Here is a 72089-nt window from a genome sequence, read left to right on the forward strand (position 1 = left end):
GCTAACGGAGCTCACGAGATTTTCTGCTGAGTTTTGTGTTGTGAAGTTTTCAAGTTTTGGGTGAAAGATTTGATGGATTATGGAACAAGGAGAGGCAAGAGCCTAAGCTTGGGGATGCCCATGGCACCCCCAAGATAATCTAAGGACACCTAAAATCCAAAGCTTGGGGATGCCCCGGAAGGCATCCCCTCTTTCGTCTACTTCCATCGGTAACTTTACTTGGAGCTATATTTTTATTCACCACATGATATGTGTTTTGCTTGGAGTGTCTTGTATGATTTGAGTCTTTGCTTTTTAGTTTACCACATTCATCTTTGCTGTACACACCTTTTGAGAGAGACGCACATGACTCGGAAATTATTAGAATACTCTATGTGCTTCACTTATATCTTTTGAGTTATATAGTTTTTGCTCTAGTACTTCACTTATATCTTTTAGAGCACGGTGGTAACTTTTGTTTTATAGAAACTATTATTCTCTCATGATTCACTTAGATTATTTTGAGAGTCTTAAAACAGCATGTTAATTTGCTTAAATAATCCTAATATGCTAGGTATCCAAGACTAGTAAAAACTTTCTTATGAGTGTGTTGAATACTAAGAGAAGTTTGATGCTTGATGATTGTTTTGAGACATGGAGGTAGTGATATCAAAGTTGTGCTAGTTGAGTAGTTGTAAATTTTAGAAATACTTGTGTTGAAGTTTGCAAGTCCCGTAGCATGCATGTATGGTAAACGTTATGTAACAAATTTGAAACATGAGGTGTTCTTTGATTGTCCTCCTTATGAGTGGCGGTCGGGGACGAGCGATGGTCTTTTCCTACCAATCTATCCCCCTAGGAGCATGCGCGCAGTGCTTGGTTTTTGATGACTTGTAGATTTTTGCAAGAAGTATGTGAGTTATTTATGACTAATGTTGAGTCCATGGATTATACACACTCTCACCTTTCCACCATTGCTAGCCTCTTCGGTACCGTGCATTGCCCTTTCTCACATTGAGAGTTGGTGCAAACTTCGCCGGTGCATCCAAACCCCGTGATATGATATGATCTTTCACACATAAACCTCCTTATATCTTCCTCAAAACAGCCACCATACCTACCTATTATGGCATTTCCATAGCCATTCCGAGATATATTGCCATGCAACTTTCCACCGTTCCGTTTATCATGACACATTCATCATTGTCATATTGCTTTGCATGATCATGTAGTTGACATAGTATTTGTGGCAAAGCCACCATTCATAATTCTTTCATACATGTCACTCTTGGTTCATTGCATATCCCGGTACACCGCCGGAGGCATTCATATAGAGTCATACTTGGTTCTAGTATCGAGTTGTAATCATTGAGTTGTAAATAAATAGAAGTGTGATGATCATCATTTTCTAGAGCATTGTCCCAAGTGAGGAAAAAAAGAGAAAGGCCATAAAAAAGGAAGGCCAAAAAACTGAGATAAAAAGAGAGAAGGGACAATGTTACTATCCTTTTACCACACTTGTGCTTCAAAGTAGCACCATAATCTTCATGATAGAGAGTCTCTTGTTTTGTCACTTTCATATACTAGTGGGAATTTTTCATTATAGAACTTGGCTTGTATATTCTAACAATGGGCTTCCTCAAATGCCCTAGGTCTTCGTGAGCAAGCAAGTTGGATGCACACCCACTTAGTTTCTTTTGTTGAGCTTTCATATATTTATAGCTCTAGTGCATCCGTTGCATGGCAATCCCTACTCCTTGCATTAACATCAATCGATGGGCATATCCATAGCTCATTGATTAGCCTCGTTGATGTGAGACTTTCTCCCTTTTTTGTCTTCTCCACATAACGCCCATCATTGTATTCTATTCCACCCATAGTGCTGTATCCATGGATCACGCTCATGTATTGCGTGAAGGTTGAAAAAGTTTGAGATTACTAAAGTATGAAACAATTGCTTGGCTTGTCATCGGGGTTGTGCATGATGAGAGCATTCTTGTGTGACGAAAATGGAGCATGACTAAACTATATGATTTTGTAGGGATGAACTTTCTTTGGCCATGTTATTTTGAGAGGACATAATTGCTTATTTAGTATGCTTGAAGTATTATTACTTTTATTTCAATATTGAACTTTTATCTTGAATCTTTCGGATCTGAATATTCATACCACAATTAAGAAGAATTACATTGAAATTATGCCAAGTAGCATAACACATCAAAAATTCTGATTTTATCATTTACCTACTCGAGGACGAGCAGGAATTAAGCTTGGGGATGCTTGATACGTCTCCAACGTATCTATATTTTTTTATTGTTCCATGCTATATTATATTCTGTTTTGGACATTATTGGGCTTTATTATACACTTTTATATTATTTTTGGGACTAACCTATTAACCGGAGGCCCAGCCCAGAATTGTTGTTTTTTGCCTATTTCAGAGTTTCGCAGAAAAAGAATATCAAACGGAGTCCAAACGGGATGAAACCTTCGGGAACGTGATTTTCGGAACGAACGTGATCCAAAGGACTTGGACCCTACGTCAAGACATCAACCAGGAAGGCACGAGGTAGGGGGGCGCGCCCTCCACCCTTGTGGGCCCCACGTTGCTCCACCGACGTACTTCTTCCTCCTATATATACCTACGTACCCCCAAACTACCAGATACGGAGCCAAAAACCTAATTCCACCGCCGCAACCTTCTGTACCCGTGAGATCCCATCTTGGGGCCTGTTCCGGAGCTCCGCCGGAGGGGGCATCGATCACGGAGGGCTTCTACATCAACACCATAGCCTCTCCGATGAAGTGTGAGTAGTTTACTTCAGACCTTCGGGTCCATAGTTATCAGCTAGATGGCTTCTTCTATCTTTTTGGATCTCAATACAATGTTCTCCCCCTCTCTTGTGGAGATCTATTCGATGTAATCTTCTTTTGCGGTGTGTTTGTTGAGACCGATGAATTGTGGGTTTATGATCAAGTTTATCTATGAACAATATTTGAATCTTCTCTGAATTCTTTTATGTATGATCGGTTATCTTTGCAAGTCTCTTCGAATTATCAGTTTGGTTTGGCCTACTAGATTGATCTTTCTTGCAATGGGAGAAGTGCTTAGCTTTGGGTTCAATCTTGCGGTGTCCTTTTCCAGTGACAGTAGGGGCAGCAAGGCACGTATTGTATTGTTGCCATCGAGGATAACAAGATGGGGTTTATATCATATTGCATGAGTTTATCCCTCTACATCATGTCATCTTGCTTAAAGCGTTACTCTGTTCTTATGAACTTAATACTCTAGATGCATGCTGGATAGCGGTCGATGTGTGGAATAATAGTAGTAGATGCAGGCAGGAGTCGGTCTACTTGTCTCGGACGTGATGCCTATATACATGATCATACCTAGATATTCTCATAACTATGCTCAATTCTATCAATTGCTCAACAGTAATTTGTTCACCCACCGTAATATTTATGGTCATGAGAGAAGCCACTAGTGAAACCTATGGCCCCCGGGTCTATTTTCCATCATATTAATCTCCCGACAACAAGCTATTTCTGGCGCTGTTTTTATTTTGTTTTCTTTATTTGCATCTTTATCATAAAAATACCAAAAATATTATCTTATCATATCTATCAGATCTCACTCTCGTAAGTGACCGTGTAACATCCCAAAATTCTAAATTTTGGAATGTTATATTAAATAAATATTTATGCTTGTTTGTTTGATTGTTGTGTGACTGATTGTGTGAAATTGAGTGAAATTTGAAAATTTTGAAAGTTGAATGAGAGGGAATGAAATGACTTTCCCAAACTTTCACCATTGCATTTATGATCTCCATGAATTCAAATTATTTCATCAGAAAACCCTAGAGTGAAGATGATATGACTTCTTCCATTTAAATAAATGAAAAAAAAAGTTTTGAAAAGATTTGAATTCCATTTGGAAATATTTCAAATTCGAAAACTTTATGCAACTCAATGATTTTCAGGAGAGAAGATAAAATGACTTCTTAAATTATATGAAATATGAGTTGGAAGTTAAAAAAAAGAATCAAATTGAAATCATTTGAAAGTATTTTGAAACTCCTTTTCAAATTTGGAATTATTTGGATTTTATTCAAATTAATTTTCTCCTAAAAATAAATAAATGGAAATAAGGGTAAAATGATTCCCTTCAATGGAAAATTAGGAGAAAATAATTTTGAAATAATTTTGGTATTTTAAAAATGATTTTTGTTGGATTTTAATGCAACAGTAGCACTGTTTGCTTTATTTGATTTTTTGTGGATTTTATTTGAACTATATAAATAGTTCATGTTTTAGGAAATGTTTTTCTGAACATTTATATATATATTATGCCTATATATAGTTTTTATTATTTTGGTTCTTTTTACTTTTGTTTGTCTGTTAAAAAAAAAAAACCTAGCGCTAGCCAGGCCAGGCGGCCCAGGAGCCAGCCGGCCCAGCCAGCCAGCCACTCGAGCCGCGGCCCAGCCAGCGCCGTCGCCCGAAGCCCCTCTCCTTCGGTCGCCCGCTCCTCTCTCTCTCGCCCTTGTGCCACTGACCGCTGGGCCCCACTGCCCGATCGCCCTCGCCCGCTGCTTCTTCTTCCTCTCCACGCCAAACCGCGCCGCCGCCACCGCCGAATCCCGCGATCCTCGGGATCCTCTCCCCGATCTTCCCCCTCCTCCAAGTCGACCCCGCCCCTATAAATACCCCTCCCCTCACCCGGTTCTGCCCCTTCCCGACCCCCGAACCCCTCTCCGCTCGCCGCCATTTCTCGCCGGAGCCCGAGCTTCGCCGCCCGCCATTGCTGCTGCTAGCTCTCCACTACGACCACCTCATCGTCGTCCGAACCCACCACCGAACCCCCCTCGCTCGCCCGCACCTCCCCGTGCCCTCGTCCTCGCCCGAAACCCACCGGAGCGCCGCCACCGCCGACGCCCGAACGCCACCGCCACCTCGACCTCGCCGCCGACCTCCTCCGTCAACCTACGACGCCGCCTCGACCACCGCTGGACTCGCCGTCGAACGCCTCGTCCGCCCGTGTCCTCGCCGGAGCTCTCCGACGACCGGAGCGCCGCCACCGACGACGTCCGAGCCGCATCGCCGGCGACCACCACCGCTGTAAGCTCCGACGACTCTCCCCGCCGTTAGATCTTCATTATACGGCCTAGATTAGATGCAAACGAACGGTTAGGTTATTTTTACTAGATCGGTTTAGCTTCGGTTTATTTACGGTTTAGATCTAATCGGTTTAGCCGGTTTTTCTTTTCTGTGCACGCGCGTTAGTCTGTTAAAGAACGACCGAGCGTTGTTTAGTTCAGAGCGCCCACTGCTTAGGCCCAATTGCAGCCGACGCATAGCTCCTGCCCGTTAGTTTTTTTTTTCAGTTTATTTTCGTTTCTGTTTTAGAAACAGAAATAGTTTCAATTTTAGATTGCTTATAACTTTTATGTTTTATATCCAAATTGAGTGATTCTTTTTGCGCTGTGTCACAAATTTGTTTAAGTTTCTGTTTTTGTACTTAGGTTTCAAATTTGAGTAGTTTAAACTTGAGTTTGATGAAATTTGTTCAAATCACTAATTTGGTCGTATCTTGAGTTTTATAAAATATTTTTGATTGATTCTTTTTGCTACGGTTTTGTTATTGTTTTGTCTATCCAGAGTCATATAGTGATTTATTTTTAGTTTATTTTAAATTAGGTTTTTAGCAAAACAGTACTTTTTTAGTTATAGTGTTGTTTTAGTCTTTTCTTTATTGTTTTTATTAGTTTTAAATTATTTCTTTTTGTCACTTTTGACAAATTTAGTTTTGTTTCTGTTTGTCAACCAAAGAAAATTTTATTTTTATTTCAAAAAATTATTTTATTTAGTTTTGTATGAAAACTTGTTTAGGTCATAGTTACTGTTTCATAAAAGCTTTTTATTTGTTTCTTTTTGCAAATAAAATTTTATGAAAAATACCTTCTGTTAACTTAGTTGTTTTACTTTGTATTTTCTGTTAATTTATAAGTTTAGTGTTTTAATTGTTGTTAAGTTTTTACTTAGGACAAAACTATTTTGTGTTATGTCTTAGAGTTTTCTTTATTAGTTGTGTTGTGTAGTTGTCCTTTGTTCTTATTCGGTGTCCCTTGTTGTTTTGCAATTTATTTGTTGGTTTCATTATGAGTGTTAGAATTGTTTGCTAGTATGTTTGCTTATATGAATGCTATGTTTGACTATATAGATTTTCAACGGAGTGACGAATAGTTCTACCAAGTCATTATTCTGAGAGCTTTGTTATCTTCATCAAGTAATACCAGGCAAGTTCACTTTGACCATGTTTTTCATACCTATGTTTTTATTGCATTTAGTGTCATCTTTGCAACAGTCCCTCCAGTAGTGATATTGAATTCTTGTAGTTGAGTAGTATGCATGAGGTAGGAACCTATCACCATGTTACCAAGCCTGGGACGTTATTTATTTTAATGCTACGCTATAGTAGACGGGGTTTGGTATGAGTGCACGAGAGTGGTGTGAAGAAGGACTCTACGTCAATGACGACAACTCCATGATGGCATATGCGAGGACTGCATCTTCAAGGCCTCAAGACTTCAAGACTCGAGACAAGAATTCAATACACACTACTGGGTGAAGGACGGTTGACGGGCACCCTGGAGAAACCAGTGGATGGCCGGGATGCATGGAGAAGCGCCATGACATCTTGCGGAAAGCTTCACCCAGACTCAAAGAGACGGAAGAATACTTCATGCCCGGAAGCTTACCTGTGCAACCGCAAGTCACTATGGGCTCTGGCTTGGTTGACCTTAGTTGTGACTCTGGCTGGGACGGTGCTAGCAGATGTAGAACTACGGTAGGATTGGATGAGCACCGGACAGTGGTCAGAGGAACTCTTTGGAAGACCATGTTTCGGTCATCTTGTTCTCAAACACCCTGAAGTGCGAGAACGTAAAAAGAGGGATCGAATCTTGCGGGTAAAGTGTACAAACCTCTGCAGAGGGTTAAAACCTAATCGATTAGCCGTGTCCCCGGTTACGGACAACTTGAGCCTCTGGACTTGGATCTATCTCGGAACTCTCAACACCGGACTGATAATATAATTGTGGGCAACTTATGATGATTTGGGCCATGAGACATCGGTTGGCGGAACTATGTCATGATAGGAAACTCCGTAGTATAGACTCCAGTATTTCTTTGATGTAGGGAAAATAAAACCAGCTTTTATGCAAAACAAAACTCAGATACAGAGCCACAAAGCCATATTGCATATAGTATATTTTATCATCTGTTTTCTTACAGTGATCTTGCCGGTACATTCAATGTACTGACCTACACGGCTGCAACGTATCATGTTGCAGGATTTTCTTCGACGAGTAAGAGTTACGATACAGGGTTACGGTCTACACTCAACTTGCCGATGGCGTTGATGGGACTCCACCCCCGTTTAATTGTTTCCGCTGAGTATTATGAGGTATATATCAGTTTTACATTATTTATACATGTGATTGCACTTTGATATATACATTGATGTACTGTGTGTGCCAGCATACTGATCCAGGGATGGCACAAATACACAGAGACTTGACCGTCTGAGGTCGGGTCGCTACAGACCGTGAAGGGATTGACAACCCCTTTATTGCGTTGGTTGCGAGGATTTATTTGTTTGTGTAGGTGTGAGGGACTCGTGCATGGCCTCCTACTGGATTGATACCTTGGTTCTCAAAAACTGAGGGAAATACTTACGCTACTTTGCTGCATCACCCTTTCCTCTTCAAGGGAAAACCAACACAGTGCTCAAGAGGTAGCAGCCGCCGGCCTAGGGGGCGCACCATGGGGGGAAACCGAATAGGACTCCAAGTCCTATTCGGCCCCCCTTTCCTTTCTTACGGAGGGGGAAAGGGGAAGGGAGAGGGAAGAGGAGAAGGGAAGGGGGCGCGCCCCCTCCCCTAGTCCAATTCGGACTCCCCATGGGAGGGGGCGCGGCCACCCCTTGTGGGCTGCCTCCCCTCTCCCCTATGGCCCATGTAGGCCCATTACTTCCCCCCCCCCCCCCGGGGGGGGGGGGGGGTTCCGTAACCTCCCGGTACTCCGAAAAATACCCGAACCATTCCGGTGATATATCAATCTTTACCTCTCGACCATTTCGAGACTCCTCGTCATGTCCGTGATCTCATCCGGGACTCCGAACAATCTTCGGTCACCAAAACACATAACTCATAATACAAATCGTCATCGAACGTTAAGCGTGCGGACCCTACGGGTTCGAGAACTATGTAGACATGACCGAGACACATCTCCGATCAATAACCAACAGCGGAACTGGATGCTCATATTGGTTCCTACATATTCTACGAAGATCTTTATCGGTGAAACCGCAATGACAACATATGTTATTCCCTTTGTCATCGGTATGTTACTTGCCCGAGATTCGATCATCGGTATCTTCATACCTAGTTCAATCTCGTTACCGGCAAGTCTCTTTACCCGTTCCGTAATGCATCATCCTGTAACTAACTCATTAGTCACATTCCTTGCAAGGCTTATAGTGATGTGCATTACCGAGAGGGCGCAGAGATACCTCTCCGATACTTGGAGTAACAAATCCTAATCTCGATCTATGCCAACCCAACAAACACCTTCGGAGACACCTGTAGAGCATCTTTATAACCACCCAGTTACGTTGTGACGTTTGATAGCACACAAGGTGTTCCTCCGGTATTCGGGAGTTGCATAATCTCATAGTCAGAGGAATATGTATAAGTCATGAAGAAAGCAATAGAAATAAAACTTAATGATCATTATGCTAAGCTAAGGAATGGGTCTTGTCCATCACATCATTCTCCTAATGATGTGATCCCGTTCATCAAATGACAACACATGTCTATGGTCAGAAAACTTAACCATCTTTGATTAACGAGCTAGTCAAGTAGAGGCATACTAGGGACACTTTGTTTTGTCTATGTATTCACACATGTATCAAGTTTCCGATTAATAAAATTCTATCATGAATAATAAACATTTATCATGATATAATGAAATATAAATAACAACTTTATTATTGCCTCTAGGGCATATTTCCTTCACCTACTCCGCCAAGAAATCCTTCTAGTACCACCTCATTTGTCCAGTTTTCATCAAGGGGAAGACAATTGTACTGACCACTTGACTAACTCTTCTAACCGTGAAAATGAGATTTGTGATGACGCAGGCTCGAATGGTGAAGAAAATGACCAAAGCGGCCCATATTTCATGCGTCCCCTGCAACATGACAGGGCTACTCCCGAATATGCCCCAGGATCGGCAGTGTCAGCTCAAGCGCGATCCGCCCCGGTATCGGAGCACCGCAGCACCGAATCCACGCCAAGAGCGGCTACTCGCCAACCCCCACCTGCCACGTCCACGCCTGGGGGCCCGTCATCCATGTGTCCGTCGCCACAAGGGGACCGGCTGACCATGCGGTTTGGCCTGGACCCACAGGTCTACGTCAGGAGGACGGTGCACCAGCCCACTGCAGGCGTGAGATCCCAGCCTGATCCCTCTAGCCCGACTGGATTTTCTGCGCCATCCACTGAGGCTTCATCCACATATATGGCTACAGAAGATGTGACAGCAGCAATCTCGGGATTGCCTGGATCCTCTGTCCAGGAGCAGCCCATGGGATTTTCTGCGCCTGCTCCTCGATCATCTACAACCGTGCAGCAACATACTACACGACCACGTACAAGACTTCGAACAGGGGTATTCAACCTGTAAATTATAAAGTTAAATTTGGCTTGGCGTGTTCAACAGGAGAACCTAGTACTTTTCAAGAAGCAAGTGTGGATCCCAAGTGGAGAAAAGCTATGGAGGAAGAGTTCCAGGCACTTAAGAAAAATAAGACGTGGCACCTAGTTCCTTCACATCGACATAAAAATTTAATTTACTGCAAATGGGTGTTCAGGATAAATAGAAAGTCAGATGGTACAATAGATCGTTATAAGGCTAGACTTGTTGTTAAAGGATTCAAACAGAGGTATGGCATAGATTATGAGGATACATTCAGTCATATTGTTAAAGCTGCCAGTATTCGTCTTGTTTTGTCTATTGCCGTATCCAGAGGCTGGAGCCTCAGATAGCTAGATGTGCAGAATGCGTTTCTTCATGGTATTCTGGAAGAGGAAGTGTACATGAAAACCTCCTGGGTTTGAAGATAAGAATAAACCTTTTCATGTGTGCAAGCTTGATAAATCTCTTTATGGGTTGAAGCAACCCCCTAGAGCATGGTACTCATGTCTGAGTTCAAAGTTGCAAACACTTGGTTTTGTTCCTTCTAAATTTGAGACATCACTGTTTATTTACAAAAAGTTAAAAACATCCATATTTTTACTTATATATTTGATGATATAATTGTCACAAGCTCATCAAATGAGGCAGTAACTGCATTATTAAGCGATTTGAATTCGGAATTTGCCCTCAAGGATCTAGGTGACCTGCATTACTTCCTTGGTATTGAAGTCAAGAAAAACATGGAAGGTGGTCTTCATCTTTCCCAAGAAAAATATGCAACTAATCTTTTGAATAGAGTTGGATTGTTGGGTTGTAAACCATCACCAACACCATTGTCCAGTTCAAAGAAACCCTCTCTTGCTGAAGGAGAACTCTTGAGTCAAGAGGATGGTACTAAGTATAGAAGTTTTGTGGGTGCATTTCAGTATTTGACTCTCACCAGGACTGATATTTCCTTTGCTGTAAATAAGGTTTGTCAGTTTTTGCATGCACCAACTATAGCTCATTAGACTGCTGCCAAACGTATACTGAGATATGTGAAAAATACTTTGAGTATTGGCCTAATATTTAGCAAGTCATCATCCACACTTGTTAGTGCATTTTCTGACTCTGACTGGGCAGGTTGCATAGATGATAGAAGATCAATAGGTGGCTTTGTAGTCTTCTTTGGACCTAATTTGATCTCATGGTATGCAAAGAAACATGCCACAGTTTCCAGGTCAAGTACTGAGGCAGAATACAAAGCATTGGCAAATGCAACAGCAGAGATTATATGGGTGAAGTCCATTCTTAAGGAACTTGGCATATGTCACACACCAACCCCATGTCTTTGGTGTGACAATCTTGGCGCTACATACCTATCTGCTAATCCTATCTTTCATGCAAGAACCAAACACATAGAGATTGACTATCATTTTGTGAGGGAAAGAGTTGCTAATAAGGAGTTGCAGATTCGGTTTGTTCATTCAAAGGATCAAGTTGCAGATGGTTTTACAAAAGCCTTGGCTACACGAGCATTTGAGGAATTCAAGCGTAATCTTAACTTGGGAAGTTCAGATTAAGGGAGGGTGTTAGAGATATATTATGGCGGCTGTTATGGTGCATGGCTTGGGTTACACGCCCTGGTAGATATAGGATCCTTTATTGTTATGCTGTTACTATGTCTTTATCTCCCTCATGTAACATCTCTCTCTCTCTCTCTCTCTCTCTCGGTTAGGAGTCCTACTAAATGCATCTTGTAACTCTCACGATCAGATCAATATAAACTCATGCGGGCTCCCTTGTTGGGAGTTGAGACGCTTTATCCATCTTGACAAACTCGACTGCACTGCAGGAGATTTCCAAACTCTTCAACTCGAAGCAATATGTTTTGTATAGGTTTTGAGCATCACTTTGAAAATACGATTATGTATCACCTAGACCCCCTTGAACAGTATGGTGTTTCCTATGACTCAAAATAAGAAGAAAGAAACTACGAAAACATAAGTCTTCAAGCTTGCAATTCTTCACTTCAATTTCTTCAAAGGACGCACCAAATTCTTCACTTGAAAAAAATACATTTTTAGGGGTTGTCTTTCGTCGGTTCAACCAAATCTTTAGGTACTATAACTCCTGTGTACACCCACAAACACATTGCGCCCTTAATCCATTTGTCTTCAATACTCCAACACCACTAAGGGAGCACTAGATGCACTTACATATAGATGTTGGTCCGCTAGAGTATCTAGTCTGTTAGAAATGACAAAATTTTCCTCAAAGCTCCTGCTCACATGAATGGATGGACTTTCCATCTAAAAGAAGGGCTTACAATTGCTGAGATTAGAACCAAGCCCGCAAAAGCACTAAGATAGAGTCCTGGACTGAACAATACCTTTAATTTTTCTATGATGTTTCCTAGAACTAGCATACGTTGATCTTTGGGTGTACTTTTCACATTGTTTGCACAATTTTATATTAATGAAAAATTACCATAGAACGACTGTTCTACGGTTTTCGGGTCAGAAAAATAGCTAGGGTCCATACACCCTAGTAAACCACCAAGTAGGTCTGCCAGCGAAGCTAACCCGAGATGTGACCGCATAGCATGTGATATGGGAATTGGATAACATCACCCTAGAGGACTTCCAAGCAAGGATGATGCCACCACAAGTGTCACCGCGGAAAGATGATAGAACTCATCAAACATGAGGCCAACACATTGCTTGACGATATGGAGCGAAGGGTTTTGCTAAAATAGCTAAATCTATGTGCACGTCCAACCACGCGGAGCTCCATTCCCACGACACGGATACACTACACTAGTCTATGGCCGGCCACAATGGATCCCTTTGTCTTCCCCATGTCCTACAGTCTGCTCGTCAGACTGCCGTGAGCCCCGAAGGTATATCCTTCAGCATAAAGGGCGGCTCCGCTTCCCCATGTTTGGCAACACCGGTCATCGAAGTGGAACCGCTGCGATGTGCTTCAGCAGGAGGGGAAGAAGACGATGGCCTGCGACCGGGCAAAACACCGGCTATGTATGCCGGCGTCGCCTCGGCGGTGGCCTTCATGGGATCCAAGCGGTGGCGGCCTCCCGTGTTCTACTTCTCCTTGATGACCTCGGCGGACGCGCGCGTGCTGGACGCCGCGTCACCGACCTCTACCAGCAGGGAGCGGTCGCGCGCGATTACCGCAGATGGCGCGGTCGCAGGCACGGGAGGAGCGGTGCGACACAACGTCATCCATGGCAGTCACGATGTCTGTGCCGCCGTGGTCCACTGCGTGCCGGCCTGGAGCAACATGCCACTCCTTGACGAGCTGGCTTGGAGCGGCGAGTTGCTGAACGACGTGTTGACTTGGAGCTTCTGCCTCCGTGAGCTGGCCTGTAGCCGCCTAGACCGTTGACAGAGGTGGAGCAGAGAGTTTTCTGGCTCGCATCTGGCGGGCTCGATGGGCCACCCAAGCAGCTTGTATGTCGGAGAACTCGGCTTCCTGCTCGCCGGATGCCATGGAGCTTGTGGAGAAAAAAGGTGCGCATGCAAGGAGGAGATGGGAGCGGAGTGTGGTGTGCTTTTGGCCCGGCATGTGGAATCGTTTAAATAGCGGGGGGGGGGGGGGGGGGAGGTGGGGTGCGAAGCCTACCGGCGTTGTGCTTAATAACGGGCGGCTCGCGAACGGACATGTGGCCGGTGTAGGTTTCTCGACATACGTGTGGGTTTTAATGGAGGAAGGCGGGCAGTCTGTGCCTGTTTGAATACGGTGAGGAGGCGTGTTTAGCCGGACGAGCAGTGGGCGGGCGCCACTTCAATGTCGGCAGTGGGAGGTCGTGTCCGTCAGCGCCACCACCTGTCCGGTCAAATCGCGGGCATCAATGCTGGCTTCCACGGTTCGGACTTATGCGGACGGTTTGAGAGTCATCATTGGAGATGCCCTTAATGAGACAAGAGGGTGTTTAAACCTGAAATTTAATCTTTTATAAGCCGAGCGGGTATAATCACCATCATAACCATCCGACCATAAGTTGGATCTCATTTTCCCGCTATGTAGAATTCACGTATACTTGGTATAATAGTATTTCTCATTTTACCAAGGCATACAGTATGTCTTTTGTATAATGGTATTTATGTGTTCAAGTACATAATTCAACTGTATCATTTCCAAAAATTTAAGGCATATGCAGAGCAATCAGTTCTCGTCATTTTTACCAAGAAAATAAATAGTTTTCATTCAGACCAAGTTCCTCGGTCCTACAAACAGAAATTGCAATAGGCACATCTGTAAATTCCAATCGGATCGGAACATGCTCTCATCAAAAAATGGTGGAGCAGAGGTTCTCGGCTGCACGCGCTCCAACAAGACGTTGCGGCAGGAAGCCCACAGATCTTCTTCACTTTTAGCTATGCTATTGCCATCACAGCTGGGACGAGATGACCTGCTGCATGTACTTGCAGCACCTCTGGTAGCTGACGAAGCCCATGAACCAGAACTCGAACCCGTCCACGGTGGCCATGTGTATGTACTTCTGCTCCGGGTTGTCGGCGTTCTCGCTCGGCTGCACCCTCTTGATCCTCCCCAGCGGCACCACCACCTTGTACGGCACCCGAGCGACGTCGCCGGCGAGCGAGGTGACGGTGAGGGAGCGGTCGCTGCGGAAGGCGATCTTCCTGGTGGAGACGAAGAGCATCCCGGCGATGGGCCCGCTGGTGGTGTAGAGGTAGCACTGCAGCGCCTTCACCAGCCGCTCGCCCTTCTCGGCCGAGAAGGCCTGCCGGAACACCCGCTCCACGCCGCCGGCCTGCAGGATCCTCGCGCCCAGGCTGAGCTTCCCCTTCACCGTCTCCGACAGCTTCGGCCCCAAGGTCACTGCACGCACGAACAGGAACGCCACATACTCGTCAGCACACTGCCCGATTTCCATTTGGAATGTACGTAATCGAGTTTCGGATTTCCGAACGCCGACTCACCGTGGTCCCTGAAGCCCTGAGCCCGTCTGCCCAGCTTGTTCACCCAATGGATCACCTGACCCTTGCTACTGTGTTTGTAGCCGAAGGACGCGTAGGGGCTCGGGTGGGTCAACGAGACGGCGAGGCGATCGCCCTCCTTCTTAGCCGCCCCGGCGCCCCTGGTGGTCGCCTCCTCTAAGGCGTACGCCTTGGAGGTCACAGGCACTCCGATCACATGGCCGCAGCTCGACTTCCTCATGGTCAATTCTCTCTGTGCGTGCGTGTGAGAGAGGGAGGAGAGGGAGAGAGGGGGAGGGGTAGACTGAGCGGCAGAGGCCCGTTTTATAGGGTGCGGGGGGTGATGAAATCTGGAGCGAAAGTCTCGCAGGGGATTCGCGTCGAGTCAGCACCGGCTCATCGGCGCCGGAAAAGCAGAGGTTCACGTTCGCCAAAAGGGGCGGGCGGGCTTTAACGTGGGGCTGTGTCATCCGCCCCGATCGTGCGCGCGCCAGGGTAGGGGAGGGGAGGGGAGGAGTCACGTACGCGGTCGATCGGGCGGCCAACCGCCGGGGATGGAGGCCTTGCTTTGCTTCGATGTCGATCGATGGTGATTTATTTGTCTACGTCGGCCGCGGGGAGGCCACTTTGGAAGACGAAGGGCAGCCCATGTGCGCACAATCTTGGCGCCGGGTTACAGGAAAAGATATATGTGGGGCGGAAAGGAGCTAGGCCCAGGGATCTTAGTATATGCAGATATGGATAATCTATGCTCAGGACTGGTACCTACCGGACCGGTAGCCAACTTTCCTTGGGAACGAACATTTTGGTTGGTTTCGGAACCTAGAAGAAGCTACTAGTGGTACTCAGGAACAGAGCAACAGGCTTTCAGCTACGGATGCATGCATGTCATGATCCAATAGAAATGTGTGCAGTGCAGGCTGAGTGTAGAAATCGTCCGGGTATCTGCCTTGGGAGAATGCCATAGGGAAACCAACATTCGGAGAAATCGATGAAAACCACGCGAAAACAAAGTTTTGAAGTTCTGAAAAATCTCAAAACAAACACACGAGATGTTAAGAGCGTGGTATTCTATTGCCATGAAATTTAAAGTTCAAACACATTAGGGGATGTGAGCTATGTAAAAAAACAAATTCAAGCTAATTTGTTTTTTCATAGCTCGCAACAGCTATGGCGGTCTAGCCGGCCATGGAATGGACGCACAACTCCTCCTTGGGCTACAATGCAGGATGGCGTGAGAGGAATCTGTCCGGACATGGAGGTAAGCTCCCTCGTTGGTTTTCACATAGAGGCGCGGGATCCCCTCCCAGCCGCTGACGGTGCCTTGGGTGGGAAGGCCCGCCCATGCAAGGGCTTGTTTTCGTTCTCCTTCAACGATGAGCGTGGCCATGGCCGGTGACCATTGTGTGGCTTCTACAACGTCGTTCCTTGCTGACAGGGCCAGTCTGCGGTCCGCCGATCCGCCATCAGGTGGGTGCAATGCAACGGGAATCCGAGGCGTTGGTGGCGGTGGACAGCGGGGGTGGCTTGCTACGCATCAGCGCCCTGTTTTCTGACATGTTAGGTGGCTTCTTCGGTTCTGGGGTGCCGGGTATGGTGGATGCCCTTGCGGCGGGTGCTACCGTGTAGGTGCTCTTGGCCTGTCTTGGCTATGTAGGTGGCGAGACAACCCATTTGGTTGGCACCCGCGTGTGTGAGGTGGCGTCAAGGCTACTCCTTGCACATTTTTGGGCGTTTGTCTTCTTCCCTAACCGTCCAACTCGGTGATGCTATTGGGCCCTGAGGCTCCGGATGAAAACATGTGGTTCAACTTGTTGGACCAGTCGATGGCGGCTCTACAGTGTCATTCCCTCTTTGGAGGCTTCGTCTTGTGAGCAAGGTCCCTACTTGCTGGTGATCGGGGTGTGGTTGTGGACTATAGCTTCTTCTCTTCACGTTGATGGGTCCGTGGTCGCGACGATGATGCTCTCATAGTGTGCTAGTTCTACAAGGAGTTGTGTTTGGAGGCCTCACCTCAGGATCTCGTCATCCGTTTTTGACCAGGCTCTGGGGTGAGTGTCTTCATCGTCCGACAGTGCAGTGCCCTTCGATCCGGTGCGAAGGTCGAAGGGGCTCCTTTTGGTGATGGAGCTGGTTGGTGCGGTGGTGTTTGACTTCCGGCTGTTGGTTATGGCATGGCCTCCTCAGACGGCTAGTCTCCCTCTCATTTTGGCTCTGTTCTCTACTCCGGTTACCTGATTGCGGATGATGGCTTCGAGGATTCCAAGAGTTGCTCTAAACTTTGATTTGTTGTTTTGCTTAGGGTTTTGTGGGTTTTGTCATTTCCTTTGTGTGTGTGCAATGTGGTGTCATGTTGTGTGTTGGTTGTAATGTTCCGTTGTTACTTTATCTATAAAGCGGAGCGGAAGCTTTTTTCGATTATAAATAAATTTTGAGTTAAATTAAGTAATTAACCAAGTCTTCCACTTCCGAACCAAATTAAGTAATTAATCAAGTGGAATTGGGGTCTTTTAAGATGGTTACCTGAACAAATGCCACTAGCTATTCCCAAATATGTCATTGCAACTTTCAAACTTTAAAAATAACTGATTTGAAAATCCGACATGGCTCGGATCCTGCGACAAAACGAATCCAACGGGAGATAGGGCGTTCGCTGGAACAACCCCTGGCTGACGTTCGCCGACTAAGATTTCCGCTTAAAAATATCAGAGGTCGGAGATGGAGAGCGACCCCACGGGCGATGCGGAAGAAGGACGATCCAGCGTGTAAAACATGGACCTTTCCAGCGAAAAAATCTCGGGCATTACGGGGGCGCAAGTGCACGCGCAGCATATCATGCCGGACTGGTCTCAACTTTTCACCAGGATCCCACATCCAGTTTCCCTCCCAGCCCAAGTTTCCGGTCGCCGTCGCAGCCATATCCATCTTCGCTTCTGCCACGGCCAGACGAGAAGTCGCCGCGTCCGCGTCGCGTCCTGCGCGGCACCGAGTCAGCACGGCTACGTGCTCGTCTCCGTGTCCCATACAGACGCATCACGCGAAATCCAGGCCCGGTCGATTTACCACCGCCGTCTCCGTCCGCAGTTACACCGGCAGGCCATGTTGTGGCATCGATCGATCTGAGGCGCAGTGTGGCTAAGGTTGGGATCGCTATGCTTTTGTCGGAATATCCGGAATGGTACCAATTTCTATCCAACAATGCTGTCCTTTCAGCCAAAAGGGATGAATAATTAGTTAGGAACCAAGTGGCGTCTCCCTTCCAGACTGTCCAGGGGTAGCACTTATGACACTACGGAATCACACGGCGCAACTTGCTCTAAACATTTCCCTCCAGATTGAAGCAAAGGGGCCTTTTCTGACAGCACAACTAATGTTTTCTACAAACTGAAGCGAACCTACTTTTTTTCAAGTACACGCTTAAATATTCAGCACTAGAAATACTCTACAAGCTGCCAGCTACGTCGTTCATTCCCCCTCCTCTTCCTCCACTTCCGCCACTATTAGTGTTTGCATCACTAACACAAGTTGTTCTAAAACATCTCTCTGATTTGATGCAAATAAACGTTTTCCAACAATACAACTGAACACCCCTTTCCCCCCTCAAAAAAAAAACCTGAACACCCCAACCCCCCCCCCCCCCCCCCCCACACACAAAGCATAATATAAGAGCGTTTTGACGGTGTAGCGTCAAAAACACTTTTATATTATAGGACGGGGGACTATGGTTTAAGATCAAATATTCAACACTAAGAACTCCCCCCCCCCTCTCTCATGCACACGCGCGCGCCGCTTTGGTAAGGTGACTCGGGTGGCGACAAACCCTAGCCTACATGCCCACTCCAATGCTCTCCTCTTCTTCCTTCCTTTCACATTTGTTCGAGGATGTTACCGGACGAAGCCCCCACTCGAACGATGGTTGCAAGGTTGCTCGTAGTGATAGTGAGCGGTGCACCTGTGCTTTGGTCAGTAGGTGTGCATGGGTCAATTTGCGGTGTCTGTTGGGTGGGGCTACAATGGAGGCTTGACACATGATGGTGTGGGTTTCTTCGTGCTCGCTTTCACAAGGATGTAGGACTGAGGTGTGTTTGGGGATTTAGGAGTGTTGACTTCAACTATCGGGTCTTTGAGCAAGCGACGTGTGTTGTTGAGCACCCGAAGACAGATGGATTTGGGATGGATCTAGTTTTGGGTTCGTCAATGACCAAGATGGTGATGAACAGGCGAACACGGGTGGCTCGTTAGGGGTGTGGGTGGTGTCCTCGGTCCAAGGTCCTTGAGTGGATTATTGTAATCGATGATAAGAAATTAAGGGACAGATATGTTTGCCATATGCAAAAACATATTTTTGTATCACGCCTTCCGATCCGGTTAACGAGCATAGGTGCCCCCTCCCCTTAAAGAAAGAAAAGGAAGAAAATAGGTGGCTACTCGCGTCTATTTGTTTTTGTTGTACTATGAAATCAATTCGAGTCTTAGACAAGTTGCATCGTTAAGAGGGGACATCGAAAGCGGAAGAGAGATGATCAATGTGCATTCATATTCTCATGTCACCCCAAAGCCAAAGTCTAAACCCATATTGCCATTTTTTTGTTATATTCTGAGGTTGCTCTCTAAGGGGAGGTTGGAGTCTCCGGATTTGCTTATGGCACCGAAGTTTCCGGTATATGCTCTCGACTTTGCTCCAAAGAACTTTCTCTGGCCACATGATTATACAAGGAGATTCCCGAAGTCTCCAAGTCTAGAGTATCCGGAGTTATCTTTCGTCGTGGCCACAGTGGATTCTCTATCTTTCGATCGGGGTTTCCTTTTGCAAAGAGAGGTCCAGCCGTCCAGGTACACCATTGTAGAAGCTTAAGCTCTAGGATTATACTCAATATGAACTATATCAATGTTATATTTCTAATCTTTTACAACATGGTTGATAAGCCTTTGAACATATGGTGCACATGGACAACTCCTGACTTGATTATAAGAGCTCCCTTTGATAATTACAAACAAGAATTCCATCAAGCTGAATGGTTTGACTTTGTGGAGATACACCATGATCTTCTTCGAGTGTCATCTCATGTTGGTTGTATGTCCATCTTTTGGGTCAAGTCTGTACCTCAAAATATATTTTAAGTATATAACGACCTAGAAGCATCTTCTCATTCTTACCATACTCATCTTCTACAATTGTGAGCATGTACAAGCACTGAGTATCTGTCTTCTCATAATCTAAATGATAAATGTTGTCAAACTTCTTTTTGTTTTCTGTGATATTCAATACTTGAGCAAATTCAACATTTCTGGGTGAATATATGTTGTCATTCGTCATCCCGATAAGGTAAAGACTGCATCATTGGCAAACTATACAATATCATAGAACTAAAGAAATTCTTCTTCATTCCTATCTTATTTTATAGAAAGGAGTCCGTCAAATTTGTTTGCTTCACATATCTCCTTGACGTTTCAATACTTCTTCTAAATTCTTTTGTAAATCATGTATCTCAACCCGTTCCTGATAAGGAACCGAATCACTGTGCTTAATGTGCAACTCCCTGGATCAATTGCTAGCACACACAATACGTCAATACATGATAAAATACCAAGAAAATCATATGTCATGAGTATTTGAAAATATAGTCTTTAATACATCACATACACTACTATAGAGGCAAATAGCACTGGCCGGCAAAATCATATCATCATTGACGTGCTTCAGGCCCGTCAATGCTTCTGATTCAGTGATGACTTTGACTTCACAAACGGACCAGGGGGTTGATCAGTGATACAACTCCATTCATTTTCATGGTTGTCCTTTCTTTTTGTTTTGTTACCAGCGATGGAAGTGACAAATGAGAAAACATACACACGCAATATGTAAATTAGGGGTTTAAAGCCAACATGTAAATTGAACACACTTCATAGCCAATATATTGAACATACGTCTAAACCTACAAATATAAGTCTATAGTGATGTGTGCAAACTATCTCGTCATCCTAAGCAGTTCACCTGCCTCGCCTTTAGTAAATTTCCGTACTACTTTGTGAAAGCATATTTGCTCCCATGGTGGTTTTGGTAATTTATGTCAACATACATGTTGTCGAACTAACACTTCCATCGAGTATATTTCAGGAAGAGTTCAACACAGGCTTGTACATGGATGGAGATGTGGACCCCTTCAGTTGTTAAGTGCAAGCATTGGCCATGAGTCAGCATAGCCTTCAAGACTCTGCATTTTTTGTTAAGTGCTCAAAGATCACATTGAGTTCATAGAAAAACCAATACTATTAAAAGGGGATGATGTTTTGATCATGAGTCATTTGCTCAAGTGCTTGAAAATATTGCTTCAAAACCCTCAACCACTTTCTCAATATCCAATCTTTCCAAAACCCTAAGTTCCATCTCAGTCACACCGAAATCTATCCATCCTGACCCAACGAGATACACCAGACAGAGCCATAAGCCAAACACTAGAAACTCGGTTCTACCGAGATGACATTCGGTCCCAGCGAAGTGCATTAACCAAGTTTCTGTAACCCATCGTTTTTTCTTGCCGAGGTTAAATGTTTGCTCATATGGTTGACGAGTTTAACTGTAAAAGAGGGCATGGTATTTATTAAGGAATGGAGGACTTTGGATCCGAACATGATATGACAAGAAGGGAACTCACCTGCCAAGCCGAAGACATCAATAGAAGAAGCCATTTCGGGGAGGGAACTACAGTCCTTGGCTTTGGAGACCAGTTCAGGGGCTACTGAGGTGTCATGGATTAAGTGGTGTCAGTCTGTACGGCCCGATGCCTATGGGCCAAGCTAAGGGCCCGCTAATCACTAAAGGAAGGACTATTGAAGTTGTGGCCCTCGACGTGAGCTGGATGGAAACCTCCAAGGACTTGACATGTACTTCATGGGAAGGTGCTAGTAGCCCGCGGGTTTATTCCTAATTGATAATCGAGCATATGTGTAAGCTAGGTACCCCCGGTGTGCAGGGGCGAATCTACCTGCAAGGCTGTGAGGGTGAATGCCCCCACTCATTTTTTCAGTCCACCTATACTAGGGCCAGGATATGCAGCATTGCCCCCACTTGGCCGAAGGCATTTGCTCCCACTCCCGTTTTTTTTTCTGTTGTATGCTTAAAGCCCGTGTGTTAGAAACAGATAGGTTATTAGCCCATCTGGTGGTTCTCGCTAGAAACGTGATTTTAGGTCGAGTTTGAGATGCGTTCGTTGCCTTTTTCGATAAAGGGTGCTTTTTTATTGACTCATAGTGTAGCATCGAGGGATACAATCATAATGAGTACACACCCGGCCTCTGCACAACTAGGATGCACACAGCCAACACAACACACGCACCCACACGATCACTTCGGCAAAGAGCAAAGTCATAAAAGACCAAAGCTATGCCTAGCTGGAGAAAAGAAAACCCAAAGAATTGAAAGCAACGATAAACGATATACAACAGTGACCATCGGCGTCAACCATCTCTTCACAACACAAAGACCACGAGAAATGCTCTTCAAAAACGACGCCTCCAGAAAGGGAACGACGTTCAAGCGCCGCCATCGCCGAATCCAACCACCAAGGTTAGATCATGGGTTTTCACCCTGAAGATGTTGTCCGAGCCAATTCCGAGCAATGCCCTCATCAGGGTAACGACGCAAAAGAACGCCACCATTGCCAGATATGACCAACTAGGTCAAACCTATGGTTTTCACCACGGAGCTCGAGATTAGGTACTACAGAAGTACCATGCAATCGCAGTAGTCTTGTGTCCTCTCCTCCACTTTCCTCGATCCCAGTAGTTGCATATGCGCACGGTCCTTGTGACGGGGGATGTCCACGCCCGTACGAGCAAGCTGACAAGATGAGACAAGATCTTCTCACCACCATCCGACGAAGACTTTGACAGGGAAGAAGGACTGTTGGCACCACCAAATCCCGAGATGGGGACACTCTGAAGGCCCACACCATCCTCACAAGTAGCAGCTGTTGACTGATCTGTATCAGACGGCAGCTCCATGAGCTGCCACTACCTCCGCTGTCCTCGCCAGTGGACGCAGATCATCCAGGTTTGAAGCTCTTCAGGTAACCAGTCTAGCCCATAACCAGACAGCAGCCTGTGGACCAGATGCGTTTGTTGCCTGATCTGCTACTCGCGTGACTGCCGTCACGAGCTGAAGCCGTCGCGCTGCCGCCTGCTGCTCTACGCTGCACATACAAGACGCCCCTCCAGCGATCTGCCCGGCCGGCCGGCCGACTTGCCATCCCCATGGAAGAAACTGTACTGATCTATCATTCAATCAAGGTATAAGCCCTAGGTTTAGACGTTTAGTTCTCTCCTTTTATAATTTCCACATAATTATGCTGTTCTGATATCTGTTTTATAAAGGTAGCATATTGTATCAAATATCCATGTGCATGAATTTCACTTTTAAATTGGTAATTAGATTGATTGAATCTAGCTGTCCTAATTTCGTATGAATAAGTTTGAGCACATGAGAGTAGTATTTCCATTTATCCATACTCATATTTGTCAAGTTATTGTGCCTTAAGTGGTTTGTTTATTTTTTATTTTGGCAATGAACTTGTAATAATTAAGTGTGTGATTACATTATCTTATAAGGAAATACATAATTTTGCTTCTTACACACTGTATGTATGCTTGTGTGGTTGGCTTTTTAAACGATCGAGCCATTACTTCGTATCCAAATTTCTGGAAGAAAAAACCATATACATTTTCTCCCCCTCTCGTTTTTCATCTTGGCTCCACCCCTGCCGGTGTGTGTATAAGCTGAGGGGTTTAGTCCTTTGAGGGATACAAACACAAGTTTAGGGTTTAGAGCACAATCATATGATCTCGAGGTAGATCATCTTGCACTCTGTACTCCATCGAATCAATATAATCAAAGCAGGGCGTAGGGTTTTACTTCGTCGAGCGCGCCCGAACCTGGGTAAATATCGTCTCATTTGTCTCCTGTTACCATTGTTTTAAGATCCACAGCTCCAGACCCCTACCCGAGATCTGCCGGTTTTCGTACCAACATATACCCCTCATTTTGAACAAAAAATAATCGTATGTCGAAATGGTGCTCCCATCGTTGTCGCACACTGGCATGACAGCTAAACAAGCAAGCTAGTTAACAATTAAAAGAAACACTAGCATAACACTCAGTGCATTTCTACAGAACCACAATAACGATTCAATTGTATTGGATCAATAGTATATAACAACCAATGTACGTGCAACACTAGGGGGAAGAAACTCAGTAAAAAAAGACAGCAGTGTGTGCCATCTAGTTGCACATTTGAGAACTTATAATTCCGTAATCCCTAAATTTTATAACTAAGAAAGTTAAAACTTGAAGTCGCCTATTCATGGTTGGGTCAGCTCAAGCGTCAACATGTGGGGTTTTTCCATCTTTGGAGGTATTACTCTTGAGCCCTTGACTTGCATTTGCTCTCTTGGTTCTATCTTGCTCATGTTTCTCTAATTTCCATGGTGAATACCTCAAGTATAATCTTCGTTGGTTGTACCTAGTAAAGGCAACATTCGCATCGCTCCCTTGTTGAGGGCAATGCCTAGAGATTGCTCAGACTTCCTCTTTAAGGTCCATGATTTGCCCTTAGAGTATCTATAGCCGGCCGCCTCAAACCCTCCTCAAACATCCGGGCGGGCTGCCCGGTCAGTGTCCGGTCAAATTTTTTCGATCCAGACGGACACCTCAAACGGGCCTCATACGTCCGGATTGATTGCCATACCTCATATCCAACCAAATATGGGGCGGATACGGGGTGGGCCGGGCACATCCGCCTGACAAGCCCGGCCCACCACCGACCCCACGGATGTCCCACAAAAAATCCCATCCGGCTCATCGCTCCGAAACCCTAGCTCACTCACTCTCCTCTCTCGCTCCGTCCTCTCCCCTCACCGATTTCGATCGAATCCGGTGCAATGTCGAGCTCCGGCAGCTGCTCCGACGACGAGGTGGATCCAAAGTATGAGCTTGCCCTCCGCATCGCCTTGGAGCGGTCCAAGGTGGAGACCGGGGGCATCTCTAGATCTGCAGCCTCACCGCAGCCGCAGTTTCCCCATCGTCGCATCTCAGACGCCAGCACTGGCCCCTCCCGGCCCATGGGTAGCTCCGACAGGCGGCCAGCGCAATCCGTGCCTCCCCTACGCCGTCCCCTTGCCCTGCCAGCTCCTGCTCCCCCTCATGGGCAGCGGTGGGCGCTTGTCCCGCCCCGCCGGCCCGAACGCGCACGTCGGAGTCGGAGGCGTGTGCCACCCGCCGCGACAGGCACCGTTTTGTGACCGGGGCAACTTATACCTGGAGGAGGCCCATTGGGCGTGTTTAGTTAGAGGCTTAGCCCAAAAGTTATCTTCTTTTTATTAGCATCGTGATTATATAAACAGCTGTTAAGACTCTTTTGGAAATCAAGCAGTAAGACAATTCTATTGTCCGGCTCCCTGAGGAGCCGGAAACACTAAACCCTAGCTGCCTCCTGCCGTCGCCGCCGCCTCCTCTCACGCGCAGGACGGCGCCTAGCCGTCGGCCGCCGCGTGTTCGCCCACGCCCAACTCCCTTCATCCCGTACAACCTTTGGCCTAGACCCGGTAGAACCCTAGTTCCTACCACTTTGGTATCAGCTAACTCGGTTGCGATCATGTCTTCGCCGCCGCCCACCCCAACCCTCCCGCTGCCCACCACCACCACGGCACCACCGCCCCGTTGTCCACGACGGCCAGCGCGCCTCCATCACCGGTGCGCCAGTCCCCGCTGTCTTCACTTCAGAGGAGGTCACCAGAGCACTCCGCGATCTCGCCACCGCGGTCCAGGGCATCCGCCTATACCTGGTCGGTCCCTACGGGCCACCGCCGGCTGCGCCAACCGCCGCCGCCACCGGGCCCCTTCTCCTGCCATGGCAGCCGCCGCACCCAGGGGCCTCCGCGGCGCTGGTCGGGCTGCTGCAGTGCCAGCTGCAGCTGCAGCCACCCCCCGCCACCACCCCTCTATGGCCGCAGTGGCCGTCACCGGCCATCGCGGCTCCCGCCGCGTCCACCGCCCCCGTGCAGCAGCAGCTGCTGCTGCAGGCGCCCCCACCACCCAGCATCGGGCTGGCTACGACCGTGCTGGCGGGTGTTTCGATCCAGCAGGTCCGGTTCCCGCCCTCCTCGTCACAGCTTCCGGCCTGGTTGGCCGGGTCGTCACAGCAGCCGGTCTACACCATGGCCGCGAAACAGCCGGCACCCACCCTGCCGTACGGCAGGCCCTCCGGTTCCAGGGGTCCCCACACTAGCCTCGACGGGCCACCGTTTCACGGGAGACCCCCTGTGCACACCGGGCTGGCGCCATCTTCTTCGCTGCTCCATACCGCCGAGTCGTACGCTCACGGCGGTCATGCTCCGACACCGCGTGTTTTGTCAAGCTCGACTTCGCCACCTACGACGGCACCGAGGACCCCCTCAACTGGCTCAACCAGTGTGAGCAATTCTTCCGGGGGCAACGTACGCTCGCGTCGGACCGAACCTGGCTCGCCTCTTATCACCTCTGAGGCACCGCACAGACGTGGTACTACGCCCTCGAGTAGGACGAGGGCGAAATGCCCCATGGGAGCGCTTTCACGAGCTATGCCTCATTCGCTTCGGGCCGCCGATACGCGGGAGCCGGCTGGCGGAACTCGGCCGCCTCCCCTTCACCTCCATGGTCCAGGACTTCGCCGACCGCTTCCAGGCCCTAGCGTGCAACACACTGGGCGCGACGGCTCACCAGCGATCCGAGCTCTTCGTCGGTGGTCTGCCGGATCACATCCGCGTGGATGTGCTGCTTTGAGGACCCCAGGACCTCCAGACGACCATGTACTACGCCCGCGCCTTCGATCGTCGCGCGCAGGCCTGGCAGCAGGCGGCACCGGCTCGGGGTGGACGCCAGCCAGCCAGGCCTCCCCCGACACCACCTGTGCCGGGCCGACTACCCCCGGCCGCTCCAGCGACTACCACTCCGGCCACGACGTGGCCCTTCCGCAGGCTCTCTCCGGCCGAGCAGCTCGAGTGACGTCGCCAGGGGCTTGGCTATAACTGCGATGAGCCCTACGTGCCGGGCCACGTCTGCCCGCGCCTCTTCTACTTGGAGGCAGCCGACAACGTCGAGGAGGACACACCCGCCGATGGGCTCGGCGAGTTGCCGCCAGCAGTTGCTGCGGAGGCTGCCCCAGCGCCCGCTCCAGCGACGGCGCTCGTGGTCTCGCTCCATGCGCTTGCCGGCATCCGCGATGAGCGGACTATGCTCCTGCCGGTGATGATTCACGGTGAGCGCCTGGTGGCCCTTCTGGATATGGGCTCCACGCATAACTTCCTGCCCGAGGCTACCATGCGTCGCTTAGCGCTTCAGCCGATGGATGGGGAGCAACTTCGGGTCACGGTGGCTAACGGCGACCGCCTCCGATGTCATGGGCTGGCGCGGAACATGCCCATCACCATCGGCGACGAGCACTTCACTATCACGTGCGCCGGCATCGACTTGGGCTGCTTCGACTTCATCCTCGGTGTCGACTTCTTGCGGACCCTCGGTCCCATCCTCTGGGACTTCGACACCCTGACGATGACCTTCTGGCGCCTGGGTCATGATGACCCACCAGTATAGGGGATCAATTGTAGCTCTTTATGATAAGTAAGAGTGTCGAACACAATGAGGAGCAGAAGAAATGACAAGTGGTTTTCAGCAAGGTAATGTCTGCAAGTGCTGAAATTATAAGTAGCAGAGTAGTTTGATAGCAAGGTAATTTGTGACGAGCAAGTAACGATAGTAGTAACAAAAGTGCAGCAAGGTAGCCCAATCCTTTTGAGTCAAAGGACAGGCCAAAACGGTCTCTTATGATAAGCAAATCGTTCTTGAGGGTACACGGGATTTTCATGTAGTCACTTTCACAACGTTGCTTTGATTTGTGTTCGGTACTTTGATAATTTGATATGTGGGTGGACCGGTGCTTAGGTTCTGTTCTTACTTGAACAAACCTCCTACTTATGATTAACCCTCCCACAAGCATCCGCAACTACGAGAAAAGTATTAAGAATGAATTATAACCATAGCATTAAACTTTTGGATCCAATCGGTCCCTTACGGAATAGCGCATAAACTGGGTTTAAGCTTCTATCACTCTCGCAACCCATCATCTAATTGCTACTCCACAATGCATTCCCTTAGGCATAAATATGGTGAAGTGTCATGTAGCCGACGTTCACATGACACCACTAAGGGAATCACAACATACATACTATCAAAATATCGAACACACATCAAGTTCACATGATTACTAGCAACATGATTTCACTCGTGACCTCAAGAACAAAAGTAACTACTCACAAATGATAATCATACTCAAGATTAGAGGGGTATTAAATAGCATATTGGATCTGAACATATAATCTTCCACCAAATAAACCATATAGTAATCAACTACAAGATGTAATCAACACCACTAGTCACCCACAAGCACCAATCTATTGTTCTGGTAACAAGATTAAACACAAGAGATGAACTAAGGTTTGAGATGAGATGGTGTTTTTGAACATGTTGATGAAGATTGCCCTCCCCAAGATGCGAGAGTTGTTGGTGATGATGATGACGATGATTCCCCCTCCGGGAGGGAAGTTCCCCCGACGGAATCGCTCCGCTGGAGGGCAAAAGGGCTCCTGCCCCTCGGCGCTCCATCTCGAAAGTCCTCTCCTTATTTTTTCTAGGTCAAAATGACCTATATACCAAAAGATGGGCACCGGAGGTGGGCCTGGGTGAGCACAACCCACCAGGGCGCGTCTGGGCTCCCTGGCGCGCCCAGGTGGGTTATGCCCACCTGGTGGGCCCCCTCTGGTAGTTTTTGCTCCAATATTCCTCAAATATTCCATAAAAAATCCTCGTGAAGTTTCAACTTGTTTGGAGTTGTGCAGAATAGGTGGCTTGACGTAGCTTTTCCAGGTCCAGATTTCCAGCTGCCAGAATTCTCCCTCTTGGTGTATACCTTGCATATTATGAGAGAAAAGGCATCAGAATTACTTCAAAAAGCATTATTATGGATAAAAACATCATAAATAACAGTAAGAAAACATGATACAAAATGGACGTATGAACTCCCCCAAGCTTAGACCTTACTTTTCCTCAAGCGAAAACCGAAATCGAAAAACATGTCCACATGCTTAGGGAGAGAGGTGTCGATAAAAACAAAATACAGACATAGAAGCATCATGTAGATTATTATAACAGCAACAAAATTAGACATAAGACTTTTATCATGGAACTTATATCATATACTTCTCATGAATAAGTAACAATTCATCACCCAATTGAAGTATAAAGCCAAAACTCTATTAACAACCAACAAACTATGTTCTCAGTCAACTTTGCAACTACAATTCATCATCTTTTCAGGAAGGGTCACGTATCGGAGCCTTTAGGCAAGTCCACATACTAAACCATCATATAGTCTTCTATGATTGCTAACACTCACCGCGTGCACATGAGCAAAACGTTTCAACCAGACACATAGAAAGATAGGGGCTTATAGTTTCGCCTCCCAACGAATTCACCTCAAGGGTGATTTCAACAATAATAACTCATGCTATCTATATTCAACTATACATATGTGCCTAGATCTTTCCTCACCACATGATGCTTGCCAAAGGAGAAATATAAAAAAGAATAGATAGAAAACTTTTGACTCTTTGCATAAAAGTAAATACATAAAAGTAAAAGATAGGCCCTTCGCAGAGGGAAGCAGAGGTTGCCATGCGCTTATTTGTTTGTATGCTCAACCCCTTAGTGCAAAAGAACGTCACGTTGCATTGCCCCTTGTGATAGCGACCTTTATTATGCAGTCTGTCGCTTTTATTCTTCACCATCACAAGTTCGTGCAACGCTCAATTTTCTCTTATACTAAATGATCTCAGACATTTAGAAGCAATTTTATTGCCTTTTTGCATCGATGACAACTTACTTGAGGGATCTTGCTCAATCCCTAGGTAGGTATGGTGGACACTTGAAAATAAGATTTGGGTTTAAGGGTTTTTGGATGCACAAGTAGTATCTCTACTTAGTGCGGAATTTTTTGCTAGCAAAGATAGGGGCAAGCACCACATGTTAAAGGATCCATGACAATATGACTTCTATGTGAATATAAACAAACATAAACCATTAAGTTGTCTTCCTTGTCCAATGTCAACAATTTTGGCATATAATATTTTGATGAGGGCTCACAATCACAAAAGATTTCTAGGATAGTATACTTATATGTGAATCTTCTCTTCCCTTATTAATTCTTTCATGAGTTGCATCATTGGCTAATGCTATGTTTGTCAATCTCTAATAAAATTTTCTACTTATACTTTTCCTTATGTGGTGTCATCACCTACCATAAGATTAGTAGATGATCTTCTTGATTTATTTCCTTTCCTTTTATTTATATCTTTTATTTTTTTTCTTCCTTATTTCTTTTCTTTTATTTGCAACATGAAAGTAAAGAAAGCAAAAACTCAAACCAAACTTTATTATATATCTTGCACACGATTACAAGGATAGATCACTAAGCAAACTCTCAAAGAAGAAAGGATCGAACTAAACTTTTATTCATCTAAAGCAAAAGATCGAACTGAAATAAGTAAAGGCAAAAAGATAGTGGGATGATACGATACCGGGGCACCTCCCCCAAGCTTGGCGGAAGCCAAGGGGAGTGCCCATACCCGATACTCAATTCTCTTTTGGTGGTGAAGAAGATGGTGGTAGTGATGAAGAAGAGATCTTGTCCTCGGATTTCCATGGCAGTGGTCCACCATCATAAGAGGAGGAGTGAGTCTCACGGGTCCTGCAACTAGCAGCCAAACCCATACCTTTAAACCTCGCCTCATATTGAAAGACTTGGTTTCGGAGACCATATATCTGGCTTTGAAGGAAGTTGATTTGCTCGTTGAGGGTGAAGACGATGTCCTTCAAGGGCTTGCCATCCACCTTGAGATCACGGGAGAGGTCCGTGATCATGAGGTGATTGGCATTGAGTCCACGCTCCACCATCCCCTTGCAGCGGAAGACATCTTGTTCCATGGCTTCAAGCCTGGCCTCCACGGTGCCCGTCCCCTAGGGACATGGCACATCGCGAAGGTGAAGCACCCCCTCATGCATCTGGATGACCTGAGGGTGTTGCACCACCTCTCACAAATATGGGTTGATAATGTTCTTGAAGAACTTGTCCTTGGAGGAGCTTCAAGAGGCCATGGTCGATGGGATCTGACAGAACAGCAAGGAAAAGAAAACAGAGGATTTCTCCGCCATACGGTGATTAACAGGTTCAGGGGGTATATACAGATTTTTTATCTTGGGGGGCAAGCAAACTGTAGAAAAACATAGTCCCGAAGCTGTCCCAGGTGGGCACAACCCACCTGGGCGCGCCTGGCAAGCCTGGAGCGCCCTGGTGTCTTGTTCCCACTAGGGTACGCTTCCTGGAAGTTTCTTATTTTCCTATTTTTCTAAATATTCCAAAACTGACAAAAAATATTTTTGCGGATTTTTTGGAGTCCGTTTACTTACCGTATCACGTACCTCCTTATTTTCATGATTCTAGAGTGTTCCGGAAGGACTCTTTTATGTGTTCTTCCGGTGTCACAGTTTGGATAATATTACTTTCAACATTAATGGGCGTACCTGAGATGTAATGTTTTATACGTTACCCATTGACAACCTTCGGGTTAGTACCTTCGGCATTATTTATTTTGATGGCTCCAGACCGATAAACCTCCTCGATAACGTAGGGGCCTTCTCATTTTGAGAGGAGTTTTCCTACAAAGAATCTGAAACGAGAGTTGTACAAAAGAACATATTCTCCGACTTTAAACTCACGCTTTTGAATTCTTTTTTCATGCCATCTTTTAACTTTTTCTTTGAATAATTTTGCACTTTCATAAGCTTGGGTTCTCCATTCATCTAAAGAACTAATATCAAATAACCTCTTTTCACCAGCAAGTTTGAAATCATAGTTGAGCTATTTGATGGACCAATATGCTTTATGTTCTAACTCAAGAGGCAAGTGACAAGCTTTTCCATAAACCATTTTATAAGGTGACATACCCATAGGATTTTTATATGTTGTTCTATAAGCCCAAAGTGCATCATCGAATTTCTTAGACCAATTCTTCCAGGACCTATTGATAGTCTTTTGCAAAATTAATTTTATTTCTCTATTGCTAAGTTCAACTTGACCACTAGACTGAGGATGATAAGGTGATGCAATTCTATGGTTAACATCATACTTGACAAGCATTTTACAGAAAGCGCCATGAATAAAGTGTGAACCACCATCAGTCATTAAATATCTAGGGACTCCAAACCTTGGGAAAATAACTTCCTTAAGAATTTTAATAGAGGTGTTGTGATCAGCACTACTGGTTGGAATAGCTTCTACCCATTTAGTAACATAATCAACAGCAACCAAAATATGTGTATACCCATTAGAGGAAGGAAAAGGTCCCATGTAATCAAATCCCTAAACATCAAATGGTTCAACAGCAAGTGAATAGTTCATAGGCATTTCTTGACGCTTACCGATATTTCCTATTCTTTGACATTCATAACAAGTAAGACAAACTTACAGGCATCCTTGAAGAGAGTAGGCCAATAAAATCCAGATTGCAATACCTTGTGAGCAGTTCTATCTCCAGCTTGATGCCCTCCATAAGCTTCGGAGTGACATTTCCGTAGAATTTGTCCCTGTTCATGCTCAGGTACACAACGTCTAATAAAACCATCTACTCCTTCTTTATAAAGATGTGGGTCATCCCAAAAGTAATGTCTTAAATCATAGAAGAATTTTTTTCTTTTGTTGGTATGTAAAGCTAGGTGGTAAATATTTAGCAAGAATGTAATTAGCATAGTCAGCATACCAAGGAGTATTATGAGCAACATTTATTGCCGCTAACTGCTCACCAGGAAAACTATCATCAATAGGTAGAGGGTCATCAGGCAAATTTTCAAGCCTAGATAAATTATCAGCTATGGGGTTCTCAGCTCCTTTTCTATCAATGATATGTAAATCAAATTCTTGTAAGAAGAGAAACCATCGAATAAGTCTAGGTTTGCATCTTTCCTTTCCATAAGATATTTAATAGCAGCATGATCGGGGTGAACAATTACTTTGGAATCAACAAGATAAGGTCTAAATTTATCACAAGCAAACACCACTGCTAAGAATTCTTTTTCAGTAGTAGCATAATTTTTTTGAGCACTGTCTAGAGTTTTACTAGCATAATGAATAACATTCAATTTCTTATCAACTCTTTGTCCCAGAACAGCACCAACAACATAATCACTAGCATCACACATAATTTCAAAAGGCAAGTTCCAATCAGGTGGTTGAACAATAGGTGCAGAAATTAAGGCTTTCTTGAGTGTTTCAAAGGCTTATAAACAATCATCATCAAAAACAAAAGGAATATCCTTTTGCAAAATATTCGTAAGAGGCCTAGAAATTTTAGAAAAGTCTTTGATAAATCTCCTATAGAAACCAACATGACCTAAGAAACTACGAATACCTTTTATATCTTTAGGGCATGGCATTTTCTCAATTGCATCAACCTTAGCTTTGTCCACTTCAATACCTCTTTCAGAAATTTTATGACCCAAGACAATGCCTTCATTAACCATAAAGTGGCACTTCTCCCAATTCAAGACAAGATTTCTTTGTTCTCATTGTCAGTGTCCTGGGGACGGGGGTCCCCAGACTTGCCTGCCTGCGGCCCACGGTGTGGCCCCACCAGCGGCCCTGTACGGCCCATCTTCACCAGCAAACACTCAAGACCCTCGCGAGGGGCCAGGCCTCGCGAGGTGGACGACATACGACCTCCTCAGGGGCGGCCTCACCAGGCCGGCTCGCGAGGGGCGGATAGATCAAGGCAAGGGACACCTCGCGAGGTTTCAGTGACGCAAGCCATGACGAGTGGAACAAGGCGGGCGCCAGCGCGCGCAGTGTCCTCGTTTCCTGTTTGGTGCTAAAGGGGCAAGTGCAGGCAAGGAGTCCTGAGGCATCAGGCAAAGGTTCCCATATCGGTGCAACGAGACCAAGACCAGTAGGACGACAGGACGAATGTCGCCATGGAGCCCAAGGCGGCGTCACCACCAGAGCCTTTGGCAGGCGAAGACCACCTTTAGTCAGGATAACTTGTACTAGTTGTCTCCCGTCAAATTTGGCCGTTGTTGGATCCCTTCCCGCTCAATATTTGGGAGAGGACCAAGGCCTCTATAAATAGGCCTAGCCACCACAGTAGGAGGCAACTCAAACTGAACCGAGACCATCTCATCTTGGATCGGAGCCATTCCATCCATAGCCACACACAAGTTCACCTAGCACAAGAGCACCTCTCCTCAGGAGGCTGTTCTTCCCTTATAACTGTTCATCCTCAGCCCAAGAGGCAATCCACCACACCACACTGGAGTAGGGTATTACACCACATCGGTGGCCCGAACCAGTATAAACTCTTGTGTCTCCTGTTCTTTGGGTTCGTCGAGCTAGGCCTTGCGATTGTTGCGATAGTGATCTAGGGAGAGAGAGATCTTCGTGCGCACCCCAGTGTTCGAACCTCAAGGGTTTTGCCGGAACCCGCAATCCGACACTCATCTCTGCAAAACTTGATCAAGATAGCTTAAACAATAATTAAAATACTTCCCATAAACAAAGAAGTCATCCATGAAAACCTCAACAATCTTTTCACAAAAGTCAGACAATATAGCAGTCATACATCTTTGAAAGGTAGCAGGTGCATTGTATAAACCAAAAGGCATACGTCTGTAAGCATAAGTTTCAAAGGGACAAGTAAAACTGGTCTTTTCTTAATCAGGTTGAGAAACAGGTATTTGTGAAAAACCAGAATATCCATCAAGGAAGCAAAAAGTGTGTGCTTAGATAATCTTTCAAGCATTTGATCAATAAAAGGCAGAGGGTAATGATCTTTTCTAGTTGCTTTGTTTAATTTTCTAAAATCAATTACCATTCTATAGCCTGTAACAATTCTTTGTGGAATAAGTTCATTCTTATCATTAGGAACAACAGTTATACCTCCTTTGTTAGGGACACAATGGACATGACTTACCCATCTACTATCAGCTATAGGATAGATTATACCTGCTTCCAGAAATTTAATATTTCTCTTCTTACCACTTCTTTCATCTTCGGATTTAACCAACGTTGGTAATCGACAACGGGTTTAGCATCAGGTTCCATATTAATTTTGTGCTGACATAGAGTGGGACTAATGCCCTTTAAATCATCAAGAGTATATCCAATAGCAGCTCGGTGCTTCCTTAGAACTTTCAATAATCTTTCTTCTTCATGTTCTGAAAGGTTAGCACTAATAATAACAAGATATATCTTATTTTCATCAAGATAAGCATATTTCAAAGTGTCTGGCAATTGTTTTAATTCAAACACAGGATCACCTTTAGGTGGAGGAGGACCTCCTAGAGTTTCAATACGCAAATTGTGTTTAAGTAGAGGACGTTGTTCAAAGAAAATCTTATCTATTTCATTTCTTTCATGCATATGTAAATCATTTTCATGGTCTAGCAAATATTGTTCCAAAGGATCAGTAGGTGGTACAGCAATAGAAGCAAGACCAATTATTTCATCCTTAATAGGCAAATCTTTTTCATGAAGCTTTCTACTAAACTTGGAAAAATTAAATTCATGAGACTCATCACGAAAACTAACACCGACAGTTAGCTTCTCACAATCTATTCTAGCATTAACGGTGTTCAAGAAAGTTCTACCAAATATAATGGGACAAAAGTCATCTTGTGGGGAACCAAGAACAAGAAAATCAGTAGGGTATTTTATTTTCCCACACAAGACTTCAACATCTCTAACAATCCCAATTGGTGATACAGTGTCTCTATTAGCAAGTTTAATAGTAACATCTATGTCTTCTATCTCTGCGGGTGCTATGTCATTCATAATCTCTTGATATAAGGTGTAAGGAATAGCACTCACACTAGCACCTATGTCACATAAACCATGATAACAGTGATCCCCTATTTTAACTGAGATGACGGGCATGCCAACAACAAGTCTATGTTTATCCTTTTTATCAGGTTTGGCAATTCTAGCAGCTTCTTCACAAAAGTAAATAACATCCCCATCTACATTTTCTTCCAAGAGATCTTTAACCATAACAATACTAGGTTCTACTTTAATTCTTTCATCAGGTTTAGGTGTTCTAATATAGCTTTTGTTGACCACAGTTGAAACTTTAGCATGTTCCTTTATCCTAACAGGGAAAGGTGGTTTCTAAACATAAACAGAAGGAACAACTGGATCAACATTATAAATTATAGTTTCTTCTTTAATTGGTACCGGTTCTTTAATTTCTTCTTTAATAGGTGGGTGATATTTAAACCACTTCTCTTTAGGGAGATCAACATGAGTAGCAAATGATTCACAGAAGGAAGCTACTATCTCAGAGTCAAGTCCATATTTAGTGCTAAACTTTTGAAAAGCATCGGTATCCATAAAAGATTTAACACAATCATACTTAAGCTTAATACATGACTCTTTACCTTCGTCGAGTTCCCAATCTTCAGAGTTGCGTTTAATTCTTTCCAAAATATCCCATCGGAATTCAATAGTCTTCTTCATAAAAGAACCAGCACAAGAAGTATCAAGCATGGTTTGATCATTACGAGAAAGCCGAGCATAAAAGTTCTGGATAATAATTTCTCTTGAGAGCTCATGATTGGGGCATGAATATAACATTGACTTAAGCCTCCCCCAAGCTAGAGCGATACTTTCTCCTTCACGAGGACAAAAATTATATATATAATTCCGATCACGATGAACTAGATGCATAGGATACATTTTTTGATGGAACTCCAATTTCAATCGATTCCAATTCCATGATCCAATATCATCGCATAGCCTATACCATGCCAATGCCTTTCCCTTAAAAGATAAAGGGAAAACCTTCTTCATTAATTCATCTCCGGGTAAACCTGCAAGCTTAAACAATCCACAAATTTGTTCTACATATATCAAGTGCATATCAGGATGTTCCGTTCCATCTCCTGCATAAGGATTAGCTAGCAGTTTTTCTATCATACCTGAAGGAATTTCATATCCAATATTTTCAGTAGGTGCAGTAGGTTGAGGGGTAGCTAATTGTGGTTCCGGTCGAGGTGAAGATACCCCGAACAAACCCCTCAAAGGATTGTTTTCCATAGTAACAAGTGACAATAAATTTCAGCACACTATATAAATGTTTCCTTACCAAATTCCACTTACCAAAGGCGCTTCACTCCCCGGAAACGGCGCCAGAAAATAGCCTTGATGACCCACCAGTATAGGGGATCAATTGTAGCTCTTTTTGATAAGTAAGAGTGTCGAACCCAATGAGGAGCAGAAGAAATGACAAGTGGTTTTCAGCAAGGTAATGTCTGCAAGTGCTGAAATTATAAGTAGCAGAGTAGTTTGATAGCAAGGTACTTTGTAACAAGCAAGTAACGATAGTAGTAACAAAAGTGCAGCAAGGTAGCCCAATCCTTTTGAGGCAAAGGATAGGCCAAAACGGTCTCTTATGATAAGCAAAGCATTCTTGAGGGTACACGGGATTTTCATGTAGTCACTTTCACAATGTTGCTTTGATTTGTGTTCGGTACTTTGATAATTTGATATGTGGGTGGACCAGTGCTTAGGTTCTGTTCTTACTTGAACAAACCTCCTACTTATGATTAACCCTCCCACAAGCATCCGCAACTACGAGAAAAGTATTAAGAATGAATTATAACCATAGCATTAAACTTTTGGATCCAATCGGTCCCTTACGGAATAGCGCATAAACTGGGTTTAAGCTTCTATCACTCTCGCAACCCATCATCTAATTGCTACTCCACAATGCATTCCCTTAGGCACAAATATGGTGAAGTGTCATGTAGTCGATGTTTATCCTTTCCCAAAATCGTCTTGCTGGCACAATCGATGTTTCCTCCATACAACGATAGCCAATCCATTCCCAAAATCACATCCAAACCTTGCGATTCCAAAACAATGAGGTCTGAGGGGAAAACATGCCTTCCAATGGCCAACGGTATCTGAAAACATCCTTGGGTTGCCATATACTCTGCTCCTGGCGAGGTTACTAACATAGGGGTTTTGAGAACTTGGGTGGACATCTTAAACTTATTCATGAATCCCCTTGATATGTATGAATGCGATGCACCAGTATCGAAAAGAACGGTTGCAGTAAATGACTTAACCAAAAACTTACCTATTACTGCATCAGGCTGAGCTTCAACTTCCTCCACGCTCACGTGGTTCACATGTCCTTTGTTGAACGGGTTCGGCTTCTTCCCAGAGCTTCCATTGCCATTTCCATTTTGGGCTTCAGGACAATCAGTTGCATAATGTCCAGTCTTCTGGCACTTGAAACAAGTAATGTGACTTAGATCCCTCTTGGTTGGGGTAGATGGGTTGGTGCGGTTTTGTCCGTTTCCTCCTCCATTCCCATTACCATTCTTGGAGCCATTATGGTTGTACGAACTACCTCCTCCATGGGTATGCTGAAACTGTCCTCCCGGCTTCGGGGTAAATCGTGGCTTCTGCTGGGCTCCAGAATTGTACTTCCCTTGTCCATACTTCCTCTTACGATTTTCAATCTGCTGCTGCTTCCCTTCAATCATGAGAGCTCTATCTACCAGCTCCTGGTAGTTGTTGAAGGTTGCTACCATCAACTGCATACTCAGTTCATCGTTCAGTCCTTCCAAAAACTTCTCCTGCTTGGCAGCATCTGTAGCAACATCATCTGGTGCATAACGTGCTAACTTACTGAAATCCTCCACATACTAGCCTACGGTGCGTCCTCCTTGGCGTAGGTTACGAAACTCACGCTTCTTCATAGCCATAGATCCTGCTGAAACATGAGCTGTACGGAAAGCTTGCTGAAACTGGTCCCATGTGACAGTGTCAATAGGGTGCATGGCTGTATAATTCTCCCACCATGATGCTGCGGGTCCATCAAGCTGATGTGCGGCAAAACGCACTCTTGCCGCATCTGTGCATCCTGCAGTGGTCAACTCCCTTCCAACTTTGCGGAGCCAATCATCTGCTACAATCGGCTCGGTGCTACTGGAAAACACCGGCGGGTTTAGCCTTAAGAAACAGGCTAAGTGATCAACAGGTGGTGGTGGCGGTGGGTTGTTGTTGTTGTTGCCTTGGTTCTGCACTAACACTTGCATCAGGGCATTCTGTTGCTAAATCAACTGGGTGATCTCTGGCGGGAAAACAAATCCGGTGTCGTGTCTCAGAGGCATCTGATAGGTTTAGAAAAGATGAGAGTTAAGAATAGATTGAGGTCTAGAGAGAAAACACTACCCATATGCTCATGAGACAAATCAATCAATATCACTCAATCAATTCAAACAAGGCAAAACAATCGATCTAACTTGCGTTACAAAGTGGTTGAACTATACTATTGAATGGGGGGAAAACTACTACTGATATGGTGGTCTAATAAAAAAATTCTAATCCGTTGAAGACTCCATGATGTCTGCTCCAGCTTCATCAACCCAGTCGTCTTCACTTGGTTCTGAGTCGGTGTCGTCGATGATGATGTAGTTATCCGGACAAGTGCATTCGTCGACTTCTGCTTTTGGCACTAGATTTCCCATGAATACTCCAATCTTCTTCTCCAGGTCGTCATTCTTCCCTACTAGTGCGTTGATTTCTTCCAAATAATCCTCGCGTGTACCCTTGAGTTCTTCTTGGAGCTCTTTGATCTTCGTTAATGCCTTCTTCAGTTCTTCCTTGTCCGTGCACATCTGGTTCTCCTGGCGACGAATATGTTGGTTCTGCTCCTGGATGAAAGCTGCAATTGATCCATCCTTCTTGGTTCTGATCATCTCCCATTGCGCGTCTCGGCGTCCACAAATTTGGTAAATTGTATCCTTAAGCTCCTGGTGGTAGACTTCTCCAATGCGTCCCATGGCAATGTGTGCGGCCATGCTCTTCCCTAAACTCCAAGTTGGTGCTTCGAAAACCAATCTTATGGGTTCAGTAACTGGCACAAACGTCCTTCCTGGAATGAGAACTTGAATCTTCCAGCTCTCCTCTTCAGGTAATGTGGCGTTGTAGGTTCCGGTGATGCTTGGTATTCCTATGTTCAAGTACTTGGTGACTTCCTTCAAGTGTCGACCAAACGGCGTGCCTTCATCTGGTTGCATGAACTTGCTCCTTGCATCCGCCATTCCTAAAAGAGTAGAAAGTGGAGAGGGGTCAGAAATGAGAAGAGAGAAGCTTTCTAGGGCTTAAGCTTAGTGGTCGTGTCCTACAGTCAGCGTGTGCTCTGATACCAACTTTGTAGCGACCAGACCTCAAATGGTCTGTGCTGCTGTGCACCAGTGTCATCCCTGGATCAGTAATGCTGACACGCACAGTACAAATGGAGGATTTATAACAGAGTAGCAATCACACACTTATTACATCGAATATCTCCGAAGAGATTAAGTATGATAAACATGGCTTAAGGCCATCTAATAACGATAACAGCGGAAGACTTGGAAGATAAGTGAGTCCATCAACTCCAGCGGCATCACTGAGTATAAGACCACGACCTAAGGCACCTTACTCGTCGTCTGAAAAGTCTGCAACATGAAACGTTGCAGCCCGAAAACGGGTCAGCACATAGGATATGCTGGCAAAATAACACATAGAGAATAATGAACAGTAATAATGCTATACTACATGCATATATGGCTGGTGGAAAGCTCTATGTTTACAGTTTTGCGAAAAGCCAATTTTATCCTACTTCAAAGGAATAAATTTTATTTAACTATCATGGTGGTTGTGAAACATTGAGAAGGTACCTCCAACTCAATCCCAATTAGGTGTCATCATTAACCCAACAAAATTAATTAAAAGTAACATGGTGATGAGATTCAAATGATAATCCATGTACTAGATACTCAAGTTGTCCATAACCGGGGACACGGCTAACCATGATTAGTTTGTACACTCTGCAGAGGTTTGCGCACTTTTCCCCACAAGACTCGATCGCCTCCACTTGATTCTCGCACTGCATGATGTTTGAGAAACGGATGACCGAGACACAGTCTTTCAGGAACAATCACTCTTTACTCCGGGTGGACCGGTACACCTACTTTCCCCTACATCTGCTAGCCCACCTCTTCAAGAGATCATGTGACCTACTCAACTATGCTAGAGCCCATAATAGCTTGTGGCTGCACACAGAAGTTTCTAGCATGAATAATCTTATGATCCCTTTGAGCCTGGGTGGCGGACCTTATAAAATCAGACAACACTGGGTTCTCCAGGTGCCTCAATACACCCAGATGTGAGTTTTAGTTGCCACCTTAAGTTTAACCATTAATAAACATCTCACATCTGTCATGAACATCTCTCAAACCCAGATCCACGTCTACGGGCATAGCATGGCAATAATAAAAGCAACGTAGAAGTAACTCCCAAGGGTTTGAATAGAAAACAGGTAATAGGTACTACCTCAACTACTTCCCAGTACCCACAATTTAATTAGATCCTAATCATGCAATGTGTTTGAGGAATAGATCTAATGCAATAAAACTGGGTATGAAAAGTATGATCAAAGTGTTACTTGCCTTGCTGATGATCCGCAAAACCTAGCGATTCGAAGTAACAAGCGGCACACTCCGGGTACTCTATCGCAAACAAACAAGCATACAATCAGTACTCATCTAATGCACAGGTAAAACTCGAATGAAAGATCCAACCAGAAAGTCCAACTTAAGAACTCTGGTTTGCAAAAAGAATCAACTCGAAAGAAGCAACGAAAGTCAAACGGCGAAAGAAAATAGCTTCGTTTACTAATCTGGATCTAGGTCAAATTTTACTGTAGCAAAAACTTGTTTGAGTAGGTTAAACGGAAAGAGAATTTCGAGACGAAACTCTAGGCGCTTGAATCGCCTGATTCCGATAAACGAGCGAGAAGTTAAACAGAAACGAAGATTCGATCCGAAATCGAATCTGAGATAATCGCAGAAAAATCCGACGAAAAGAAAAACGGACGAACGGTTAAAGAACGAACGTTCGTTAACAGAGAAAAACCGACGAACGCGTTCGTTAAAACAAACGGTTCGGTAAACGCTCGCAAAATAATAAAACCAAAAAAAACCGATCTAGGGTTTTTTCTAAACGAATGGTTTTTTTAAAAGAAAACCGGCAACCGAACGGGCGGCGAGGTACCTCGTTGGGGGCGTGCACCGGCGGGGCTCCGGCGGCTCAAGGCGAGGGGCGGCGGGGTCAGGCGGCATGGGGCGAGGGGCGGGGCTCCGGCGGCGGCTCCGGCGAGCGGCGGCGGCGGCGCAAAGCGGCGGCGGCACGGGCTCCGGTGCGGGCGGCGGCGGGTGCGATGCGGCGGTGGCGGGTGAGGTGAGAGGAGGGGGTGCGAGGTATTTATATGGGGGGGTCGGAGGTGGCTTGGGGAAGGGGGCGCCGGCGGGGTCGTGCGGAGCTCGGACTCCGAGCGGCGGCGGCGGCCGTGCCGTGCGCGAGGAGGAGAGGGCGCGGGGGTGGACCGGCGGCCTGGGCTCGGCCCAGCGCGGGCGCGCGCGCAGTTTTTTTTAAAACGTTCCGCGGAAAATAATTCACAGAAAAATAAATAAAAGTCGGAAAAATATAAAATAAATTTTCCCCGTCTAGTTAGAAAATCTAGAATAGGGTGAACATTGTTTTAACACAAAATAAATATTTTGAAAACATGCAATATTTTTAATGCAATAAAAATAGCAAATAAAATCCAAAATTAATTCCAATAAATTATTTTAACATTTTTTTCCTCCAGTATTTCAATTGTTTTGGAGAAGTCATATTTTCTCCTCTCGTTTATTTTTAGAATGAAATATTATTCCGGAGAGAAATAGTTAAAACCAAAATCCTCGTCTTAATATTTGATGAAAATCAAATATGAAAATTCGAGAAAAATCCCCAACTCTCTCCGAGGGTCCTTGAGTTGCTTAGGATTTATCGAGGATTTGTCAATAAAACATGCTATGCAATGATGATCTATGTATAACATACCAAATTGAAAATTTGGGATGTTACAATGACGATGATTCCCCCTCCGGGAGGGAAGTTCCCCTGGCGGAATCGCTCCACTGGAGGGCAAAAGGGCTCCTGCCCCTCGGCGCTCCATCTCGAAATTCCTCTCCTTATTTTTTCTAGGTCAAAATGACCTATATACCAAAAGATGGGCACCGGAGGTGGGCCTGGGTGAGCACAACCCACCAGGGCGCGTCTGGGCTCCCTGGCGCGCCCAGGTGGGTTATGCCCACCTGGTGGGCCCCCTCTGGTAGTTTTTGCTCCAATATTCCTCAAATATTCCATAAAAAATCCTCGTGAAGTTTCAGCTTGTTTGGAGTTGTGCAGAATAGGTGGCTTGACGTAGCTTTTCCAGGTCCAGATTTCCAGCTGCCAGAATTCTCCCTCTTGGTGTATACCTTGCATATTATGAGAGAAAAGGCATCAGAATTACTTCAAAAAGCATTATTATGGATAAAAACATCATAAATAACAGTAAGAAAACATGATACAAAATGGACGTATGAACTCCCCCAAGCTTAGACCTCACTTTTCCTCAAGAGAAAACCGAAATCGAAAAACATGTCCACATGCTTAGGGAGAGAGGTGTCGATAAAAACAAAATACAGACATAGAAGCATCATGTAGATTATTATAACAGCAACAAAATTAAACATAAGACTTTTATCATAGAACTTATATCATATACTTCTCATGAATAAGTAACACTTCATCACCCAATTGAAGTATAAAGCCAAAACTCTATTAACAACCAACAAACTATGTTCTCAGTCAACTTTGCAACTACAATTCATCATCTTTTCAGGAAGGGTCATGTATCGGAGCCTTTAGGCAAGTCCACATACTGAACCATCATATAGTCTTCTATGATTGCTAACACTCACCGCGTGCACATGAGCAAAACGTTTCAACCAGACACATAGAAAGATAGGGGCTTATAGTTTCGCCTCCCAACGAATTCACCTCAAGGGTGATGTCAACAATAATAACTCATGCTATCTATATTCAACTATACATATGTGCCTAGATCTTTCCTCACCACATGATGCTTGCCAAAGGAGAAAAATAAAAAGGAATAGAGAGAAAACTTTTGACTCTTTGCATAAAAGTAAATACATAAAAGTAAAAGATAGGCCCTTCGCAGAGGGAAGCAGAGGTTGCCATGCGCTTATTTGTTTGTATGCTCAACCCCTTAGTGCAAAAGAACGTCATGTTGCATTGCCCATTGTGATAGCGACCTTTATTATGCAGTCTGTCGCTTTTATTCTTCACCATCACAAGTTCGTGCAACGCTCAATTTTCTCTAATACTAAATGATCTCACACATTTAGAAGCAATTTTTATTGCCTTTTTGCACCGATGACAACTTACTTGAGGGATCTTACTCAATCCCTAGGTAGGTATGGTGGACACTTGAAAATAAGATTTGGGTTTAAGGGTTTTTGGATGCACAAGTAGTATCTCTACTTAGTGCGGAATTTTTTGCTAGCAAAGATTGGGGCAAGCACCACATGTTAAAGGATCCATGACAATATGACTTCTATGTGAATATAAACAAACATAAACCATTAAGTTGTCTTCCTTGTCCAATGTCAACAATTTTGGCATATAATATTTTGATGAGGGCTCACAATCACAAAAGATTTCTAGGATAGTATACTTATATGTGAATCTTCTCTTCCCTTATTAATTCTTTCATGAGTTGCATCATTGGCTAATGCTATGTTTGTCAATCTCTAAGAAAATTTTCTACTTATACTTTTCCTTATGTGGTGTCATCACCTACCATAAGATTAGTAGATGATCTTCTTGATTTATTTCCTTTCCTTTTATTTATATCTTTTATTTTTTTCTTCCTTATTTCTTTTCTTTTATTTGGAACATGAAAGTAAAGAAAGAAAAAACTCAAACCAAACTTTATTATATATCTTGCACACGATTACAAGGATAGATCACTAAGCAAATTCTCAAAGAAGAAAGGATCGAACTAAACTTTTATTCATCTAAAGCAAAAGATCAAACTGAAATAAGTAAAGGCAAAAAGATAGTGGGATGATATGATACCGGGGCACCTCCCCCAAGCTTGGCGGAAGCCAGGGGAGTGCCCATACCCGATACTCAATTCTCTTTTGGTGGTGAAGAAGATGATGGTAGTGATGAAGAAGAGATCTTGTCCTCGGATTTCCATGGCAGTGGTCCACCATCATAAGAGGAGGAGTGAGTCTCACGGGTCCTGCAACTATCAACCAAACTCATACCTTTAAACCTCGCCTCATATTGAAAGACTTGGTTTCGGAGACCATATATCTGGCTTTGAAGGAAGTTGATTTGCTCGTTGAGGGTGAAGACGATGTCCTTCAAGGGCTTGCCATCCACCTTGAGATCACGGGAGAGGTCCGTGATCATGAGGTGATTGGCATTGAGTCCACGCTCCACCATCCCCTTGCAGCGGAAGACATCTTGTCCCATGGCTTCAAGCCTGGCCTCCACGGTGTCCGTCCCCTTGGGACATGGCACATCGTGAAGGTGAAGCACCCCCTCATGCATCTAGATGACCTGAGGGTGCTGCACCACCTCCCACAAATATTGGTTGATGACGTTCTTGAAGAACTTATCCTTGGAGGAGCTTGAAGAGGCCATGGTAGATGGGATCTGACAGAACAGCAAGGAAAAGAAAACAGAGGATTTCTCCGTGATGCGGTGATTAACAGGTTCGGGGGGTATATAAAGATTTTTTATCTTGGGGGACAAGCAAACTATTGAAAAACGGAGTCCGGAAGCTATGGACGCCGACAAGGTGGCGGCCGTCGCGGCCTGGCCGACACCGCACTCACCACGAGCTCTCCGTGGCTTCCTGGGCCTCGCGGGTTACTACCGGAAATTTATCCGGGAGTTCGGCATCATCGCGTCCCCGCTCACGCGCCTGCTGCGTTCCGACGCCTTTGCCTGGGATGCAGAGGCGACAGAGGCGTTTGAGGCTCTCAAGGGGGCCCTCATGACGGGTCCCGTCTCCAGATGCCTGACTTTGACCGCCGTTCATCATGGATCACGACGCCTCCAATGTGGGGTTCGGCGCCGTCCTTCATCAGGGCGACGGACCGCTCGCGTTCTTCAGCCGGCCTTTTGCCACGCGCCATCTTAAGCTCGCGACTATGAGAGGGAGCTCATTGGCTTGGTGTGGGACATGCGCTACTAGCAGCCCTATCTTTGGGGCCGGTCGTTCCGGATTCGCCCGGATCATTACAGCCTCAAGTTCTTATTGGACCAGAGGCTGTCTACCATGCCGCAGAGTGGATCAGCAAGCTCTTTGGCTTCGACTTCACCGTCGAGTATCGTCCGGGCTGCCTTAACACCGTGGCCGACGCCCTCTCCCGCCGCGACGCCGACCACGACGCAGCCGTCGACGACTCTGATGGGGCGGCACTCTGCATCCACTTGGGGCCCTCCTTCGCTCTCTTTGCCGACATCCGCAGGGCCACCGCGGACACGCTGGATGCTCAGCTCCTTCGGCAGCGCCTTCATGCCGGCGACCTGGAGGAGCCGTGGCGCCTAGGGGATGGCTTGCTCCTGCATAGGCGCCTTTTATTCGTGCCGGACCACGGCGACCTCCGTCACCAGGTTCTGCTGCTGGCACACTCGGCCGGCCACGAGGGTGTGCAGAAGACCCTCCACCGTCTCCGCGCTGACTTCTACATCCCCGGTGATCGAGCCCAGGTCTGAGACTGAGTGCGGTCTTGTGTAACGTGCCAGCACAAGAAGACGAAGACACTGCGGCCGGCTGGTCTGCTACAACCCTTGAAGGTGCCCTCTCAGGTCTGGGCTGATATCTCCATGGACTTCATCGAGGGCCTCCCCAAGGTGAGCGGCAAGTCCGTCATCCTCACGGTGGTCGACCGCTTCTCCAAGTACGCGCACTTCATCACGCTCGGCCATCCCCAGACTGCCGCATCCATGGCTCGTGCCTTCTTCGAAGGCATCGTCCGCCTCCACGGGTTTCCCTCTTTGATCGTCAGCGACCGGGACCCGGTGTTCATGGGGCATGTATGGCGTGATCTCTTCCGGATGGCGGGCGTGAAGCTCCGCCTGAGCACGGCCTTCCATCCTCAGACGGACGGCCAATCCGAGGTGGTCAATAAGGTGATTGCCATGTATTTTCGTTGTGTCACAGGTGATCATCCTCGTGCTTGGGTGGACTGGCTCGTATGGGCGGAGTACTGCTACAACACCTCTTATCACTCCGCCCTGCGCGCCACGCCGTTCAATGTGGTCTACGGCCGACCGCCCCCGCCCATCCTGCCGGTTGACCCGGAGACGGCTCGGACGGAGGCGGCGGGCGATCTTCTTCGTGGCCACGACAAGATGCTTGCGGAGTTACGGCAATGCCTCATTCAGGCCCAGCAGCTGGACAAGCACTACTACGACGGCCACCACCGCGAGGCGGAGTTTGCGGTGGGCGATTGGGTGTGGCTGCGTCTTCTTCACCGCTCTACGCAGTCCCTTGACCCGCGCGCGAAGCGCAAGCTGGGCCCTCGCTACGCCTGGCCATTTTCCATGCTAGAGCGCATCGGGAAGGTGGCCTACCGCCTTCAGCTTCCGGCAGGTGCTCGCATCCATGACGTCTTCCATGTGGGGCTGCTGAAGCCCTTCCGTGGGAGCCACCAGTGGCCACGCCAGCGCTTCCTCCGACCTCCGACTGGTGCTGAAGGAAATATGCCCTAGAGGCAATAATAAAGTTGTTACTTTATATTTCCTTATATCATGATAAATGTTTATTATTCATGCTAGAATTGTATTAACCGGAAACTTGATACATGTGTGGATACATAGACAAAACACCGTGTCCCTAGTAAGCATCTACTAGACTAGCTCGTTAATCAAAGATTGTTAAGTTTCCTAACCATAGACATGTGTTGTCATTTGATGAACGGGATCACATCATTAGGAGCATGATGTGATGGACAACTCCCATCCGTTAGCTTAGCATAATGATCGTTCAATTTTATTGCTATAGCTTTCTTCATGTCATATACGTATTCCTTTGACTATGAGATTTTGCAACGTAACTGGGTGATTATAAAGATGCTCTATAGGTATTTCCGAAGGTGTTTGTTGGGTTGGCATAGATCGACATTAGGATTTGTTACTCCGAGTATCAGAGAGGTATCTTTGGGCCCTCTCGGTAATGCACATCATAATAAGCCTTGCGGCAACCTGACTAATAAGTTAGTTGCGGGATGATGCATTATGGAACGAGTAAAGAGACTTGCCGGTAACGAGATTGAACTAGGTATGAAGATACTGACGATCGAATCTCGGGCAAGTAATATACCGATGAAAAAGGGAATAACGTATGTTGTCATTGCGGTTTGACCGATAAAGATCTTCGTAGAATATGTAGGAACCAATATGAGCATCCAGGTTCCGCTGTTGGTTATTGACCGAAGATGTGTCTTGGTCATGTCTACATAGTTCTCGAACCCGTAGGGTCCGCACGCTTAATTTTTGATGACGATTTGTATTATGAGTTATGTGTTTTGGTGACCGAAGTTGTTCGGAGTCCCGGATGAGATCACAGACATGACGAGGAGTCTCGAAATGTTCGAGAAGTAAAGATTGATATATTGGACGATGATATCCGAACACTGGAATGGTTCCGGAGTGTTTCGGGTATTTTTCGGAGTACCGGGAGGTTACGGCAATCCCCCCAGGAAGTAATGGGCCAACATGGGCCATAGGGGAGAGAGAGGGGAGCCCACAAGGGGTGGCGTGCCCCCCATGGGCTGTCTGAATTGGACTAGGGGAAGGGGGCGCGGGCCCCCTTTCCTTTCCCTCTCCCCCTCTCCTTTCCTCTTTCCCCCCTCCATGAGAAGGAAAGGGGGGGGGGGCAAATCCTACTAGGACTGGAGTCCTAGTAGGACTCCCCCCTCATGGCGCGCCCCCTGGTGGCCGGCCTCCTCCTCTCCCTCCTTTATATACGTGGGCAGGGCACCCCTTGGACAGATACCAATTGTTCCAAGCTGTGTGCGGCGTCTCTCTCCACGGTTTACTCCTCCGGTCATATTCACATAGTGCTTAGGCGAAGCCCTGCGCGGATCACATCACCTTTACCGTCACCATGCCGTCGTACTGAAGAAACTCTCCCTCGACCCTCTACTAGATCAAGAGTTCGAGGGACGTCATCAAGCTGAACGTGTGCAGAACTCGGAGGTGCCGTACATTCGGTACTTGATCAGTTGGATCGCGAAGACGTTCGACTACATCAACCGCGTTAACGTAATGCTTCCGCTTTCGTTCTACGAGGGTACGTGGACACACTCTCCCCCTCTCGTTGCTATGCATCTCCTAGATAGATCTTACGTGATCGTAGGAAAATTTTGAAATTGCATGCTACGTTCCCAGACAGTGGTATCAGAGCCAGGTCTATGCGTAGATGATATGCACGAGTAGAACATAAAGAGTTGTGGGCGATCATAGTCATACTGCTTACCACCAACGTCTTATTTTGATTCGGCAGTATTGTTGGATGAAGCGGCCCAGACCAACCTTACATGACCACATTCATGAGACCGGTTCAACTGACAGACATGCAACTTGTTTTGCATAAAGGTAGCTGGCGGGTGTGTGTTTCTCCAACTTTAGTTGAATCGAATTTGACTACGGCCGGTCCTTATTGAAGGTTAAAACAACACACTTGACGAAAAATCGTTGTGGTTTTGATGCGTAGGTAAGAACGGTTCTTGCTAGAAGCCCGTAGCAGCCACGTAAAACTTGCAACAACAAAGTAGGGGACGTCTAACTTGTTTTTGCAGGGCATGTTGTGATGTGATATGGTCAAGACATGATGTCATATACAGTATTGTATGAGATGATCATGTTTTGTAAAAGTTATCGGCAACTGGCAGGAGCCTTATGGTTGTCGCTTTATTTTATGAAATGCAATCGCCATGTAATTGCTTTACTTTATCACTATGTGTGCGATAGTTGTAGAAGCAATACTTGGCGAGACGACCACGACGCTATGATGGAGATCAAAGTGTCAAGCCGGTGACGATGGAGATCATGACGGTGGTTTGGAGATGGAGATCAAAGGCACAAGATGATGATGGCCATATCATGTCACATATTTTGATTGCATGTGATGTTTATCTTTTATACATCTTATTTTTCTTTGTACGGTGGTAGCATTATAAGATGATCCCTTAACTAAATTTCAAGGTATAAGTGTTCTCCCTGAGTATGCACCGTTGCGAAAGCTCTTCGTGCTGAGACACCAGGTTTTGATCGGGTGTGATAGGCTCTACGTTCACATACAACGGGTGCAAGACAGTTTTGCACATGCGGAATACTCGGGTTAAACTTGACGATCCTAGCATGTACAGACATGGCCTCGGAACACTGGAGACCGAAAGGTCGAACGTGAATCATATAGTAGATATGATCAACATAGAGATGTTCACCATTGATGACTACTCCATCGCACGTGATGATCGGACATGGTTTAGTTGATTTGGATCACGTATCATTTAGATGACTTGAGGGATATCTATCTAAGTGGGAGATCTTAAGTAATATGATTAATTGAACTTAATTTATCATGAACTTAGTCCTGATAGTATTTGCATATCTATGTTGTAGATCAATAGCTTGCGATGTAGCTCCCCGTTTATTTTTTATATGTTCCTAGAGAAAAAATAAGTTTAAATATGATAGTAGCAATGATGCAGACTGGGTCCATGATCTGAGGATTATCCTCATTGCTGCACAGAAGAATTATGTCCTTCATGCACCGCTAGGTGACGGACCTATTGCAGGAGCAGATGCAGACGTTATGAACGTTTGGCAAGCTTGATGTGATGACTACTTGATAGTTTAGTGCACCATGCTTTACGGCTTAGAACCGGGACTTCAAAAATGTTTTGAACGCCATGGAGCATATAAGATGTTCCAAGAGCTGAAATAGGTATTTCAGACTCATGCCCGAGTCGAGAGGTATGATACCTCTGAGAAGTGCTTTGCCTACAAGATGGGCGAGAATAGCTCAACCAGTGAGCATGTGCTCAGAATGTCTGAGTACTACAATCGCTTGAATCAAGTGGGAGTTAATCTTCCAGATAAGACAGTGATTGACAGAGTTCTCTAGTCACTATCACCAAGTTACTGGAACTTCGTGATGAACTATAATATGCAAGGGATGACGAAAACGATTCCCGAGCTCTTTGCGATGCTAAAATCAGCGAAGGTAGAAATCAAGAAAGAGCATCAAGTGTTGATGGTTAACAAGACCACTAGTTTCAAGAAAAGGGGCAATGGGAAAGAAATGGAACTTCAAGAAAGAATGGCAAGCAAGTTGCCACTCCCGTGAAGAAACCCAAAGCTAGACCTAAGCCTAAAACTGAGTGCTTCTACTGCAAAGGGAATGGTCATTGGAAGTGAACTACCCCAAATACTTGGCGGATAAGAAGGATGGCAAAGTGAACAAAGGTATATTTGATATACATGTTATTGATGTGTACTTTACTAGTGTTCATAGTAACCCCAGGGTATATGATACCGGTTTAGTTGCTAAGATTAGTAACTCGAAATGGGAATTGCAAAATGAACAAAGACTAGTTAAGGGCGAGGTGACGATTTGTTGGAAGTGATTCCAAGGTCGATAAGATCACCATCGCACACTCCCTCTACCTTCGAGATTAGTGTTGGACCAAAATAAATGTTATTTGGTGTTTGCGTTGAGCATGAATATGATTGGATCATGTTTATTGCGATACGGCTATTCATTTAAGTCGGAGAATAATTGTTGTTCTTGTTGGGGAACGTAGCATGCAATTTCAAAAAAAATCCTACGATCACGCAAGATCTATCTAGAAGATGCATAACAATGAGAGGGGGAGAGTGTGTCTACGTACCCTCGTAGATCGAAAGCGGAAGCGTTAGGTTAACGCGGTTGGTGTAGTCGAACGTCTTCACGATCCAACCGATCTAGTACCGAACATACAGCACCTCCGAGTTCAGCACACGTTCAGCTTGATGACATCCCTCGAACTCTTGATCCAGCAGAGGGCCGGGGGAGAGTTTCGTTAGCATGACGGCGTGGTGACGGAGATGGTGATGCGTTCCGCGCAGGGCTTCGCCTAAGCACTACGTGAATATGACCGGAGGAGCAAATTGTGGAGAGAGACACCGCACACGGCTTGGAACAATTGTTGTGCCTTTGGGGTTCCCCCGACCCCGTATATAAAGGAGGGGAGGAGGAGGTGGCCGGCCCTAGGGGTGGCGCACCATGGGGAGAGTCCTACTAGGACTCCACTCCTAGTAGGATTCGCCCCCCTTCCTTCCAACGGAGAGTGGAAAGGGGAAAGAGGGGAGAGGGAGAAGGAAAGGGGGGCCGCGCCCCCACCCCTTGTCCAATTTGGATTGGGCAGGGGGAGGTGCATGCCACCTCTTGTGGCCTGCCTCTCTCTCTCCACTATGGCCCATGAGGCCCATTAACTTTCCTGGGGGGTTCCGGTAACCTCCCGGTACTCCAAAAAATCCCCGAACCTCTTCGGAACCATTCCGCTGTCCGTATATAACCTTCCAATATATCTCGACCATTTCGAGACTCCTCGTCATGTCCGCGATCTCATCTGCGACTCCGAACAAACTTCGGTCACCAAAACACACAACTCATAATACAAACCGTCATCGAACGTTAAGCGTGCGGACCATACGGGTTCGAGAACAATGTAGACATGACCGAGACACATCTCCGGTCAATAACCAATAGCGGAACCTGGATGCTCATATTGGTTCCTACATATTCTACGAAGATCTTTATCGGTCAAACCGCATAACAACATACGTCATTTCCTTTGTCATCGGTATGTTACTTGCCCAAGATTCGATCGTCGGTATCATACCTAGTTCAATCTCGTTACCGGCAAGTCTCTTTACTCATTCCACAATGCATCATCCCGCAACTAACACATTAGTTCCATTGCTTGCAAGGCTGATCATGATGAGCATTACCGAGAGGGCCCAGAGATACCTCTCCGATACTTGGAGTGACAAATCCTAATCTCGATCTATGCCAACCCAACAAACACCTTTGGAGACACCTGTAGAGCATCTTTATAATCACCCAGTTAAATTGTGACGTTTGATAGGACACAAGGTGTTCCTCCGGTATTCGGGAGTTGCATAATCTCATAGTCAGAGGAATATGTATAAGTCATGAAGAAAGCAATAGCAATAAAACTTAACGATCATTATGCTAAGCTAACGGATGGGTCATGTCCATCACATCATTCTCCAAATGATGTGATCCCGTTCATCAAATGACAACACATGTCTATGGTTAGGAAACTTAACCATCTTTGATTAACGAGCTAGTCAAGTAGAGGCATACTAGGGACACTTTGTTTTTGTCTATTTATGCATTCATGTATCAAGTTTCCGGTTAATTCAATTCTAGCATGAATAATAAACATTTATCATGATCTAAGGAAATATAAAATAACAACTTTATTATTGCCTCTAGGGCATATTTCCTTCAGTCTCCCACTTGCACTAGAGTCAATAATCTAGTTCACATCGCCATGTGATTTAACACCAATAGTTCACATCACCATGTGATTAACACCTATAGTTCACATCGCCATGTGACCAACACCCAAAGGGTTTACTAGAGCCAATAATCTAGTTCACATCGCCATGTGATTAACACCCAAAGAGTACTAAAGTGTGATCATGTTTTGCTTGTGAGAAAAGTTTAGTCAACGAGTCTACCACATTCAGATCCGTATGTATTTTGCAAATTTCTATGTCTACAATGCTCTGCATGGAGCTACTCTAGCTAATTGCTCCCACTTTCAATATGTATCTCGATTGAGACTTAGAGTCATCCAGATCGGTGTTAAAGCTTGCATCAACGTAACTCTTTACGATGAACTTTTTACCACCTCCATAACCGAGAAATATTTCCTTAGTCCTCTAAGAATAATTTTGACTGATGTCTAGTGATCTACTCCTGGATCAATATTGTACCCCTTTGCCAAACTCATGGCAAGGTATACAATAGGTCTGGTATATAGCATGGCATACTTTATAGACCCTACGGCTGAGGCATAGGGAATGGCTTTCATTCTCTCTCTATCTTCTACCGTGGTCAGGTTTTGAGTCTTACTCAACTTCATACCTTACAACTCTAGCAAGAACTCCTTCTTTGACTGATCCATTTTGAACTCCTTCAAAATCTTATCAAGGTATGCACTCATCGGAAGTCTTATCAAGCGTCTTGATCTATCTTTATAGATCTTGATGCCCAATATGTAAGTAGCTTCACTGGGGTCTTTCTTTGAAAAACTCCATTCAAACACTCCTTTATGCTTTCCAGAAAATTCTACATTATTTCCGATCAACAATATGTCATTCACATATACTTATCAGAAAGGCTGTAGTGCTCCCACTCACTTTCTTGTAAATACAGGCTTCACCGCAAGTTTGTGTAAAACTATATGCTTTGATCAACTCATCAAAGTGTATATTCCAACTCCGAGATGCTTGCACCAGTCCATAGATGGATCGCTGGAGCTTGCACACTTTGTTAGCACCTTTAGGATTGAGAAAACCTTCTGGTTGCATCATATACAACTCTTCTTTAATAAATCCATTAAGGAATGCCGTTTTGACATCCATTTGCCAGAGTTCATAAAATGCGGAAATTGCTAACATGATTCGGACAGACTTTAAGCATCGATGCGAGTGAGAAAATCTCATCGTAGTCAACGCCTTGAACTTGTCGAAAACCTTTTGCGACAATTCGAGCTTTGTAGATAGTAACACTACTATCAGCGTTCATCTTCCTCTTGAAGATCCATTTATTCTCAATGGCTCGCCGATCATCGGGCAAGTCAATCAAAGTGCATACTTTGTTCTCATACATGGATCCCATCTCAGATTTCATGGCCCCAAGCCATTTCACGGAATCTGGGCTCATCATCGCTTCCTCATAGTTTGTAGGTTCGTCATGGTCTAGTAACATGACTTCCAGAACAGGATTATCGTACCACTCTGGTGCGGAACGTGCTCTGGTTGACCTACAAGGTTCGGTAGTAACTTGGTCCGAAGTTTCATGATCATTATCATTAGCTTCCTCAGTAGTTGGTGCAGGCATCACGGGAACGGTTTTTTGTGATGAGCTACTTTCCAATTAGGGAGAAGGTACAATTACCTCATCAAGTTCTACTTTCCTCCCACTCACTTTTTTCGAGAAAACTCCTTCTGTAGAAAGGATCCATTCTTAGCAACGAATATCTTGCCTTCAGATCTGTGATAGAAAGTGTACCCAATAGTTTCCTTTGGGTATCCTATGAAGACGCACTTCTCCGATTTGGGTTCGAGCTTATCAGGTTGAAGCTTTTTCACATAAGCATCGCATCCCCAAACTTTAAGAAACGACAACTTAGGTTTCTTGCCAAACCACAATTCATATGGCGTCGTCTCGACGGGTTTAGATGGTGCCCTATTTAACGTGAATGCAGCCGTCTCTAAAGCATAACCCCAAACGATAACGGTAAATTGGTAAGAGATATCATAGATCGCACCATATCTAATAAAGTACGGTTACGGCGTTTGGACACACCATTAAGATGTGGTGTTCCAGGTGGCGTGAGCTGTGAAACTATTCCACATTGTTTCAAATGAAGACCAAACTCATAACTCAAATATTCACCTCCACGATCAGATCGTAGAAACTTTATTTTCTTGTTATGATGATTTTCTACTTCACTCTGAAAATTCTTTGAACTTTTCAAATGTTTCAGACTTATGTTTCATTAAGTAGATATACCCATATCTGCTCAAATCATCTGTGAAGGTCAGAAAATAACGATACCCGCCGCGAGCCTCAACACTCATCAGACCGCATACATCAGTATGTATTATTTCCAATAGGTCGGTGGCTCGCTCCATTGTTCTGGAGATTGGAGTCTTAGTCATCTTGCCCATGAGGCATGGTTCGCAAGCATCCAGTGATTCCAAAAGCCCATCAGCATGGAGTTTCTTCATGCGCTGTAACGACCCGACCTCAGACGGTCAAGTCTCTGTGCTTCAGTGTCATCCCTGGATCGGTAATGCTGACACACACAATACTCGAAGGATTTATAACAGAGTAGCAATCACACACTTATTACATCGATAGTCTCCAAAGAGAACTTATTACAATAAATATGGCTTAAGGCCGTCTAAATAAGATAACAGCGGAAGGCTTGGAAGATAAAGTGAGTCCATCAACTCCAACGGCATAGCAGAGTGCATGAGAACGGCCTAGCGAACCTTACTCTTCGTCTGAAAAGTCTGCAACATGATACGTTGCAGCCCGAAAACGGGTCAGCACATGGAATATGCTGGCATAGTAACACGGTAGAATATGAACACATAAAGGCTATCACTATATGCATATATGGCTGGTGGAGGCTGTAAGGTTAATATGTTTTGCGAAAAGCCAATTTTTTCCTACAACAAAGGAATATATTTTATTTAACTATCATGGTAGTTGAAACATCATTGAGAAGGTTCCTCCAACTCAATCCCAATTAAAGTAATCATTAGAAACCCAACAAATTAATTTAGAGTGATGAGATCCATATGATAATCCAAGAACCAGATACTCAAGATGTCCATAACCGGGGACACGGCTAACCATGATTAGTTTATACACTCTACAGAGGTTTGCGCACTTATCCCCACAAGACTCGATCTCCTCCGTTGGATTTCTCGCACTACATGGTGTTTGAGAAACGGATGACCGGGACACAGTCTTTCATAAGCATTAACTCTAACCCTAGGTAGACAGTACCAACCTACATCGCCTACATCTGCTAGCCTACCACCGGAAGAGGTCATGCAACATACTCAACTATGCTAGAGCCCATAATAGGTTGTGGCTGCACACGGAAGTTTCTAGCATGAATAACCTTATGATCCCTTTGAGCCTGGGTGGCGGACCGTAGGATGATCACACGGGTACTCCGGGATATCCTAGGACAACACTGGATTCTCCAGGTGCCCACAAGCAATCCACCCAGATGTGTATTAAAGTTGCCACCTTAAGTTAACCATTAATTAACAATCTCACATCTGTCATGGATTCACTCACCCAAACCACGTCTACGAGCATAGCATAGCAATATAAGCATAACGTTGAAGTAACTCCCAAGAGTTTGATGATAAACAGGGCAATAGGTTCTGCCTCATCATCTACTTCCCAATACCCACAAGTTAATCACATCCTAATCATGCAGTGTTTAAGGATTGGTACTAATGCATAAAAACTGGGTATGAAAGAGTATGATCAATGTGTTACTTGCCTTGCTGACGATCTGCAAAACCTAGTGACTCGTAGTAGCATGCTTCGCACTCCGGGAATTCTATCACAAACAAACAATAGCATACATAAGAAATTAATCAAAGATGCACGGGTAAAACTCAAATAAGAAGATCTAACCAGAAAGTTCAACTGAAGAACTCCGGTTTGCAAAAAGAATCAAATCAAACGGAGCAACGAAACTCAAACTGTGAAAGAAACAAGATCCGATTACTACTCTGGACTAAAGTCAAATTTTACAGTACCAAAATCTTGTTCAAGTTTGTTAAACAGAAAGAGGGATTCGAGACGAAGATCTAGGCGCTTGAATCGCCTGATTCCGATAAACGAGCGAAAAGATAAACTAAAACGAAAATCGGATCAGAAATCGCGATCGAAAATAATCGCGGAAAAACCCTGGAAAAAGGAAAACTGAGGAACAGGCTAACGAACGAACGTTCGCTGTCTGCTGCTAATGGGTGAACGGCGTTCATTAAAACAAACATACGGACGAACGTCCGTTATTTAACCGAACCGAGAAAAAAACCCGAACAAAACTGATCTATAAAAAAAATGAAACTAGGGTTTACTAAAAAACAGATCGGTTTTCTAACGAAAACCGGCGGTGGCGGCGGCTACCTCGGCGGCCGGGTCCGGCGGGCGGGTTGGCGGCGAGCGGAATCGGCGGCGGAACGGGGCGGCAGCGGCTGCGACGCGGCGCGGCGGCGTTGCTCGGCGGGGCTACGGTTGGCGCGGCGCGGGCTGGTGGGCTGGGGGGTCGCGGTGGCGCGGCTTATAAGGGCTGGCCAGGTCGGAGTCCAGGTCGGACACGGCCTGGTAAGGCGGTGCTCTCTTTTAAAAGAAAACATGTGGCAGAAAAACAAAGAAAAGAAATACTAAACGGACTCCAAAAATCCTGAAATAAATTTTCCCCGTCATATAAAAATCTAACGGACAAGGTGAACATTTATTTAGGACTCTTATGCAATTTTGGAAAATGCATATTTTTCCTAATTCAAATAAAATAGCAATAAAATCCAAATAAAAATGTTTATTTGTTTTTAATATTTCTCCTCCCATATTTCATTTATTTTGGAGAAGTCATATTATCTCCTCCCTTATATTTTAATATGAAAATTTTTTAGAGAGAAAAATAATTAAAACAAATGATCCTCATTTCGATATTTGATAAAATTCAAATATGAAAACGGTGAAATCCCCAACTCTCTCCATGGGTCCTTGAGTTGCGTAGAATTTCGAGGATCGCAAAGCAAATATGCAATGAAAATATGATATGCATGAATGATCTATGTATAACATTCCAAATTGAAAATTTGGGATGTTACAAACCTACACCCTTAAGATGAATCTCGCCCTCGAGATTCGGGTTGGCTAGAAAAAAGGTGTGGGTGGTCTTTCCGTAGATCATCCTCTCCTTCCCAGGTGGCTTCATCCTCGGTATGGTGGCTCCACTGAACTTTGCAAAACTTAATAACTTTGCTGCGAGTAACCCGGCTGGCAAACTCGAGAATCTTGACAGGTTTCTCCTCATATGTCAAATCACTATCCAACTGTATTGCTTCCAGGGGCACTGTATCTCTCAGAGGAATATCAGCCATCTGGGCATGACACTTCTTCAACTGGGAAACATGAAACACATCATGAACTCCTGAGAGTCCTTTAGGTAACTCCAACTTGTAGGCAACCTCTCCCATGCGTTCCAAAACTGAGTATGGTCCTACAAATCTCGGGGCTAACTTTTCCTTAACTCCAAAATGTTTAACTCCTCGTAGTGGTGACACTCGCAGATATGCTCTGTCTCCAATTTCATAGGCTACCTCCTTACGTTTTGAGTCTGCATAACTCTTCTGCTTGGACTGAGCTACCTTCAGTCTATCTCGAATCAACTTAACCTTCTCTTCAGACTCTTTGATCAAATCCGGTCTAAACAACTGACGGTCTCCAACTTCATCCCACATCAACGGTGTTCTGCACCTTCTTCCATACAGGGCTTCGAAGGGTGCCATCTTCAAACTGGCCTGGTAGCTATTGTTGTATGAGAACTCTGCTTATGGCAAATTATCATCCCAACTAGACCTGTAGTCTAGCGCACAAGCTCTCAACATGTCCTCCAGAATCTGATTGACTCTCTCAGTCTGTCCATCTGTCTGTGGATGAAAAGTTGTACTGAACTCTAGCCTGGTACCCAAAGTCTGGTGCAACTGATGCCAAAACTTTGAAGTAAACTGTGTTCCTCTATCTGATACGATGGTCCTCGGAACTCCATGCAGACATACGATCCTGGTCATGTATATCTTGGCCAACTTTGCACTTGTATATGTGGGTTTCACTGGGATAAAGTGAGCCACTTTGGTCAAGCGATCAACTACTACCCATATAGAATCATAGCCCGATCGGGTCCTGGGTAATCCGGTAATAAAATCCATGCCAAGCTTATCCCACTTCCATTCGGGTATCGGCATAGGATGCAGTAATCCTGCTGGCTTCTGATGATTTGCCTTCACTCTCTGACACACATCACATACGGCTACATACTCGGCAATATCCTTCTTCATTCCGGTCCACCAGAAATGCTCCTTCAAATCCAAATACATCTTAGTGTTTCCGGAGTGTATCGAGTATGGTGAGTCATGAGCTTCTTGAAGTATCAGCTTCCTGATCTCTGCATTATTGGGCACATAAATGCGGTCCTCGAACCACAAGGTGTCGTGCTCATCCTCACGAAAACCTTTGGCATTTCCTTTGCTCATCCTCTCTCTTATCTCAGCAATTTCCTTGTCATCCTTCTGAGCTTCACGAATCTTTCCCAACAATGTCGACTGAACTTCCATTGCTGCAACAAAACCTCTAGGAACAATCTCCAAACGAGATTCCCTGAGATCCTCGGCTAACTCCTTTGGCAAACCTCCACTTACGAGGGTATTGGCATAACCCTTCCGGCTCAAAGCGTCTGCTACGACATTGGCCTTTCCTGGATGATAGTGCAGCTTCATATCATAATCCTTTATAAGTTCCAACCATCTCCTCTGCCTGAGGTTTAGCTCCTTCTGTGTGAATATGTACTTCAAACTTTTATGATCCGTGTACACATCACAACGGTTTCCAATAAGAAAGTGTCTCCAGGTCATGAGCGCATGCACGACGGCTGCTAGTTCCAAATCATGAGTGGCATAATTTAACTCATGCGGTCGAAGTTGACGTGAGGCATATGAAACAACTCTTCCGTCCTGCATAAGCACTCCGCCAAGTCCTAAGCGAGATGCGTTGCAATACACTTGGAAATCCTTGCATATATCCGGCAGAATCAGCATCGGGGCTATAGTCAGACGTTTCTTCAACTCCTGGAAACTTGCTTCACATTCTTCAGTCCATTTGAACTTAGTGTCCTTCTTCAACAACTCCGTCATGGGCTTCGCAATTTTAGAGAAATTCTCAATAAATCTCCGGTAATATCCTGCGACTCCAAGAAAACTGCGGATCTCCCCAACTGTGGTGGGTGATAACCAATCGGTGACTGATTTAACCTTGGTGGGGTCTACTGCTATACCTTCTCCTGATATAACATATCCAAGGAATCCAACTTCCTTCAGCCAAAATTCACACTTGCTGAACTTGGCATATAACTGATGTTCCCTGAGCTTCTCGAGACTAAACGCAAATGCTCCTTGTGTTCCTCTTCATTCTTCGAGTATACCAAGATATCATCAATGAACACCACAACAAACTTATCCAGGAACTCCATGAACGCCTTATTCATCATGCTCATGAAATAGGCAGGGGCATTAGTCAATCCGAATGACATAACCGTATACTCGTAAATCCCGTACCTTGTGGTGAAGGCTGTCTTAGGTATATCCTTTTCTCAAATCTTCAGCTGGTGATATCCAGATCGCAGATCGATCTTCGAAAACACTTTAGATCCTTGCAGCTGGTCAAACAGATCATTGATCATAGGCAGCGGGTACTTGTTCTTGATTGTCACTTCATTCAGCACACGATAATCTATAACCATTCTCAATGATCCATCCTTCTTCTCAACCAAGAGCACTGGGGCTCCCCATGGTGATGAACTTTGTTGGATGTAACCCTTCTCCAATAACTCCTTAATCTGCTTCTTGATCTCCTCTAGATCATTTGCGGGCATCCGGTAGGGTCTCTTTGATATAGGTCCGGTGCCTGGCCATAGTTCTATCAAGAACTCAATGTCTCGATCTGGCGGCATGCCTGGTAACTCCTCTGGAAAAACATCTGGGTAATCCTTCACTACTGGCACTTCCTCCTGAACAACTCCCGTGAGAGAATTTATTTGGGTCCTCCTCGGCGCATGCGTGGAAACATACTTGATCCGTTTTCCCTCTGGGGTAGTGAGCAGAATTGACTTGCTAGCGCAATCAATGTTTCCTCCATACTTCGATAGCCAATCCATTCCCAGTATCACATACAACCCTTGTGATTCCAAAATTATTAGGTCTGAGGGGAAAACATGGTTGCCAATGGTTAAGGGTAACCGGTCGCACCATCGGCTGGCCATATACTCTGCACCGGGTGAGCTCACTAGCAAAGGTGTCCTAATGGCTAGGGTGGGTAACTTAAACTTGTCCACAAATCCCCTTGAAATGTATGAATGTGATGCACCAGTATCAAAAAGAACGAGAGCGGTAAAAGACTTAACCAAAAACTTACCAATAACTGCATCTGGCTGCTTTTCAACCTCCTCCACGTTCACGTGGTTCACTTGTCCCCTACTGAAAGGGTTGGGCTTCTTCCCAGAGCTTCCATTGCCGTTTTCATTCTTCGCCTCAAGGCACTCAGTGGCGTAATGTCCAGTCTTCCCGCACTTGAAACAAGTAATGTGACTTAGGTCCTTCTTGGCGGGTATGGCTGGATTTGAGAGGTTTTGATTGCTGCTTGCTCCATTCCCATTCCCATTCTTTGGGCCATTATGATTATGAGAACTTCCTCCATTGTGAGTGTGGCCTCCATGGTTATGGGTAAGTCCTCCCGTGTTCGGGGTAAAGCAAGGCTTCTGCTGAGCTCCTGAATTGTACTTCCCTTGTCCATACTTCCTGTTGCGGCTCTCTATCTGCTGCTGCTTCCCTTCAATCATAAGAGCCTTATCTACCAACTCCTAGTAGTTGTTAAAGGTTTCCACCATTAACTGCATACTCATCTCATCATTCAGCCCTTCCATAAACTTCTCCTGCTTCGCAGCATCTGTGGCCACATCATCAGGGGCATAACGAGATAGCTTACTAAACTCATCTACGTACTGAGCCACAGTACGATTTCCCTGGCGCAAGTTGCGAAACTCACGCTTCTTCATGCTCATTGCTCCAGTTGAGACATGGGCTGTGCGGAATGCTTGCTGAAACTGATCCCATGTGATATTGGCTATAGGAAAAGTGGCTAAGTAATTCTCCCACCATGAGGCTGCTGGTCCATCCAATTGATGTGCGGCAAAACGCACCTTCTCAGCATCTGTGCAACCTGCGGTGGTCAACTCCCTTCCAATCCTGCGCAGCCAGTCATCAGCAACTATTGGCTCGGTGCTACTGGAAAACACCGGCGGCTGCAACCTCAGAAAACGGGCTAAGTTGTCAACTGGAGGTGGTGGCGGTGGGTTGTTGTTGTTGCCTTGGTTCCGAACTAGCAACTGCATCAAGGCATTCTGTTGCTGGATCAACTGAGCGAGCTCCGGTGGGAAGACAAATCCGGTATCATGTCTCGGAGGCATCTGATGGGTTTAGAGGGAAGAGATTAGAATAGAATGAGGTCTAGTGAGAAGACACTACCCATATGCACATGAGACAAACACAATCATATCATATCACTCAATCAATCAAGCAAGGGCATACAATCGATCTAACTATCGTTACAGTGCTCAGACTATACTATATACATGGGGGGGGGGGAATACTACTTGATCATATGGTGGTCTACTAGAAATTTTGATCGGTGGAAGACTCCATGATATCTGCTCTAGCTTCGTCTTCATAATCATCATCACTGCCGTCGGGGTCGGAGTTGGTGTCGTCGATGATGATATAGTTCTCCGGACAAGTGGAATCGTCATCTTCTCCTCCTGGCGCGGGGTCTCCCATGAATACTCCTAGCTTCCTTGTCAGGCGTCATTCTTTTGCACTAGTATGGTGATTTCCTCCTCGTATCCGTCCCGTGTAGACTTGAGTTCCTCTTCTAGCTCCGTGATCCTGGTCATTGCCTTCTTCAAATCTATCATGCCTGCGCACATCTGGTTCTCCTGGCATCGAATGTGCTGGTTTAACTCCTGGATGAAAGCTGCAATGGACATGTCCTTCTGGTTGCTGATCATCTCCCATTGCTCGTCCCGGCGCCCACATATCTGATAGATAGTGTCTTTTAACTCATGTTTGTAGACTTCTCCAATACGTCCCATAGCAAATGTGGGATGCCATGCTCTTGCCTAGACTCCAGGTTGGTGCATCAAAGGAAAACTCTATGGGCTCAGTGGCTGGCGTGAACGTCCTTCCTGGAACTTGAACTCGAATCATCCAACGCTCCTCTTTTGGTAAAGTGGCGGTGTAGGTGCCGATGAAGCTTGGTGTTCCGATGTTCAGGTATCTAGTGACTTCCTTCAAGTGTCGTCCAAAAGGTGTATCTTCATCCGGTTGTGCAAACTTGTTCCTCGAGTCTGCCATCCTAAAGAGTAGAAAATGGAGAGGAGTCAGAAATGAGTAGAGAAGAGTGACCTATGGCTTTTCTTGGTAGTCGTGTCCTACATTCAGCGTGTGCTCTGATACCATCTTGTAGCGACCCGACCTTAGACGGTCAAGTCTCTATGCTTCAGTGTCATCCCTGGATCGATAATGCTGACACACACAGTACTTGAAGGATTTATAACAGAGTAGCAATCACACACTTATTACATCGATAGTCTCCAAAGAGAAATTATTACAATAAATATGGCTTAAGGCCATCTAAATAAGATAACAGCGGAAGACTTGGAAGATAAAGTGAATCCATCAACTCCAACGACATAGCTGAGTGCATGACAACGGCCTAGCGAACCTTACTCTTCGTCTGAAAAGTCTGCAACATGATACGTTGCAGCCCGAAAACGGGTCAGCACATGGAATATGCTGGCATAGTAACACAGTAGAATATGAACACATAAAGGCTATCACTATATGCATATATGGCTGGTGGAGGTTGTAAGGTTAATATGTTTTGCGAAAAGCCAATTTTTTCCTACAACAAAGGAATATATTTTATTTAACTATCATGGTAGTTGAAACATCATTGAGAAGGTTCCTCCAACTCAATCCTAATTAAAGTAATCATTAACAACCCAACAAATTAATTTAGAGTGATGAGATCCATATGATAATCCAAGAACCAGATACTCAAGATGTCCATAACCAGGGACACGGCTAACCATGATTAGTTTATACACTCTACAGAGGTTTGCGCACTTATCCCCACAAGACTCGATCTCCTCCGTTGGATTTCTCACACTACATGGTGTTTGAGAAACGGATGACCGAGACACAGTCTTTCAGAAGCATTAACTCTAACCCTGGGTAGACAGTACCAACCTACATCCCCTACATCTGCTAGCCTACCACTGGAAGAGGTCATGCAACATACTCAACTATGCTAGAGCCCATAATAGCTTGTGGCTGCACACGGAAGTTTCTAGCATGAATAACCTTATGATCCCTTTGAGCCTGGGTGGCGGACCGTAGGATGATCACACGGGTACTCCGGGATATCCTAGGACAACACTGGATTCTCCAGGTGCCCACAAGCAATCCACCCAGATGTGTATTAAAGTTGCCACCTTAAGTTAACCATTAATTAACAATCTCACATCTGTCATGGATTCACTCACCCAAACCACGTCTACGAGCATAGCATAGCAATATAAGCATAACGTTGAAGTAACTCCCAAGGGTTTGATGATAAACAGGGCAATAGGTTCTGCTTCATCATCTACTTCCCAATACCCACAAGTTAATCACATCCTAATCATGAAGTGTTTAAGGATTGGTACTAATGCATAAAAACTGGGTATGAAAGAGTATGATCAATGTGTTACTTGCCTTGCTGACGATCTGCAAAACCTAGTGACTCGTAGTAGCACGCTTCGCACTCCGGGAATTCTATCGCAAACAAACAAAAGCATACATAAGAAATTAATCAAAGATGCACGGGTAAAACTCAAATAAGAAGATCTAACCAGAAAGTTCAACTGAAGAACTCTGGTTTGCAAAAAGAATCAAATCAAACGGAGCAACGAAACTCAAACTGCGAAAGAAACAAGATCCGATTACTACTCTGGACTAAAGTCAAATTTTACAGTACCAAAATCTTGTTCAATTTGGTTAAACAGAAAGAGGGCTTCGAGATGAAGATCTAGGCGCTTGAATCTTCTGATTCTGATAAACGAGCGAAAAGATAAACTAAAACGAAAATCGGATTAGAAATCGCGATCGAAAATAATCGCGGAAAAACCCTGGAAAAAGGAAAACTGAGGAACAGGCTAACGAACGAACGTTCGCTGTCTGCTGCTAATGGGTGAACGGCGTTCGTTAAAACAAACGTACGGATGAACGTCCGTTATTTAACCGAACCGAGAAAAAAAAACCCGAACAAAACCGATCTATAAAAAAAATGAAACTAGGGTTTACTAAAAAAACAGATCGGTTTTCTAACCAAACCCGGCGGCGGCGGCTACCTCGGCGGCGGGGTCCGGCGGGCGGGGCGGCGGCTCCGGCGGGTTGGCGGCGGGCGGCGAGCGGAATCGGCGGCGGAACAGGGCGGCAGCGGCGGCTGCGACGCGGCGCGGCGGCGGCGCGAGGCTGGCGGCGGGGGCGCTCGGCCGGGCTAGGGTTGGCGCGGCGCGGGCTTGTGGGCTGGGGGGTCGCGGGGGCACGGCTTATAAGGGCCGGCCGGGTCGGAGTCCAGGTCAGACACGGCCCGGTAAGGTGGTGCTCTCTTTTAAAAAAAACATGTCACAGAAAAACAAAGAACGGAGATACTAAACGGACTCCAAAAAATCCCGAAATAAATTTTTGCCGTCCTCTAAAAATCTACCGGACAAGGTGAACATTTATTTAGGACTCTTATGCAATTTTGAAAAACGCATATTTTCCTAATTCAAATAAAATAGCAATAAAATCCAAATAAAAATGTTTATTTGTTTTTAATATTTCTCCTCCCATATTTCATTTATTTTGGAGAAGTCATATTATCTCCTCTCTTATATTTTAATATGAAATATTTTTGGAGAGAAAAATAATTAAAACAAATGATCCTCGTTTCGATATTTCATAAAATTCAAATATGAAAACGGTGAAATCCCCAACTCTCTCCTGGGTCCTTGAGTTGCGTAGAATTTCGAGGATCGCAAAGCAAATATGCAATGAAAATATGATATGCATGAATGATCTATGTATAACATTCCAATTGAAAATTTGGGATGTTACATGCGCTTTACACCAATATGACATAAACGACAGTGCCACAAATAAGTTGCACTATCATTATTAACTTTGCATCTTTTGGCTTCAATATTATGAATATGTATATCACTACGATCGAGATTCAACAAAAATAGACCACTCATCAAGGGTGCATGACCATAAAAGATATTACTCATATAAATGGAACAACCATTATTCTCTGATTTAAATGAATAACCATCTCGCATCAAACAAGATCCAGAAATGATGTTCATGCTCAACGCTGGCACCAAATAACAATTATTCAGGTCTAAAACTAATCCCGAAGGTAGATGTAGAGGTAGCGTGCCGACAGTGATCACATCGACCTTGGAACCATTTCTGACGCGCATCGTCACCTCGTCCTTAGCCAATCCCCGTTTAATCTGTAGCCCCTGTTTCGAGTTGCAAATATGAGCAACAGAATCAGTATCAAATACCCATGCGCTGCTACGAGCATTAGTAAGGTATGCATCAATAACATGTATATCGAATATACCTTTCAGTTTGCCATCCTTCTTATCCGCCAAATACTTGGGGCAGTACCGCTTCCAGTGACTAGTCCCTTTGCAGTAGAAGCACTCAGTTTCAGGCTTAGGTCCAGACTTGGGCTTCTTCCCTTGAGCAGCAACTTGCTTGCTATTCTCTTGAAGTTCCCCTTCTTCCCTTTGCCCTTCTCATGAAACTAGTGATCTTGTTAACCATCAACACTTGATGCTCCTTCTTGATTTCTACCTCCGCAGCCTTTAGCATCGCGAAGAGCTCGGGAATTGTATTTTCCATCCCTTGCATGTAATAGTTCATCACGAAGCCTTTATAGCTTGGTGGCAGTGATTGAAGAACTCTGTCAATGACACTATCATCAGTGGTTATGGTACCCAGACATTCTGAGTATGTGTTCACCGACAGAATTATTCTCCTCCATCTTGCAGCTATAGAACTTGTTGGAGACTTCATATCTGTCAACTCGGGCATTTTCTTGAAATATTAACTTCAACTCCTGGAACATCTCATATGCTCCATGACATTCAAAACGTCTTTGAAGTCCCGATTCTAAGCGGTAAAGCATGGCACACTGAACTATCGAGTAGTCATCATCTTTAGTCTACCAGACGTTCATAACGTCCGGAGTTGCTCCTGCAGCGGGCTTGCACCTAGCGGTGCTTCCAAGACGTAATTCTTCTGTGCAGCAATGAGGATAATCCTCAAGTTACGGACCCAGTCCGTGTAGTTGCTACCATCATCTTTCAACTTAGCTTTCTCTAGGAACGCATTAAAATTCTAGGGAATGGTAGCACGGGCCATTAATCTACAACAACATAGATATGCAAAAACTATCAGGACTAAGCTCATGATAAATTAAAGTTCAATTAATCATATTACTTAAGAACTCCCACTTAGATAGACATCCCTCTAGTCATCTAAATGATCACGTGATCCATATCAACGAAACCATGTCCGATCATTACGTGAGATGGAGTAGTTTTCAATGGTGAACATCTCTGTGTTGATCATATCTACTATATGATTCACGTTCGATCTTTCGATCTCAGTGTTCCGAGGCCATATCCGCATATGCTAGGCTCGTCAAGTTTAACCCCAGTATTCTGCAAGTGCAAAACTGGCTTGCACCCGTTGTATGTGAATGTAGAGCTTATCACACCCGATCATCACGTGGTGTCTCGGCATGATGAACTGTAGCAACGGTCCATACTCAGGGAGAACACTTATACCTTGAAATTTAGTGAGGGATCATCTTATAATGCTACCGCCCTACTAAGCAAAATAAGATGCATAAAAGATAAACATCACATGCAATCAAAATATGTGACATGATATGGTTGATCTCCATCACTAAAGCACCGTCATGATCTCCAACGTCACCGGCTTGACACCTTGATCTCCATCGCAACGTCGTTGTCGTCTCGCCAACTATTGCTTCTACGACTATCGCTACCTCTTAGTGATAATTACACTACAAAAAAAATACACTTCCGTGATGATACGTGTTTGTCACAGTAGGTCGCGTTTTTTGTCATGCATGTACATCCATGACAAATTTATGACAGAATCAAGATAGTCATACATGTGTTGTCGTAGAAGTGTTCCATGACATTACCAAAATTATCATCACGGAAGTGTCCACTTCCATGACGATAAATCGCGCGTCACAGAAGTGCTTTCGTCAAGGGTGACCGACACGTGGCATCCACCGTAACGGAACGCCGTTAAGCTATCGGGTCGGGTTTTGGATCCGATAACCCGTTAACAGCCCCGACCAATGGGGATTTTCCACGTGTAAAATCATCATTGGCTGGAGGAAACACGTGTCGGCTCATCGTTGGGACAGATGTCATCCACTCATTGGACAGAAGGCGCCTATGATACGTCGACACGTGGCACAGCCCAACAGAGGCCCATTCCCGTGAAAAGGCCGGCCCGTTTGGCTTGGTCAAAAGGTGGCGGGCCGGCCCATGGAAAGCATGTTAACGGCCTGTCCGCATATAGCCCATTTACAGCCCGCTAACCCAAGGCCCATTACGCCCTATCCGAATTAGGCCCAGTAGCGTCATCTGGGCCATCCAATATGATTCCAGCCCGTTTCACTTCTGGCCCATGTATGGCCCATGACGTCTTTCGGCCCATATGAGGCCCTATGTAACTCTTGGCCTATTAACGGCCCGTGGTGAAACTGGCCCGTAATGAACAGTGTATCACTTTACACCCATTAATGGCCCGTGGTGAAACTGGCCCGTAATGAACAGTGTATCACTTTATACCCATTAACGGCCTGTTATTCCGTTGGGCCGTTTCCAGCCCATGTTATCTTTCGGCCTTCTCAGAGCCCATTTATTCTTGGGCTCATTTCCAGCATTCGTTTACTTACGGCCCGTTACTGTCATTTTCTGCTTGTGGGCCAAATTCAGCCCGTGGTTACAGTCGGCCCGTTTGTGGTCCGTGAATACGTCGGGCCGTTTTCATAGCACCATCAAATACGGCCTATTAACGATGGCCCATTATGGTCGGCCCATGAACAGACGATTCCAACTCTAGCCCGTTTACGGCCATAATGCGGCCTATTATTGGCCCATGTTTGGCCAATCGATCATACGGCCCGTATAAGGCCCATTGATGATACGGCCCGTAGAAGGCCCATTGTTTCTACGGCCCGTAGAAGGCCCATTGTTTCTACGGCAGGTAGAAGGCCTATTGTTTCTACGGCCCGTAGAAGGCCCACTATTTCTACGGCCCATAGGAGGCCCAGTGTGACTACAGTAAATATTAGCCCATGGTTATTGTGGCCTAGTTTTAAAAAATAGGTTATTGCAGCCACTAGCAAACCGCGGAAAAAGAACTGCACTGACTACAAGCAAACAAATAAACAAGACAACAAGGAAATAAATAAGCAAGCAACTTATGCTAGGCTATCCCGGCTATTACACATATTACATCCACTGGGCATCAAAGTTCGCCACTAGTGCAAATATAGGGAACAAGCAGCATATAAACGCCGCAGCAAAATAAGTCTAGAACTGAAACCACTTCAGAAGATTTCAAGAAACAATATCCTGGGTACCCATAATGCTAGCAAGATGCTTAGCAAGCTTATTAACTTTCTCTTGTTTGGCGCTTAAATCCTCCAGCGCTTGCTGTTGCACAAGAAAGTACGCATCTGAATTCTGCAGGGACTTCCTTAGTCCTTCGGCTTCTTGCCGCAGCACAGCTGACTGATGCCTTTCAGTTTGTAGCTGAGACTGAAGAATCCGAAGTGATTCAGGCAGCAAGTTCGAAGAGGTTGTGCCAGCGGTACTGGCCAGTAACTCGAACACTACATCAACGCAGGACTGTGGGGTTTTCTCACTGTCTACAAGATCGTTTTTATCACCTTTCTTGGAGACCAACAGGGTTGTCTCACTATCTTGAACCTTATCTGCATTACTTTCTCTACCATTGCATAGTGGGGTGCTCTTCTCCAATATTCTGTTTGCATACTACAAGAGAAACAAGCAGACACATCACAGGTTTAGCTTGTAGTATACGAAACTCATTTTGGTAAACCGGTTCAGTAGTAAGGTGGACAGGATAACAGCATGAAACAAACATATATCTATGTACTATGGTCATTGTATTGTCCATATCATTCTAGTTTATGTTCCCTAATCAAGATAGAGACATAGTTCATCTCATATATTTTTAAGACACAGCAGCATAGACAGAATATAAGTGTGAGAAACTACACAGCATTGGCAGCACTTGTAATGTGCATCACATGAGAACATAACTGTTTATACAACTTAAACTGAAATCAACATAGAGCAACAAGTTAGAACAGCAATCCAGTTAAAGAAATAGGTTTAAAACATACCTGTTGCGCCATTGGAGTTTCAATTGGATCCTTCAAATTCTAAAGTAGTTGGTATGAGTAAATACAGTGATGCAACAGCAAAGGAGTATGGACCATAGCTACGGAATCTGACCTGAGAACAGTTGCTCTTCTGCTTTAAACGTGGAGTTTGGGTTAGCTGTGGTGGTCTTCGTGCTTTGGGCACTGCAGTAGCTTTACAAACTGCTCGTGTGGGGGTACTCTGTGGTGGACATGGTGCTTTGTCAACTATAAGTGGGTTACTATCCGCTGGGGTTGCGGTTAGATGGGTTGTAGCTGGTTCTCTGCCCAATGGTGTAAGTGTGCAATCTAGAAGAGTCTCGGTTATGTGTGGTGGGGCTAGTTTGTGGGCCAGTACAACCATGGTTCTATCTGCATCGACGGGTAGCACTATCTTTTGTGAAGAACATGTTTTTGCTCCCTTAGATACTGCCATCACCCCCTCCAATTCAAATGGCTGATAAACAAGAAAAGAAATTGAACGTACAAACATTGTATGATAGACAGATGTGGTAATTCACATATATGTTGTCTAACCAAACAAGACAGCATGACACAATTTCACATATATGATGCCTAACTAAACAGGATAGCATGACACAGTTTCAGATATATGATGGATAACTTAACAGCATATAATGGCATAATTCAACATATGATGAGTACCTAAATAGGATGACATGACAAAACTATATGATGTCTTTCTAAAATAGGTTGGGATGAAATAATTCACATACATGTTGTCTAAGTATACAGGATGGCATGATATAATTGACATAATTGATTCATATACTAAGCAGCTGGCACTCGCATGTATGATCTCTAAACTAAGCAGATAGAATTCAATATTGTGCATATGATGTCTAAACTAAGCAATGCAAGACACCATATGCATCATATGAGAAATATAAACATTGCAACTTAGAGCATACACCTCAGGTGGGATATAGGACTGGGCATCTGTATCTGAATCCTCCTCTGAGGAGCTCCCTGTAACCATCGAGATATATGCTTCAACAGGTACCATTGCCTGCTCTGAAGACCTTGTTTTCACTCCAGATTTTTCCATAACCGGCTCAAATGGCT

At 45.1% G+C, this 72089-nt stretch overlaps 2 protein-coding genes across 2 annotated transcripts; one reads left to right on the forward strand and one right to left on the reverse strand.

The window, feature by feature from the left end:
• Positions 1–13915: 13915 nt before the first annotated feature.
• On the reverse strand, positions 13916–15039 carry LOC109775545 (GEM-like protein 4). Its single transcript, XM_020334280.4, has 2 exons — positions 14685–15039; positions 13916–14583 (listed from the first exon to the last, which is right to left on the reverse strand). The coding sequence occupies exons 1-2, from the start codon at positions 14920–14922 to the stop codon at positions 14132–14134; spliced, it is 690 nt and encodes a 229-aa protein (XP_020189869.1). The 5' UTR covers positions 14923–15039; the 3' UTR covers positions 13916–14131.
• A 30515-nt stretch (positions 15040–45554) lies between these two features.
• On the forward strand, positions 45555–46492 carry LOC141026067 (uncharacterized). Its single transcript, XM_073502022.1, has 2 exons — positions 45555–45774; positions 46041–46492. Exons 1-2 carry the CDS (start codon positions 45555–45557, stop codon positions 46490–46492), a joined length of 672 nt encoding a protein of 223 aa, XP_073358123.1.
• Positions 46493–72089: the final 25597 nt, after the last annotated feature.

The sequence above is a fragment of the Aegilops tauschii genome, chromosome 6 (assembly GCF_002575655.3).
Source record: "Aegilops tauschii subsp. strangulata cultivar AL8/78 chromosome 6, Aet v6.0, whole genome shotgun sequence".
NCBI classification, from domain to species: domain Eukaryota; kingdom Viridiplantae; phylum Streptophyta; class Magnoliopsida; order Poales; family Poaceae; genus Aegilops; species Aegilops tauschii.

Coding starts and splice junctions, on each gene's coding strand:
- LOC109775545 (XM_020334280.4), bottom strand. CDS start 14,922: ATGAGGAAGTCGAGCTGCGGCCATGTGATCGGAGTGCCTGTGACCTCC. Junction 14,584..14,684: donor TCAGGGCTTCAGGGACCACG/GTGAGTCGGCGT, acceptor TCGTGCGTGCAG/TGACCTTGGGGCCGAAGCTG.
- LOC141026067 (XM_073502022.1), top strand. CDS start 45,555: ATGGACGCCGACAAGGTGGCGGCCGTCGCGGCCTGGCCGACACCGCAC. Junction 45,775..46,040: donor CAAGGGGGCCCTCATGACGG/GTCCCGTCTCCA, acceptor TTATTGGACCAG/AGGCTGTCTACCATGCCGCA.